At 36.7% G+C, this 72,089-nt stretch overlaps 1 protein-coding gene across 1 annotated transcript; it reads left to right on the forward strand.

Moving 5' to 3' along the window:
• Positions 1-24,649: 24,649 nt before the first annotated feature.
• Positions 24,650-44,422, forward strand: ICOS (inducible T cell costimulator). The gene is made up of 5 exons (XM_081261826.1): positions 24,650-24,728; positions 39,947-40,285; positions 40,974-41,080; positions 42,150-42,234; positions 44,058-44,422. The coding sequence occupies exons 1-5, from the start codon at positions 24,671-24,673 to the stop codon at positions 44,132-44,134; spliced, it is 666 nt and encodes a 221-aa protein (XP_081117952.1). The 5' UTR covers positions 24,650-24,670; the 3' UTR covers positions 44,135-44,422.
• Positions 44,423-72,089: the final 27,667 nt, after the last annotated feature.

A 72,089-nucleotide genomic window follows, 5' to 3' on the forward strand; every position in this document is an offset into this window, starting at 1 on the left:
AAAAACCCCAAAACACCTTTTCCCTCACAATGCATTGTGAGCATGCGTATAGAGTTGGTTCCTTTATTACCCTCCTAGGAAAGGAACACAAAGCATTTGCACAGCTGTGGGTTTGAAGAGTTAAGTGTGATTCGGCAGTGCCCTCTAGTGGCTCTATTGGGGAACTGTGGAAGATGCTGAGATGTGAAGGCATCTTGAGATTTTAAAGCAATTAGAAATGCCATGTGTTTTCTTTTTAAGACATACTAACATGAGACAGCCTCTCCACTTTATGCAGGTATATTTAGTTACATGGAAACCAGTTCAATATTTCAAAAGTCTCATTATATTTTTAGGAAGCCCAGTTGAATAATAAATAAACAGTTGCATTTCTACGCTTCGTTTTCAGGAGTCATTGGAATATTCCATTTGAGCCACACTTCTGTCTAGCCACAACTCTAGGAAGTAGTGGTGATCTCTACTCTTTTATTAAAGAAGATTCTGTCATTTAGCCATGGGAGTGAGTATTGTTGACATAATGAATTCTGTATTCACCTGCAGGCACTTCCATTTTGATACTTCTTTCTATGATGTGGATACCAAATATTTGTGCTACTAGTAAGAAAAATTAGCTAATTTCAAACAGGCCAAATATTTTATTTTCTTCTTCAGACATTCTGGAAAACTTAGAGTTACCTTATATGCCTAACCTTATATGAACATCCTTCTGTACCTGGAACCTAACCAATTTTGTACTTTGTACTAAAGTGATACCATTTTTTTCCATTTGGCTCTTAAAGGGCATACTGGGGTCATTATGATCAATTTTTATTAAAAAAAAAACGATATGCTGAAGTGCTATTGATAAATAGAATCCCTGTAACAGAGTACTGATTTTTCAAAATTAGTGAACATTAAAAATGCTTATGAAGTTGAGCCAAATATATGTATAATGGAAAATCAGGGAGTCAAATATGTGATTTAGCCATGGGAGTGAGTATTGTGCCACTTGTTATTTTTTGAGCTTCAGGGTTTTTTTGGGGGGGGGGGTATCTGTAAAATGGACCCGTTGTGAGGACTAAATGAAATAATGTTTGTTGAAAATTTAGCCTAGTGTATGGAAGTTGACTTAACGACCACCACTTCTCCCATTCTACGTTATGTGGGAAAAAAGTTAAAACAGCTTACAGTTTGTAAAGCTTGAGACGTGGAATTTGAACTAATTGATGCTATAAGTTTAAAAATATACATTGGCAATAACCCCAGGATCTAGAATTTTATCCGTGTGTTCTAATTCTGGATCAGTCACTTAAAAAGCTGAGTGAGGACCTACCTTGCACAACTTACAATCTCTTTGTACCTTGAACTCCTCAGCTGCAAAGCAGGAATAATAGAAGCATCTACCTTAACAGGTCATGTGAGGATTAAAAGATTTAATACCTAAGTGTTTAGCAAAGAATCTTACATACAGTAAGTTCTCAGTAAACATTTGGTGTTATTAGTGTTAGAAGGTGGAATATATCAAAAGAATCTAGGAAAATATAGATAATTAAACCTCTGCGTTTATGTTATGAACATGTTCTTTCAAGTCACAAACATATTATTTTACTTGTGTATGGTATCAGTAAGCACTGTCCAACAGAACTATAATAAAATTAAAATTTTTGTAGTAGTTACATTAAGTAATATTTACCAATAACAAGACATACCAACACTGTGAACCCTTTGATAGGATGCAGTGGGAAGGACATTTCTGTCTGTGATTTTTCTTTTCCAAAAACTATAACTTGGTTGCCATGATGAGAAAACATTAGATGAACCTAAATTGGGGACATTCTACAAAACAGCTCAACGCTCTTTAAACGTGTCAAGATCATGAACAAGGAAAGACTGAGAAACTGTCAGAGATTGAAGGTTAAAGGGAAATGACAACTTAATTCTAGGTGGGGTCTTAGATTGGGGGGCGCAGGGATTGATACAAGTTGAGTGTAGTTTGTAGTTTAGTATTATATTGATGTTAATTTGTTGTTTTTGATGATTCTATTATGGTTATATAACATATTGACTTGAAGGGAAGCTAGACAAGAGTATATTTTGCACCTTTTTTGAAGTTTAAATTTGGTTCAAAATAAAGTGGATGGGGCTGGAGAACATCATGTTAAGCAAAATAAGCCAATCCCAAAAAAACAAAGGTGGAATGTTTTCTTGGATATGCAGATGCTAAGTCACTATAAGGGTGGAAGAGGGGCTAGGGAAGAATAGAGTTACTTTAGATTAGGTAGCTGGGAATGAAGGGAAGGGAGCAGGTATGAGGGTAGGAAGGATAGTAGAATGAATCAGACATTATTACCCTATATATGTTTATGACTACATGACCGGTGGGATTCTACATCATGTACAACCAGAAAAATGAGAAATTATACTCCATTTATGTATGAGGTATCATAGTGCATTCTATTGTCATGTATAACTAACTAAAACTATTTTTTTAAAAAAGAGTAAGTGTTAGTGTCATGAAGACTTTAAATACATAGACTATTGATAATTCTGAAAAGGTGGCCAAGGAAAGTCCCAGCAGTGTCTTAGATTAGAGATGGCTTGACTCTACTTTTTAGTTTTCTGGTCTTTGTGTATCAGCACCTAGCACTATGTTTTGCCCATACTGGGAATACACATATCTAGAACATTTTTTCTAGATTGATAATTTTTTCTAAATAAATTTTCTAGATAATTATTCTAGATAGATAACACATATATCTAGAATGATTTAAAATATTAAAAAAGAATAAGTGAATTTAATTTTAATCATGTACTTTACTTGATTCAACATGCATAAAATATTCATATAATTGGCACAGAACTGAGAAATGAAACATTTTTTAATACTATTTTTCAAGAATCTGGTGTGTTTACACATTGTGCATTTTGGTTTGAACTAGCTATTTTTACTTTCCCTCCCATAGACACATGTGTCCCTGGGGCTGTCATAATGACCAACTCAGGTGGATGCAGTGATTGGTGTGTAATTCAGGGGCCCAGAGCACTTTTCTGGTGTCTGGTCCTTTTCCAGCTATGCTCCTGGGTCTTCCTCCATAAACCCTTACTTAGTACTCTCAGAAATGATTTGTTTTTTGGAGGGTGGCTCAGGTTAACTAAATTCTGATAATAGTGGTGGATAGTCTAAGGAAAAAAATTATAAAGAGCCTGTCCCTTTTATAGGGAGTGACATGCTCCTAGTCCCAGTGATTTCTAAAGTGTGGAATAGATTCCATAAGTTTTCAGAGGCATAAGTAACAATAACTTCAGCTGCACTTGGTCATGACATTAAATAACATTCCTTATGAGGTGAGAATATTTCCCCCCATTTTGATTCTCTTTCATTTCTTTTGATTTATCAGTAAACAAAACTAATTTATTGTCCTGTTCTTATATCTTTAACAGCCCTCTAATACTTGGTAATCCCTTTTTCTCTTTCTTCACCATTCTATTCACTGCTTCTCCAGGATCTGGCTAAAATTTAATGCATGATTTGTTCCTATTTTCTTAATTTTTTTATCTACACTCTTTGTTCATGGAAATAATGCTGCCTTTTCATTTAATTCTTGATATAAAATTCCTTATAACTTTCTAAAATTTATATATAAAAATATAAACATATGGACAAATTTACTAAAAATACAAATATTAAGATAATCACAGTTCAAGTGGCACCAGGAACTAGCAAAAACAAACAAAATGAACACATAAACAAACAAACAAACAAATAAATGGACAAATAAATACAATAAAAATCATTCAGGGAGAATAAGAAGATTTGAAATGTGGTGAGTTCAAGTCTTGATTTCCGAAGTGCCCACTTACAGAAGCTTCTAAGAAAACAAACGTGGGGAGATGGAATGTGGTGTTCTCAATTAATCAACTCCCTTGTTAGATCTTTCCTTAGAAAGGTTGCTTTTCTTTTCACTTCTCAGGCTGTTTGTGCCTCTCTTCCTGTTGGCCTTCTGTTCTTTCTTTGCTCCTTCTCACTGTTTCCTCTTTCATCTCCCATCTTCTGGACAAAGTTCTGGAGATCTTCACCCACCAATCACTGCTGGGCTCTGGCAAGGGGTGTGCTGCCATCTGACCAATCAGTGCTGCACCCGATATCTTGGGCTTTCCACTGTTATCTTCAAAAGAGGACCCACGTACATATATTCAGGATTTTTTCCCCTGGATATTTTAAATCCCTTTAAGCTTAAATTCTGAGGGCCTTTAGGGAAAACAGTGCTGACATGAAACAATTTCTGGATTTAAATTCTGGGCAATTGGAGGGCACTAATTCCAGAGGAGGAAACATTTACTATGACATTTTTACACTTTTTAACTCCCTTGGACCAGACAGGTGGGCTTCTAGGTACATCATGTTTTACTAACTTTATGCACCAATGGGATAGCAAATGAACTTCTAAAATCTTGCTGGAGTAGCCATATCCTTGAAAGATTGATATTATTGGCATTAAATTCTGAGAGCCTTTAGGGAAAATAGTACCAACATGAAACTCTAAATAAATACACCGAACTCGGCAATTCAAAGAAAAATAAGTACCATTTTTTTTCTTTTCCTCCATAGTTATGGGTGGAGTTTGGTAGAATGAAAAGGTTTAAAGGAGCTTTTCCCACTATGAGGTAATATAAGAAGACTTTTTGATTTCATACCTGAAAATAGTGTCAAATTTTGCAGTTAGCTTCATTCACATCCCTTCTCCTTTGTCACATTTCCCAGTAGTTGTTTTCTTTCTATATTCAGTTTTTGGAACTCACCCAATAAGAAATATCTTCAAGATTTTACTAACTCTTCCAGGTAGAGCAAGAAGAGTTGTTAAGCAAACAACTCTTGCATCTTCAAAGCAAAACTCACCAAGAATGTTTATGCCACAAAACCTTACCACCATCACCACAGCCCAGCTCAGAGTCCCCAAAGACAGCTGTAGCTGTTGGCCAGCTAACCACAGAGGTCACCCTTTGATTCATTTAAATACCCCAATCTGTTCATTGGCTGTTAGAATGGCGTAGGTGTCCCGCTGACTTGAAGACAGATGAGGAGACAGAAAGTTGAGTGCCATTTCTCTGCTAATACTTATTATTCTTGGCTAATATTTGCTAAGAAAATAAAACAGATAACTAGATAAAGTGCCTTACTTGTGTAATTCCCTCAACAGACTAAGGAGAATGTGCTGCCATTACCTTCATTATCTAGATGAGAAACTTGAACTCTGTGAGAGGATCTGTCACTTGCCCAAGTACCTTCAGCGAGTAAGACAGTGAAGCGTGGGTTCCAACCCAGGAGGCCTGGCTCTGGAAGCTGCCCTTCATCTCTGCACCAGTTAGCCAGCCTCTCTGAGAAGAAGCACATTTCCTCTGACTGAGTCTGTGAGCCAAGCAAGTTGGAGGGGAATTCATTTATCTATTTTTTTAAATTTTTAAAAATCAAGTTATATTTTAGTAGAAAAATTCCTGGGCACTGGATGTGATAAACGTCACATTTAAGGCTACAACAAAAGTTCTGCTTTTATATAGTTGAAGGAAAAACTCACACAAAGTATAGTTAGGAACATGGTGTCTTAGAAAATCAAGTAAAAATGAAAAACTCTGGAACTTGAAACTAAAATGAGACAGTATAAAGAAAATGATGGCATTAATGTGTTTCTATCACCTATGATGTTCCATTTTTGGTGTTCCACTTTGGCAATTTTAATTTTCTTTAAGTTTTTAATCAGTCCCAAACCTACTTGATGCTTTTACATTTATTCTAAGGGAGTGGGTTCTGAAGTACAACTTTTAGAAAAGAATTATATTGCTTTTTTAAAATTGCAATAGAAATAGGGGATATCCAGGCAGTATTTATTCCTCTGGGAAGAATAAATAAATAGATATATAAATAAATAAATAAATAAGAAAGATTGTCTGGGGCTCTTTCTTTGCTTTGCTTTCCACTGCTATTTAGGCTTTTTCTGTTCATATGGGGTAGTGACCAATAGCAAACTAAGTAACAAATTCAGCAAATTAAGGAGGTTGCCCCAGGCTAGGGTATGAGTCCAGACAAGTCCAGCAGTCTTGGAGAAGGTTCTATAATCTTTGTTGGAGTGACAACACCTAGGAGTGGGGTAGGGAGCTGGCCTCTACAGCTGAGAGGTCATTACTTTGTTTTGTAGTGTTTTTACATCAGTTGACTTTATTAGGGACTTTTCATATCTTTTAATCCAATGGTCCTTGTGTGAGAAAAGATGACATATTAAGTTCTAAAATGCCAAGTTCTTGCTTAGAAATGAAATTTAGTTCTCATATCTGGCAGGATAGGAGGAAGTAGTTCAGCCGTAGGTTAATTCCCAGAAATGACTACCAAATACATACTGATGATATATTTTTTTTCTTTTTTTCTTCCACACAGATGGATCTGATGGTGTATACTCAAACTATGGAATGACTTGAGTTTCTTGGTCTGACTTGGGGATCTAAGTTGTGAAGAGAGGAAGCATTTCTTTTTTCTTTTTCAGGAAAGGAAGTTTTAAAACTTAGAGACTTTGGGAATGGGTATACTAATTTTCTAAGGCTGCCACAACAAAGTACCAAAGACTGGGTGGCTTAAACAACAAAATTTTCACAATTCTGAAGGCTACAAGTCCAAGGTAAAGGTGTCCTCTGGGTTGTGTTTTTCTGAGGGTGTCTCTTGGCTTATGGGAGGCTGTCTTCTCTGTCTTCACAGGTTGTCCCTCTGTGTGTATGTGTCCTCATCTTTTCTTATGGGGTCACCAATCTTTTTGAATCAGGTCATATCCATATGACCCTTTAGGTCCCATTTCCACTACAGTCATATTCTGAGGTCCTGTGGGTTAGGACTTCAACATGTAAATTTTGAGGTGGACTCAAAATGGCTTGTAACAGGGAGTTAAATCATTCATTGCAGACTGATGCGAAAAAGGATGCTTGCTTTAGAGCTAGCCTTCAAGATTATGAGTTGAAGAAGTCTATCTTTTGGCACACAGTCTTTGTTTTCCTGGATCTTTTCCTCATCAGGTTGCTATCAGGTTCTTTATCTTCATCAGACTCCTGCCTCCCTGTTCTGTCTCCTTCCATTTATCTCTTGCTGTTTTTTTTTTTCCCTCCCATGATTTTCTCAATAAAGAATCTGATGTAAGTCATTGATATAGTGGAACACTTTTGAGTCAGGGAAATTTACTTGTCATGTTCTGTCTACAATAGTATAATGAAGGCTTTGTCTCCACTTAAAGGAATTCAGGCATCAGTGAGTACATCAATAGGTGAGGGACTGGCTGAGGTATAGGCCTTTTCCTTGCTTTGCCTCTGAAATAACAATATGCAGCCAGGCACTTGCCTAAATTCATCTCTTTACAAAATTGATCCTTGGATCAATTGGATAATTCTCCTTTCCCCCAAGGAAATAGGTAGCAAACACAAGTAGGGGTCACCAGAGAGAGAGTCTAATAAAGAGACTATTTGCAAAGGTGTAAGCAGGGTTAAAGAAAACCAACAAGAGACAGAGAAACACCCCCAGGAAGCAATAGAAAGAAGCTATTAACTACCTCTAGATCTTCTGAAGGTCAAGGGGAGAGAATGCTTGGCAGAACCCAGACAGAACTGTAAGAGTAGCTATTGTGATGGCAACAGGAGCTGAGCCTTTGAAGGGAGGCAGCTTAGAGCTTAGATCCTCCAACTTCACCTTCCTCCTGCCCACCAGTCTCCTGCCAGAGCTCCCACAGCTGAAAGCAAACGGAAGCCAGCAGTTGAAAAAATCAGTGAGATCTGTAAGGATCAGCCTCCCCAGCACAGAGGAGGTTGGAAAGGGTCCTTCTCACTCCAAGTTTTTCACTGTTGAATATGAGGTAACTGAGTACAGAACTCTACAAGACCTTCGAACAATCAGTGAATGCTAATTGCAGGTCTTATTTTCTCATTCTCTAATTTGAATGATGCAATGATTTAGAAAAGGTTTCTGTTAGCCATTGTTGATTATTTACTATAAAAGTTTAGTTCTAAATCCTTCTACAAGGAGTTTTTGTACAGTGCCTTGAACATTAACACACCTCTACCCCCATCAAGATAACAGACTTCTGCTGTTCTTGTCTGCCTGATAGCCTTTCCCTCTTTTCTGGTAATAGCACCTTGATTTTTCCTTAGGGCCACTTTTCCTCAGCTTTTAGTTCATATAGTTTGGGTAGGACTGATCTCATTTCTGGACTCCAGGGATGGGCACATGACCATCCAGGAGCCAATCAGAGCTCCACATCTCCTTTGCTACAAGGGTTATTTCAATAATAGTCAAGTGGCCCGTATCATTCTAAATGCATTCATCACGCTAGGACTTTCACTAATGCTATACTCTTTGTAAACTGTCATGTTTGCAGAACTGGAAGGATAAAGCATAGAAATCCGTGAAAGAACATGTCTGAGAAGGAAGTGAACACATAAAACAGCAAGAATGAAATACAAATAAAGATGTATTCCTGGACCTAGCTGTACCTGAAGGTAGGTTCTCTTGGATTTATTTTTAATTTCATGAGCCAATAACTCTTTTTCTTCTCTTAAGCCATTTTGGGTTTCTGTAACTTATAAAGAAAATTCCTCATTAATATATTCTCTGTTATTTTAAAGTCAGTATTGCTTTATGTTGGGTTCTGTATATCTTGTTTATTATAACATGTTCTGGGATCAGTTCTGTGCTTTTAGGTTGGATGACAGGGATTAGCAGTGTTGCAAATGCATTTGTTAACCGAAAAATAAAATTCTTTATAGACTGTCAGCTGGCATCTTGACAATTGAAGGCACTTATCAATTACAAAGAACATCCATCTCTTATGAAATAATGCAAAATGCAGACACAGGCAATCCAGAGGAATATACAGCATTGATTTTTAGTTTTTAATATGCTAAAATAAAGCCACAGAAGCAATTAAAACTACAGCACATTTAGAAGTTGCAACTGTTGCTTATATATCTTTAGATTACATTAAACACATTACAGGGTTTCCCATCCATCTAGGAAGGATAAACAGAATAGTTCCATTTACATCTTCTATTTGCATTGTTGTTATTCTCTCTCAGGCTATAAATATGTTTCTAAGGTTATTCTTGGGGCAAAATTTCCAGGATGGAATAGGTCTGAATTCTGGCATATTATTGTTCAGACTTTGTTCATCTAGTAGTAAACAGAATAAAATTAAAATTAAAAGAATAAAATTGATCCAATCATTTGGAAGATCTCAGATAACTATAAGGAAGATAAAACAATATCTGGATGTTTGAAGTTTATGCAGATGGAACCTAATTTAAAATGTAGGTGCATATATGTGTATTGCTTTGAGGTCCTAACTTGAGTTTGAATGGGGCCCCTGACCTGCTTGGAAATATCAGATAAAGTGACAGATCAGGCCTACCTGGTCCAGAGACCTCTTGATGTGCTGTAAAGCTTCTGCTATTTATTACCTAATTGCCCTTCAGAAGGTTGACTCAATGCTCATTCTTGTCACTTGTAACAGTGCCCCCTGTTTATTTCCTTACCCAAACTGAACATTAGATTTTATTTAGTATTTTAAAAATATCTGAATATCAATATCAATATTCAATGATATTTTAAAAATACAATTCAAATATTTCTGCCAGCTTGATAGGAAAGAATCTATCTCATGATTTTTTTTTCTTACTAGTGGTCTTGTTTTTATTTTTTAATGTGGATATTGGACTGCTGCCTTTTTTGATGAATTGCCTTCTTACACTTTTTACCTACTATAAAAATTGCAGGCTCTTATTTTTTCATTCTCTAATTTTAATGATGCAATGTAAATAAGAGTGCTCAGGATATATAAAGAACTAAAAAATCTTAACACCAAAAAACAACAAAAAAAAACCCCAAACAAACAAACAAATAAACAAAAAACCCACAACAACAAATAACCCAATCAATAAAATGGGCCAAGGAACTGAACACACACTTCTCAGAAGATGATATACAATCAATTAACAAGTATATGAAAAGGGCTGGGGATGTGGCTCAAGCGGTGGCGCGCTCGCCTGGCATGCGTGCGGCCTGGGTTCGATCCTCAGCACCACATACAGACAGGGATGTTGTGTCCGCCGAAAACTAAAAAATGGATGTTGGAATTCTCTCTCTCTCTCTCTCTCTCTCTCTCTAAAAACAAAACAAAAAAACAAGTATATGAAAAAATGTTCAATATCTCTAGCTATTAGAGAAATGCAAATCAAAACCATTCTAAGATTTAATATCACTCCAGTCAGAATGGCAGCTATTAAGAATACAAACAATAATAAGTGTTGGTGAGGATGTGGGGGAAAAGTACACTCATACATTGCTGGTGAGACTGCAAATTGGTGCAGCCAATGTGGAAAGCAGTATGGAAAATTGGGAATGGAACCACCATTCGATCCAGCTACCCCACTCCTCAGTTTATACCCAAAGGACTTAAAAACAGCATACTACAGTGATGCAGCCTTATCAATATTTATAGCAGCACAATTCACAATAGGTAAATTAGTGGAATCAACCTAGATGCCCTTCAGTAGATGAATTGATAAAGAAAATGTGGTATATATACACAATGGAATATTACTCAGCATTAAAAGAGAATAAAATTATGGCATTTGCAGGTAAATGGATGGAGCTGGAGAATATAATGCTAAGTGAAGTAAGCCAATCCCAAAAAAAAAACAAATTCCAAATGTTTTTCTCTGATATAAGGATGCTATTCATAATGGGATGAGAGGGAGGTGTGGGAGGAATCGACTAACTTTAGATAGGGCAAAGGGGAGGGAGGCGATGGGAAGGGGCATAGTTGTAAGAAAGATGGTGGAATGAGACAGACATCATTAACCTAAGTACATGTATGAATACATGGTGTGACTCTACTTTGTGTACAACCAGAGACATGAAAAATTGTGCTCTATTTGTGTAATATGAATTTAGTTGCATTCTGCTGTCAAACAAATTAGAATAAATAAAATTAAAAAAATAAAAAATAAAATGTTGGTAGAAAGGAAAAAAGTGCTCATGTTATTATTAGTGACTTGTGTAAAATTTTATATATTGATTACATTGGCCAAATTTTGCTGTTATAAAAGCTGAAAATATTTTCTCTTCATCATTTTACCTTTCATTATACATTTTTGATGCATAGAAATTTGTGGTTTTATTAATTAAATATATATATATGTATATATAAAATTTATTTATTTTGGTACCAGGGATTGAACTCAGGGACACTCAAACACTGAGTCCCAGCCCCAGCCCTATTTTGTATTTTATTTAGAGACAAGGTCTCACTGAATTGCTTAGTGCCTCACCCTTACTGAGGCTGGCTTTGAACTCATGAAGCTCCTGCCTCAGCCTCCCGAGCTGCTGGGATTACAAGGATGTGCCACCGCACCCAGCTATATTTATTTAAGTTTTGAGGCTAAGAAATATCTTTCTCACCCAGAGATCAGATTTATCTATATGTTTTCTAAAAACATCCCTTTCGTATCTTTTTCAACACATGATTATTATTTTAAAAAGGAAAAAACCCCGATAATATGGATAAGGAGAATGCCTAAGAAATAACCATAAAACAGGTTATCCTTCTGAGCAGTTAGAATATAATTTTCCTTCAAAGTAGTAAAGTATGATTTTCTTTTCTTTCTTATTTTTTTTTGCATGTGTGTGTGTGTATGTGTGTGTGTGTGTGACCAGGCTGAGTAGCTGGCATTGTAGATATGTGCCACCTTGCCTGACTACAGCATATTTTTCCAGTCGAAATGTCATGTTTTCTTCAAATTATTTCATGACTTAAATTTTTTTACATTTAATTTTGAATCATGTATTTATTTGGCCATGTTATTTGAAGTAGGGCTCTAATGCTACTTTTCCCAAATGGCTGGCTAATTATTCTTAACTTTCCATTTACTGAAAAATACATGTTTCTCTCACAGACTTGAAATTCTATGCATCTGTCATTTTATGGAATTCCCATGCTATTTGGATTTGCTTCTGGCTTTTGTGTTCAGTTTAACCAATTCTTACATCTGTTCTTAGGTTCAACTCTCCTGTCATGTCACTTACCAGTCCATCATCTTGGTCACCCTCAACTTCATTCTTCCAAAGAATTCTCAGATCACTTGCTGAGATTCCCAAGCATGAAAAAAATCCAGTTGGTTATTTTGGTCAGAAAATTATTTACAAATCATATATTTAATTTATAAATTAATTTGGAGAGAATTAATATTATTGTTAACACTGTGTCTTTCCATTTAGAGAATTCATTACATTTCCATTTTTTCAGTCTTTGTTATATCCTTCACTTAGTTTCATTGCCTTCTTAATAGAGTGTATATTTATTTATTGTAATTTTCTTCCCCGTATAGTTTTTTAAATCATTCATCCCCCCTAGTGTCTACAAAGCTATAGGCTATTCTCAAATTTATTTTATTCCCAGTGGCCTTATTAAGCATGATACCTTTTCAGTTTATTCTATTGATAATCAAATATATCAGAACAAATATCTGATAATGATTTCCTCTCTTTTAAAAAACCATATAGCAGCCAGGGTGCATTGGCACATGCCTGTAACCCCAGCAGCTTGGGAGGGTGAGACAGGAGGATAGTGACTTCAAAGCCAGCCTCAGCAAAAGCCAGATGCCAAGCAACTCAGTGAGACCCTGTCTCTAAGTAAAATAAAAAAACAGGACTGGGGATGTGGCTCGTGGTTGAGTGCCTGAGTTCAATCCCTGGTACAAAAAGAAAAAAAAAAAAGCACATAGCAATTATTTCTTTAAAAAATCTTTCTGAACATTGAAAAACAGGAAGGACAGTATCTCCTCTTAACCTTAGGTGACCCCTTCAGTGCTTCAAAATTAAACACAATAATGTCCAGTAATCTGAGGTAATGGCTTCATCTGGCTGAGAAGCAGCCATCTAGTTCTTCTGATTCAACCGATTTTTCATTTTAAAAATTATGCAAGAATGCTGATGCTGAATCTATTGAGAAACATTATTTAGAAGGAAATGCAGAGTGTAGAAACTGATTCAAGAATATGTATGTAACATTATGCCATTAAAGATAAAAGAATCATTAAAATAAATACATAAATAAAAGAAGCAACACTGTTGATTATAGTCCTGTAATGGGATGCATTGGGACTCTCAAAAGATGCGTCTTTCAGGAACTTTAGAAGGTGACTTTACTTGGAAAGAGGACTCAAATGTAGATGTCATTAAGGTAAGGATCTCAGGATTAGATCATTCTGGATTTGAAACACTTAGGGTGAGATTAAATTCAACGACTGGTGTCCTTAGAGGAGAAAGAAGATTGAGACCCAGAAACTCATGGATAAAAAGGCCATGTGAAGATGGGAACAGAGATTGCAGACACGTTACCACAAGCCAAAGAATGCCAAAAGGCGAAAGAAACTGGGAAAGGAAAGGAAAGACACTCCACCAGACCCCCTGGACTTCCAGTCTCCAGAATACATTCTTTAATTTAAAGCATTATTCAGGCCTTGAACTTTTAGGACTGTGATAATAGATTTCTGTTCTTTGAAGCCAGCAGGTTTGTGGTGATTTGTTACAGTTGTCCCCAGGAAACAAATACAACTCAATAAACACGGCAGAACAGACTAGTACACTCTATCTTAGGTATATGGAAGTGCCGCCATCTTTGCTTGGGCTCCTCTGGGGGAATGGGGATCCGCTCACAGAGAGTTTAAGACCTAGATAAGTTAAAGTCATGAACTCTATAGAAAAGTCCAAAGCCATCAGCAGTCTGGCAGCTATATAAAGGCAAATGGCAAGATGGGACAAAGAGTCATTGGTGGGGCCCCTAACAAGGCCACTCCTGTCCTAAGGGAATTCTCCCACGGGTTGCCAAGTTGCCTGTGGGGTGAGAACCCCAAATGCTCTCAACTGTCTCGCCCCTGCCTCCTGGCTCTCACATAAGACTGGGAAAATTTCCAAGCTTGCTTTGTATTCTGACCCCTGTAAATATGTTCATAGTTTGTTCTCTGTGCTCTTAGTTGAAGAGGGCATTTCTTTTCTTTGTCTCTCCGCAGCCTTTACCCCACATTGTTGCCTTAGTCATTTATTTCTGACCTATAATTGGGCAGCATCATAAGGGCTTTCTTTGGCTCAGAGCAAGGAGGAGTTGTGTTAAATAAACTAAACTAGTTCTCTAAAAAAAAATAAAATAAAAAAATAAAAAATTTTCAGCATCTACCAAGATGACTGTATATTTTTTTCTCTTGAAGTTAATGAGATATGAATTTCTTACTATTAAGCAAGTCTTGCATTTTGGGAATAAATTCTGTTTGGTGGATTAATCCCTTAATGAGCTACTGGGCTAAACTTTTTTTGTGTTTAAAATCAGGATGTTTGTATTTATAATCATAAGTGAGATTGGCCTGTGCATCTTTTGAGTTAACTTCGTTAGATTTTTGTTATGTTAGTCCTATGACAGCTCCACAGAATGCACTGGAACACTTTTAGATGTTGTCTCCAATGATCCAGACTGCAACTGTTCTGTTTTTTGAAGGTCATTGAAGAACTCACTGTGGAGTAGTGTAAGTTCAGTCCTTTTGTGTGGGATAGTTTGCTAGTTCCATTTCTATTTTCTTCCAGGGTTTTAGTTTGTTCAGTTTTTTATTTCCCTGTCAACTATCTGAGACTCAGAAAACTGCCTATTTAAACCATATTTTAAAAAATTACATAGAAATTTGGTGTTGCCTTTTCTTTAAAGTTAAAAAAATTCTCATCAGTATCTACGTTATTTTTTTCTCTAATATTGTGAATGTATATTCTTTTTTTCCCTCATGTTGAGAGTCTTGCTCATATTAATTTAAGATAAAATAATTCTTTTTGTTTATTTACATTTCTCTTCTTTTTTAGTTGTTGATGGGCCTTTGTTTTATTCACTTATTTATAGATAATAGATGGTGGTGCTAAGAATTGAACCTAGTGCCTCACACATGAGGCAAGTGCTCTACCACTGAGCCACAACTCTAGCCCTTTCTGTTTCTTAATGCAACATTTTTTTTTGTTTTAAAATAGATATTGTTTCTGATTTAGAAAGGCTAGTTAGCTATTTTCATATCTTAATTTAAATAATTAGCTCATTTGTTTAATTTTTTTAATAGTAAAAAATATTTTCTATCAATTAGATGTACCAACACAACCCTTGCTTTTGAAATGAGATTAAGTGGAAGACATCTGTTTTGCAGAGGTGGCCCAAGTCAGTGGTGACCATAGCAGCTTTTATGATGATGTTAAAATCATGGAAGGATGGGAGTTATTTCTGGAAGCTATGCCCAGAATCTGCTTCTCCAGCCCTTCTAAAGATTTTGTAATATCTGGTAATAAATCCTTTCCTTGCTGAGCTAGAGAGAATGGTTTCTGTTATCTGCAAGGGAACCTTATCTGATATATTGACTTTACCAAACATTTAGTTCTTTGGTACACAAGTGCCTCATTCTGGACATACATTGTATTACATTGACTTGCCTATGTTTTTTTGCCAGTACAAAATAATCTAATTATTATAACTTTATAATATGGTGCCACATGTGTCAGGTCTACTAATCATCTCTACTCCTTTATATTAAAAAATGTATTCTTTTGGAGGAATTTTAACATTGCTTTGACAATTTCCTCATAGTTCTCACTCTACTTTGACTATGTTCCTTGATAATTTTGATTAAATGTTCCATTTGAGAAAACTGTCCATCTGCTGATCTGGGGATCTAACTTGGGCTCATAGTGTCTTGCTAATAAACCTAGTATGTCTGTCAGTCACAAAATCTAAAGATTTAAGGTGGGGATTTAGATGATAAAGTGTGACATTAATAATCATGCCCGTATAATTGCACCTGCCAAAATTTGTTTATATTTTTATGCCAAATGACTTATGAAAAGCCAGAGAGGCATGAGTTCAGTGCATTGATAGTTAGGTAATTATAATTATATGTGTGTGTATACTTACCATATATTATATCTCTCTCTATATGCACTGAATGTATAATGATTAACTGAGGAGAGGCTGTGTCCACATTTATTACTAACTAATTACATTCTTTTAGTATGTGAAAACGTAATCTCTGAGAGACTGAGAGAGCCTCCAGTGTAGACCCCTACAAACCCAGTACTCTTGTTTCTCTTTTGCTTTGGAGACATTATAAGAACACTAATCTAGAGTCAAGTATATCTGAGTTTTAGTTGTGACATTGGCTTAGCAAATCTGGGCAAAACATTTAACTTCTTTGAGACAGGCCTGCATTATAAGAGGATGGAGATGACAATATATGTTCTGCACAAGTCTTTGGTTATTAATATGTAAGATGTGTAGGCATCATATATGCTGTAGCACACCATAAGAATATGCATTTTCTGCCTTTCATCGCTTCTTTCACCTGCCTCGATCACCAAGGCATTTTGCTCTATTTATCACTCCATCTTCTCCATTAAACTTTTCAGCCATCTCTGATTTTTCCTGACAATGAGTCCAATCTCACTTATGCTTCATAATTTCTGCCAAACTCCACTAGCTTTTGCAAGGTCCTTGCGCCTCTTTTCAGTTGGTTTGGCACTCAGGAATGGGGATAACTCTCGTTACATGTTAATTTCTTTTGGCTTCCCAAATCTACTCAAGACATGAAATAGTGATTAAGAAATAAAAGTCGACATTGATAACAAGAATGAGATCAGCTTTTCATCTGGTTCTCTTCATAGCACTCAGAATTATTCCTGTTAAAGCTTCATTTGACTTTTTTTTAAAATTGCTTACAAAAACTATGAATTACTAGGTTATAGGATGCTTCTAGGATTTCCAAATAGGAAAAGATACATCTTGGGACTCAATGTTGTATGGAATCAAAATCCCAATAGAATTTAGGGAGTGAGGATGTTAGGCAGGGAGACTTTGTTAAAAAATTAACAACGATTATCAGGCTCATTTGGAAAAAGATGAATGTGGATTTTTAAAAATAAGTAAAGGCCTTGCCTGGTGAAAATATAAAGCTCAATTATTAAGCTATTTAATAATTTTTGCTTTTTGTGCTTTATGTATTCTGCTTTTGTATATATAAGGTAATTTTATAAGACTTTAAGGAAGAAAATAAATCTCACACAGTGTACGTCTCACATAGTTTCTGTTATTAGAATGATACGTGGTCACAAGAGAAAATAATCATTTGTATTACTGACAAATAAAGATTCTGATGCTTTTACTATCTTTTTTCTTTATATGGTTTCTATACTTTTTAAATAAACTTTATGTAAAATTTTAAACATTAAGCTCATGTATACGTCATACATACAATTTGCTTTTTGCATTTATAATTCTAGAAATTCTATATTCATTCTATAAAATCCTTGGTTTGTACATTTAGAAATTACACTTTGAAGAGAGTGAGACTCATGGGTGTAGTTTTCTTTCCTTCTCCCTCTCTCTCTCTCTCTCTCTCTTTGGCCTGAAAAATGAATAGCTATTTTTCTTCTTAAAAAGAGAAGGCTAATTTTCAGTTTATACCAGTAGATGTCATCCATTCACTCAAAGCACAACCCAAGAAACAAAATGTAATTTGACTTAACCCCTGTAATTTTTACCACATTCCAATAGCATGTTCTAGCTTATCTAAAATCCCGAAGTGAAGAGCATTTTGGCTTTAAACAGAACTTGGAGAAGTTACTTTTGCCAGGTAAGGTGCTTGCAAAGAAAGAAAAAAAAAATATTAGAACAGTTTTTGAAATGTAATGAGTTTCTTAAGTTTAAAGTTCTTTTTTTAAAATAAATTCATATAAATAAATATAAAATAAATTCATATAAATAAATATATGAGTGTGTGTGTCTTGTTTTTTTCCAAATCAGTTTTATCCTCTAAAAAAAGAGGCTAACAGTGGATAGTCCATGAGCCAAATTGGAACTTTGGAACTTCAGGTGGTTTTTTTTTTTTTTTTGCCACTTGGCTCATATTGTATTTTAATTTTTTTTGAATAAATTGCAAAATTTTAAAAAGTGGTATCTTTCCCATTAGACTAGACTTTAGTGTGTATTTGGAAGAAATCAGAAGCTACATTGGGTTCCTATTCCCTTGTGGCAGGGTGGCTTTATTTTATTTATTTGTTTTTTAGTTGGTGCTGAGGATCCAGCCCAGTGCTTCACATGTGCTAGGTGAATGCTCTATCGCTGAGCCACAACCCTAGCCCCTTAAAGTTCTTTTATAATCCTAAAAATTCATCAACTCCTGGGGAGAAGTAATTAAAAAGCTACTCAAAGAAAGCCAATGGCAAGTATCGTTTGGTTTTCTGCAGTCTCAATCCTCTGTATTAACATTCAAAATAAGACAAAGTGTGTGCAATAGTTTAAAAATATAAATATTAAAAAGTCATGAAAAATTTAAAGCATAATAACTAAAAATTTTTTGGTATCATTAATGTTTTTAAGAGTTTTCATACACATTACACTTTAGTCCTCACAAGAATCCTCTGTGGTTACAGAGGAGTCAACTTCTCCTCAGGACAGTAGTAGGCATCTTTATCAGAGCCACCCAGCTAGTGAATGACCAAATCAGATCTAGAACAAGGGTCTCTTTAGTTTATGTGTGTGTGTGTGTGTGTGTGTGTGTGTGTGTGTGTGAGAGAGAGAGAGAGAGAGAGAGAGAGAGAGAGAGAGAGAGAGAGAGTGTTTTTTCCAAATCAATTTTATACTTTAAAAAAGAGGTTAAAAATGGATAGATCATGGGCCAAATTGGAACTTTAAGTGTTTTGTTAGCCACTTAAAATCTTGGCTCACATTGTATTTTAATAAGTTGCAAAACTTTAAAAAGTGGTATCTTTCTAGTTTTTCCCATTACACTAGATTTCAGTGTGTAATTTGGAATCAATCAGAAACTATGGGCACATTGGGTTCTTATTCCTTTGTGGCAGGGTAGCTGGAGCTGATCTGATGGCTGCATTTCCTGTGTGTTGGTCATTTGCCTGGGTGTCTGCCACTCCCTGCTATTGACTTTTATGTAACCCACTTAATTAATTTGTTCTAGCTATCTGGGGCTGTACATGTATAAGTCCATAGGTCTTTTGAGTTGTAGTCTTTTGAGAATGATTTTGTACTTAATTTCAACTTTGCTATTATGGTTCAGAACACAGTTAGAATGGAGTTGTACAAGAAATACAGTGTCAATATTTTAGTCTTTTAATTGATGTGTGACATCTGCTTGATCACTCAGAAGGAGTATATGGAATGAGGAAAGCAGAGGACCAAACCTCAAGTCCTGGGCAACGTCAGTGTCAACCTTGAGGAAGAGAGAGAGATTAGAAGAACTGATGAAAGATCTCAAGTGAAGAGATGGGTCAGAAAGATGGAAAAGGGGAGAGCGATGCTTCTGACCATACCTGGGGACCATGCATGTTCTTCCCTGAAGTGTTTCTTGAATTACGAAGCTAAAGGTCACCTTTGAGAATCATTTTCAATTATTCACAGAATTGATCCAAAAGGCACAAAGATTCACCTAAAACAAGAACAGTTCTTAGGTTGGATAACTCAGTCAGGAATGGTGGTACTGTTTCAAGATAAAGTAAGCACAATGTCAAACTTCAAGTATAGCATTGAATAATCCAGAGAGGTCAGGATGCTGAGGAGAGACAGTACTCATTGGAGTTGGTAGCGTGTACCTCCTAAGCTGTTTCAAGGAATGATAAGAAAGAAATAATTTACAATAGGTCTGGGGACCGTTAGGAAAAAAAAATGGAGAGTAGAAACTAAGTGTGGACTTCTCTTTACTAAAAGAGAAGAGACAGAAAGAGAGGGCAGGGTTTGTACAGTCTGAGGAAGTGTGTGTGTGTGTGTGTGTGTGTGTGTGTGTGTGTGTGTTTGAGAGAGAGAGAGAGAGAGAGAGAGAGAGAGAGAGAGAGAGAGGTTCATGACTGGAGAGATTCTAGCTGGTTTATGAACTGAAGGAAGGAGCTGTGGGGTGGTGATCCAGAGCCAAACCATAGGACTGAGGGAACCAGAGCTCTGGAGAGGCTGGAGGGAATGGATCAAAACAGGTGCCTTGTAGATTGAGAATCACTTTCAATTATCGCCGCATGGCAATGGCAACCTCATTGGAATCAAGGCCAAACTGACATAGTTGAGATAACTAGTTAGGAGGTATATTTGTTAAAAATATCAGTTGTATCACTTTATGTCGAATCTCACACTATTATTGTTTTTTTTTTTTTACCTTAAATGGAAATGTATAATTGTTTTTCTGGGCTTTATGCATTAAGAAATAACTTTACATGAGAAAATATTTGGCGATTAAAATAGAATATTCCTTTTTTAAATGATGAGGGATGGGAAAATGATTAGATGAGAGATGAATCAGGATGATGAATTATTATATTTTTAATTAATTCCAATGTGAAATATAAAAACTTCTTGATAATTTCCCGTGCTCACATTATGATCCAAAAAGCAAAGAGGTCCTTGGTGAGCATTCTTCAGTAAGGTGGTCCCTTTGAAAGTGAGGGATTCTTCAAACACTCATTCATTCCACAAATAGTCACAGAGCACTCACTGTGTCCCAGGCACTGTGACAGGCATTGTGGCTATGGCTGCAGTCTCTGTTGTGACTTTGCTCACAGTACAATAGGGGCTGTGAGAAAGTGTGAAAAGGACCTGGAAGTTGTCAGAATCACAGTGGAGTCACTCTTGACAACCGGACCAAAGAAGATAAATAAAACCAGTACATTATGAAGGAAGAGTTTTTATGCATGATTGCCTGATAGTAACTATCACAAGACTACCAGAACCAGAAGCCTGCACAGAGGTCGCCGCACCTTATATAAAAAGTACTTCTACAAGCACATCTGCTTGACAAATGTCTGTTCAACCTCAGAATGATGCCACTTTTGTTGTTAATCATTGTGGACAAGGATTACTGTTTCAAAATATCTGATATAATCCTCCTCATTTTTTTCTTTTAAAACTTCCCTTTCCTCAATCTCTTTAAACATGCCCATAGTTGATTATGGAATGCATATTCCCATTGTAATGTTCTGCTCTTCCCAAATAAATATTATTATTTTGAGAATCTCTCTCTCTCTCTGGTCTGTTTTTTTTTTTTTAATTTAGGTTGACAAAAGTAAATAGGTCATACAGTCATACGATGAGTCCCAGGATGGGGGACTAGAGGGGTGGTGGGAGGATGCAGAAAAGCCGACAAATGGATACTGGTCATTTGGTCAGAGAAGTCTTCAATGAATGGGTGAGTATTTAAGCAAAGGCCTGAAGAATGGTAGGATTTTGCAAAAGAGTGAAGCCTGAGGTGATGTGCAGGGAAAATAAGGGTAAAAAAGAGGCTTCTGGCGGCAGGAAGATGACTTAGCTTTGGGAATTTGGAGGATTCCACATTGTTTGATGGAAGCACTTGGTGCAGGAAGAAAAAGGAAAAAAAAAGTGGCAGGAGATGAGGCTGAATGAGGCTGAATTGGGTGAGAAGTTACCTTTTGTAAAGAGCCTTGTAAAGAGTTTGATCCTAACATAACAAAACCCACAGGAAACTAGTGGAAGGTCCTGGACAGGGGAGCACAGCTTAATTAGACATGTTTTCAAAAATTACTCAGGTCATAGAGTGGAGACCGACTGAACTAAGACAAAAGCAGGGATAGAAACAAACAGGACAGAGGGGCTGTTCTGAGAAGTGACCCTGGCAAAAGAGAAGACAGAACTACTTAGAGGATAGGTAGAAAGTAGGATCATTAGGACTTATTGTGAATTAGTGGGGAAACGGAGAGGGCTGGTTAGGGGCAGGGTAGTAGTGACAATCAACATGGCAATGTGGCAGGAGAGACCATTTGGATTTATGGACACTTCTCTTTTCGTGACTGTCCATTTCAGAATGGAAACCAAGTTTAAGAGAAGCACAGATACTTTTGAGATGCTTTTCAACTTCAGTGTTTGAGTTCCATTGCCTAAACTTAGGCAATTTTTTTTTTTCTTTCAGTAGGTTTCAAGCAAGGCAAAAGGAAGGTACTCACCTGTGTAACTTGAGAAAAGCTAGCATGCTGCATGCATTAGGAACTCAGGTGCTCACAAGGCAAGAGATGATAAACATGCTCTGTCTTTAATGTAAGAAACTTTCCATCCCCGCCCTCACCCTAGGCATCTGCTGCACACACAAATCAAGACCATGTTAAGTCATGGAATGAAAAATGAAATGAAATGAAATAAAATAAAAGCAAACAAAACATACTTCCTGTGGGGTGAATGGAAATTTTTGCCTGGTATATTTTCCAGGTACGAGACCAGTAATTCTGAATATTTGAAACCACAAGTAATTGTGTTCTTTAACTGAGATTTTAAAGAAGAAAGGATCACCTAAGGGGACCTTGACGTAAAACACATGGGCATAGAGGCAAGCCAGACTTCCCAGTTACAACCAGATAGCCTACAAACCAAGAAGCATGATAATTAGGAAAAAGCAACAGATTCACATCAAATAAAACACACACATCTAGTTGAACTAAAGCTGAATTGGACTGCAACTTGTACAACATTTCTCCCCTTGAGTTAGAAACACAGCACTTTAATTTTATTAGGAAATCATTATTTTTTTGGATTCAAATAATTTGGAACTTCCTCTACGACCTAATTACACTTCCTCTCTGAAAATATAGGACCCAAAAAAAGTCATGTTACCATGGCCAAATAAATGAGGACTGGCCTCAGAGTGTAGCATGGTAAGGAAGAGTATGGAACCCAGAATCTCATTGTCCAGTTTGACCTGGCTCCATAACTTTTCAGCTATGTGATCCAGGGTTAATTGCTTAATTTCTAGAACTCTCCATGTCCTTGTCTATGACGTGAGAATAATAATGGGATCTTTCTGGTACAGCTGTTGTGAGAAATGATTGGGTTAATGCATATCAAACAGAGGTCATGTGTTCTGCAAGTGTTCATTATTTGGTTCCTGCCGTCTATCTTCCTTTGAAGCTGCAGCTGGGCTCTAGAATTTGGGTCAGTTTTGTTCACATACAGTTAAAGCTTTCATATTTAGTTCTAGAGCAGGGCCACAACTAGGGCAGAAAGTCGTTTCCTATCCACTACCTGTGTGTTTGCTAGAACAGGCCTCAAGCACAATGCCAATGGGTCTTGGGGACTTCTTTTGATGCCCTTGGGGGACACGGGGAAACAAAAGGGAGGAAATAAGGGGTAGCAAGTTCCTAGGGTCCTGGGGGACCCGTCTTTATTGCTCACATCCAGTGCTGAGACCCCAGAGTCCTGAAAAAGACACCTAGGGGAAGCCTCGGCAGCTTTGGCCATCACTCCCAGCTTCCTCCTTGCCTTTCCGACCCTTTGGCTCTATCCAGTGCCCCTAATTGCAGTTCGATCACCCCAGACCTGGATCTGCTTCAGAACCTGGACATTTGGCTCCTGTACTTTGGTTTCTCTGCCTGAGTGAGGTGAGTTTCTCATCTGAGTGCCATCTCTGCAGGTTGAGAGTCAATCCCTCCCCAGAAAGTTCAGTCTGGATTGAGAATCCTGGAAGCCAGGTCAAACCTCTGGGTGGCAGGGTCAGTAGACCTTGGCATAAATAGTTCCATCTGCTTTGGTTCAGTGAACCTCCAGAGCTATTTTCCAAATCCCAGTGCTGACACTAACTACATGACTTGGGCCAGGTCAGGTATTTTACCTCTCTGTGACTTAGTTTTCCTCATTTGTACAATGGGGAGATGAGTGAATCCTACTTCACAGAGTGGCAGAGAGGATTAAATGAGTACACAGACACACGTGTTATCTATATGTACACAAAAAATAATCCATTTAAGTACAGGTAAGGCATAACAAACATAATATTGGACTATATTCATGGTATATTTTGTACATATTAAATATGTTATTTGTGACTTTACATTTAATTTTATGTTTTGCACTAAGATGTATTTCATATAAATCATATAAATGTAATTATTTATATTATTAATATTATTGTCATTTCTACTTTATTTTCCTGCTGAGATAAAGGAACCATGAAAGGCTTTTCAACTTTCTTGCTTTTATCTGTGTCTATAACTGCAGAATCCCTATGATCTACAGATTGCTCTATCGTGTAGAAACATGTCATCATTTGGAAACTTACAATCTACCATGAATGTCATGCAAATATAATTTCTAAGATTCCTGGGATGCTCTTCTTTCAGATCTCTTAATTTCAATTTCTGCAATAATTTCATGTCCTATTTCAATGACTTTCTCTTCTCTGGAGCAAATAACGTAAGACAGAAATGTGTCAAAACCTATGTCTTATTTATCACATAGTATTTGTAGGTCTTGTTATTCCCAGTAGATATTGATTCAGTGGTACCTCTGAATGAAGTGGTTGTGAAAATAGTAGATTTTGTCTTTTTAACTTGTTTCTTTGGAGCCAGAATAAGGGTAAAGTTTTTTTTTCCTGTCTTCTCAATCATCAATAATCCATGGATTAAATCCTTTATCTCCATAAGCAGTAACCCTTCCTATATAGCCGTTGACATCAATGAAAAGACACTCCCTTGACTTGATGGTAAGTGTGACACTACATAAACTCCCACACAAGCCACTTCCTTTTTCAGCAAATAGAACATAAACTTACTCTCATCTCTGAACACAGAAGGAAAGGACCAGATCTGATTCTGGCAAACATGAAGCCAGTCTTCTGGTATTTCTTTATATTCTGCTTCCAAATTGAACTTCTAACAGGTGAGTGACCTTTTGAATATTTCTTACTAAGTTAGAATTCAAGAGAGCTTAAGAAAAATGAAAAGTAGAAAAATAAGGCACCAAATAGAAAGTGGTTTTGTTTTTTGAGATTAGAAACTACTTCCTCGCAGCCCAATCACATGGTTGTGACCACCCTGTTCCCATGTCAGTGTGGATGGCACTGGGTTTGCATTACTGCCTTTGATACTGTGCTTTAAGATGAAAAATATGTTTCAACAGACCATTAAATTTTTAAATTACCTGCATGGAGTTACCTGTCAGAGGATAAAGTAGAAGAGTGGCTTACTGTTCTCAGAGAAAGATGAAAGGCAAAAAAACTTGTGTCAACAGAATGAGAATTAAGTAGCCCTGGCATTTGGGATAGGAATTGTTCTATGGTAGAAAATTAAACAGAAGTGCTTCAAAAGAAGGATTTTGATTTTAATCTTACCTGGATGGTCTGTTGTTGTCTAAAATACATAGGCTGTCATAAGGTTTTTATTGACACTAAGTTTGAAGATCCCCCTGAAAGGCCAAGGAGGAGTGAATGATTAAAAATCTTTGTAGCTCCTGTAGACATAAAAAAAATCATTCTGAAGTCTTTGATTCTTCCTCTCATGTGGTATACATTAGACTCTAAATGAACAACTTAAATAATGCTATGTGTAATGTAAATTAATATATGGGCTTCTGCTTCTTCTTACTCTGTACATTTTTCTTTTCTTTTGAACTCTAGGCTCTACTCTTGAGGCTGGGGAAAGCCAAGTAAAATTATGTTAAGTGGGGACGTTCTCTTAACAGGAAAAGTAAAGGCAGAACTTTTAGTAAGTCTAATTCCATCTAGAAATTCCTTTTTTTCAATGGTACAAAGAAATACACATTACTTTTCTCTTGAAAAAAATAAAAAGCTCCAAACCCAAACTAGATTGGTTCAATGTTTGATTGTGTCCTGTTTCAGAGTCATTCAAATGCTCTTAAGACTAATGAAGCATAAGGGTTTACGTGTAGCAAGTCCCAAGGGCAATTCTGGGCTACCTATTTGTTCTGGCCTTTCCTGTAACCTCACAAAGTCCTTCAGCATCATAAATAACATGAATAACTCTGGAATTGAAATTCATTCATTCACTCCTTCATTCCCTCATACAGCACCAGCACTTGCCCTGTAGGAGGTGCTGTACTAGCTGCTGCATGTAGAAGAATGAGCAAAACCAGGTCACTCCCTGCTGTCCTGAAACTAACCGAATGCTGGGGAGAGAGACGCTAATTAAACAGTCCCAGGAATTAACAATAGTTACAGGCAAAATGCAACCAAGAAGCGTGGCTAGATGGGGTGGGTGTTTAGGGGGGATTGGAGTATAGGGCCATTGAAGTTTGTTTCTTTTTTTCCTGTGGAAATGGTACTTGAGACCTGAGCGACAAGCAGCAATCAATGAGGAGGAAGGTAAGAAGGTAGGGAAGGCCATTCTGTAGCATTTAGAGAGTGAGCTGTGACAGGAGGGAATGAAGTGTGATCAGAGAGCTGGAAGGAGGTAGCTGAGCCTGAGCACAGAGAGGAAAGAGGTTGGTGAAGTCACAAGGTGAGGCTGGGAAGGAAAGCAGAGACCTGACCATTCAGATGCCCGTGTTAAAGATTTTGGATTGTTTTCCAAGAACATATGTGCAAGTCTTTGCAGGGTTCATTTGTACTACTAAAATCCATTCCAATATGCCAAACCCATTTTGGCAGTTATGCTGTTGGTACTCTACACGAGAGCTTTGAATTGGCATTAGTATTATTTCTGTGGAAGAATAGATCTAGCCTGGGCTAGGATTATTACCGTTGCCAGACTAAGCTGAGGAATAAATTGAACATTTGGAATGATCTTCATCTTAGATCCCAAATGAATAAAACCAGTGTTCACTCTCGTCACATGGAAAACCACACTATGTGACATGCTGTTTTCTAATCTGACAGGCGGCAAAATTAAGGCGTGAGTGGCTAAATGATGATAATAAATACACTAAAAATCATCATATTCAAAATACCTCCATGATGATGTATCCAGCAACTACCATTATAAACACAATAAACACAAATAACTAAACCCAGGTAAACTAAGCACCCATAGGTCCTCAGTCATATATTTTTAACCCTTCCAGCACTGAAGCCTTTCTCATGCTATGTAGACAAAGGTTTGCTTATCTTCTGTCAATGCTTGAAGACTGAAGTTCAGACCAGGAACAGCTAAATAGATTGCTACACAGCAGTTAGTGGCTGAACCAAGATTAGAACTCCATGTGTCTGATTCCAATATCCATGTTCTTTCTACACTCTGTGAAGTAGCACAGCTATGACACAAATTTCAAGTGATAGAAGTTCTGGTCAATTTTGTTATTTGGTTGGTCAATTAAGAAGGTTGGGAATCTTGGCAATTTCCATTCTTTGATGAATCTCAATGTAAAATTTAACCAAGTCTTGATGTTGATTTAATGATTCTGAAATAGTTGAAGGCTCTTCCTTAGAGAAGAATTTGGAAAAATGTGAGGCTCTTACTTCATTCAGAGGAGCCTCTTCCTAAGCTTTATGGGCAATAGAGACCTTGTGGGTGACCTGATGAATCCTGGTTTGGGGAAGCAGGGTGCAGAATGCAGCAGTGGGAATGCCAGATGTCAGATGGTACCTAACACACGTGTCTCAGGAGGTGTTGGGACGGGAAGCAGGGAGCCCACCTGGAGCCTTGCTTTGTGGAGGGCACTGAAGGATTCCTGAATTCCACCTTCCCAGGGAAGGGGATTTCCAGCACCTCGTCCTTCCTCCAGAGCTCAGAGGAAAGTCTGTGGAGATGAGTTGACCTTTGATTCTCTCCAATCTTTCAGGTCTGGGCAGAAATATCCCTTGAAACCTCCCCTTCCTATGTTTGTGCTACATTTTAAAAAGTTCAAAGTGCCAATGATGAATTTAAGCCATGTCCATCCAACAGGATAAGCCTGTACTTACTTGGTTTTATTCCTTCAACAGTATGTGTCTTTACTACTTATTTTCTATCATCTGTTAGTGAAATTATATTTATAAATATATATAATTATAAACATAAAATTATATATAAAATATAAATGAAATTGTATATACACATGAATTGATTATACACATACATACACACACACACACACACACACACACACACATACACATATGTATGTATTAGCTCTTCTCTTCTTGCCTCTGGTGAATTTGGAAGGTCAACTACCTTTCTCAGTTTACTAAGTCATTATCATGTTCAGAAGATCTTCATTGAATGTCTATATTTATTTATTCTTGTATTGAAACACATATGAAAGTGTCCTTGCCTGATGTGCCTAGCCCCCTACACTGGCCTGAGAATTTAGAAATGTTCTTCCCTTCCCACACTGCCCCCGTAGTGCACCCTTGCTGCATACATGGATTTTGTTTAAATAATTTAAAACATCCAGCTGCAGATCACTGCTAAGTTTTCTCTTACAGTGTTTCTCTTCTGTTCCAAGACTCCTTTCCTGACACTCACATCACATTGCATCTCTGATGTGATAGCTCTATTCTGGAATTTGGGTCTAATCTTATAATCTGTTCTGATTCAAGGATCAGAGGATTCCCATTAATTTTTTTTTCAGATACTCCAAACTCTCTGAATCCAGTGCAGGTAAAGATGACTTTCTTTTACCCTTGTGGGTGACAGGTGTCTTTTCTAGCAACAGTATCCCTGGACTACAGTTTTTCCTGTCAGAGTATCTGTGGATTTTCATCCCCTATTTGTTGGCTTGTAGGATTGTGAGTGAATAGTTTTATGCTAGTTTGATTCTCATTCTTTTGAAAGTAATTTTAAAACAAAAAGTCCCTAGAATTTTGTAATCTAGAAAGTTGTTCATTTCCATATTGGAATGCAGGAAATGCATCTGTGTGTGCTTCTGTTTCTCTGTGTGTTTTCATTAATTTATTTTTAGGATTGGGTGAGCTTTTTAATCTGTAGACTCAAGCTTTATCTTTCATTTAAGGCATTTTATTTTCTCCCCTGGTATTTGTTTAATCATAGTTTCCTCTGTTTCTCCTCTCCCTTATAGAAATGCCCATTATTCTCATATAAGTTTCCAACCCCTTGTTTTCTCAATAGTAGGGAACAAAATAGATTTTATAACTTTGGTTGCTTGTTAACCACAACTCCTTCAGATGAAATGGAATGATATAGTTTTTAAGTCACTAGTAGCATATTCACTTGTCTTGGTAGACATAAATTATAGGCATGTACTGAAGTTCTCGAACTAGTTTCATTCACAGTAAGTTCTTCAGACTAATTTGACTTAAAAAAAAAACAGACCATTATTCACAGTTGTAAACTGAGCAAAACCTCCATTTTATGCTACTTCCTCTTCTAAGAGTATTGATTTTGATATGTAAAAGGACTTTTGTACTTTCCAAGTTAAAAAAAAAATCATTTGTGATCTGCAACAACTAAAGAAAAGGTCGCTAAGTGACACCTCTGTGCTACTGTTCTTCTAATGAACTGAGTCTGTCAAGTGGCATTTTTGAGGGCATTTTAAGTAAAACAAAATTTTTGGCATTTGAAACCATCTTATAAAAGTAAATTCAAAATTATATTGTTATATTTTGGAAGGTGAATCACAGTAGGTATAGAATATGAAACTCAAATTAAAACTGCTAATCAAGGAATTATTTTCCTTCTCACTGGTTTGGCCTCTAAGGTTGACAAAAAAAAAAAGATGAAGATTTGCCAGTTTAAAGAGTCAGAAATCGGAGCTAGGAACCTCCTATGTGTTGTGCACAAAACAGTGATGCTTGTATCTATTTTGCTTGAGCAAAAGTGAAAAAGAAACAAGTTGTCTCTAAGCAGGGTGACCCCCAGAGCTGATATAATCTGTTTGAGCTATTTTGATACAGATATATCATTTCCTGTAAGCAACTAAAGATTGTTTAAAGGCAATGATTTTGAATTTAAGAAATCAAACTTTTTACAGCTCATGTTTATGTTGTTCTAGGATTCAGGATCAACTTATCCATCCATGCAACGACAGCAATGCTCCCTTTACTGTTCTCACAAATAAAGTTTTATTTATTTTGTCCTATCTGGAGCTAAAACAAAAAATCCCGTTGAAGTGCTAGTTTGAACTTGTTTAATGACAATGGAAATTTTTTTTTGTATGTGTGAATCCCCTTCTGTGCATTTTTACAAGCAGATAAGTTCCTGGGTGATCATTAAGAATTTCAACTCTGCCACAGCCAGGATCCAGACTTTTCTGTGGGTTAAAATATACAGGGCAGTGTAAAATACAATAGTTGGTGGATAAATGTCTAAGGGAAGGAGAGTGTTAAGCTCATATAACTGTATATCTATGAGATTGTTTTATGTATGTTGAGTGTGTAATAATACCTTCAATCACAGAACACATTATGTGGCACCAATCTGAAAACCATTTTGAGTATTGGGGGCAGTAATATATCTAAGATTTATTATATGATCTATATTATATAATACATTATTTTAATACTAAAACATAATATAAAATAAAATTAATATAAAAAGAAATATCTGAGCATAATTTCCATATCTAGCCTGATGCTAAAAGCTTCTTTTTGTTTCTTATTCTGCAACAAGTCTCTTTAGATCCTATGTTTTAGTTTCTGTAAAATAAGGGATTTGGATGAGATTTTTGGACTAGGAAATTCATTAAGTTTGTGGACTCTGGAGTCAGATTGTCTAGGTTCAATTCATGTCTCTACCAGATATTGGGCTCTGTTACTCTGGAACAGTTACGCAGGCCTCAGTTTCCTCATCTCTAGAATAGAAATAAAGTTAGGCAATCTGACTTAAAAGCTAGTATAAGAAACAAATGGCATATTTTATTAGTACATCTCACACAGGACCCTACACATAAAGGCACTTAATACTTACAAGCTGTTTTGCAGCTATTATTTGGAAGTCACTGAAACTATTAGATTTCAAGAACTGGTTGGGCATCATCTGGGTTGAGTCTTGGTCTTTGGACTGGGAAATAAGTGTTCCCCAGTATCTAGTTAATTCAATCTCTTGCTATTTTTCCTAATCTGTTCCTCAGCCCATTCCAAGAACCTTTTTGCTAATATCATGCTCAGCCTTCATTTAAAAAATATTGCAGTTCTTCTACTCTGTTCTAGGTCCTGGACTTATTTAGGTAACCATGATACAGACCTTATCCTTGTGGAGCTCATGGTTAAATGAAGAAGAAAGGCAAAATTAATTATGTTGTAAGGTGCTGTGCATTATTAACATATTGGTTTAAATAAGGCATTATTGAGAGAATAGAGATTGAAGTTTTGGGGGACCTTGAGAGAGGAGTTGGAATTTTAAATGGTTCTTAAAGAATGAATAAGGGTTTCTAGTCAGACAAAGGGGTGATAGGATATTGCAGTTTATGGAAACAGGTACTGATGTTGAAGAAATGGCCAAAAATTTCATTGTGGTTTGCACAGATGGTCTATGGAGCACCTTGTGTCATGTCAAGGAGATTGGTTTCTTACTTTATAAGCAATAGGAGATGAATGGAAACTTTGAATCTGGGGAGTGAATGCTCTTTAGAAGCACAACTGTGGGAGCACCATGAAGGCAGGGAGAGAACTGGTTTCAAGAAGGCCAACCAAATAGCCAAAAAGATGTTTCCACAGATGAGGGAAGACATTAAAGAGGTTTAGATTGGCTGTAAGAATGGAGAAGAACAGAATTCAAGAGCTATCCAGGAGATAGGGTCAATTGAACTTGATGACCAATTAGATGAAGAGAGTCAGAGATAGAAATAAATGAAGAAGATTCTGAGGGTTATAGGGTCTGAGTAGTAACTCCCTTGAAGAATAGGGTTTGGGTGTGATGAATCTTGAGTTCGGTTTGGAAATGTTACACTTGATGTGTTATTGTATATCCAGATAGAGACGCTAAAAGGAATTGGAAACCAAGAACTGGAGGGTTGAGTTGGAGATATAGAAGTGTTATTGTGGTCAAAATGAGAGGTGGAGCCATAGTAGTAAATGAGTTCACACAGCAAACACCCAGTCCATGTGTCCAAAGACCTCTACACAAGCAGCCGAGGAATGGGAAGCAATGTGTCTATTGTGGAGTGTGGATAAACTCTCTCTCCTTGCCCCCCTATGGAGTGGAGCTGAGTTCATTTAATCTCTTGAGATTTACCTAGTATGATGGTTTCAAATCAATAGCAACGAAATAACTAATAGTCACAGTTAATTACTTTGTGACTATTGCTACAAAGTTTTATAACACCTTTGGGATTTTTCCATTTTCACAAAGAAAATAACTTTAAAGGAGGAGAAAATGGATCTTTCATTTTTCTTATTATACATGGTTAGAGAACCGAGGGTTGTTTTATGCCCCCTGTGGAGTTCTTTAGAGAGTAAAAAACAATTTACACATTTTGTGTGTGTGTGTGTGTGTGTGTGTGTGTGTGTGTTCTTTTGGCTTTTTGGCTCTGTTTTCACTTTTCTTCACATTTCTTGGCTTTTTTCCCCTCTAAATGTTAGAAATTTAAATTAGATTGAATTTATCTTGCATACCCTCTCAACCTCCTTGAACTCAATCATCTCTTTAAATATGAATGTCTTTGAATTGCAATATAAGTATAGAAAAGATGCATATATAAAAATCTACGAACCGAGATTCTAAAAGTGTTAGTAAACTCATATGAAGTGATTTTGTGCTTATGAAAGGTGGAAACAAAGTGTGGGAATCACATTTTTGCAATGCCTGAATTTCTTTGAAAGATATCAAATGTGACAAAAATGTAATATAAGCATGGTAATTTTAAGAACTTTGTATCTTGCCTAACATTCTCGTGCTGTACCAAACTGAGGTTTATCATTGTTTGATTACAGAAAATGTGTTTAATAAGCACTATCAATAATTGCAAACTCAGGAGATCTTATCTTTCTATCACTCTGAGACCTTTGTAGAGGTTTGTGGTTAGCAGTCTGAGTTAAAGAGAATAAAATCACATTGCTGATCTGTTTTGCACCCTCTGCATTGTGTAGGTTCTCCAAATGTTTTCTCCAAAGGATTATCAACTAGGGGTAATACAGCTGCTTATAGAGTCTTGACAATATCGGTGAGATAAAATAAATACTTTAGATAATAAAATAATCAACTTGCAAATAGATTCTTAAGCCATGGTACAATTCTCAGATAAATGATCTTTCTTCTGAAATTTTCTTGATAGCACCTCCAAGAAAGAGATACAAAGGTTCTTATCTTTGGAAAATTGAAAACCTAAAAATCTCAACCAATACAAAAATTCCGATTTTATTCTTGAAAACATTAGTCTATTGATGTCCAAAACAGTATGATAAAAATCATAGTAGCCATCAACAGGTGGAGCCTCTATTGAGAAGAATATACCCTATTGGACATGGTACACAATGTGATTAAGAAAATATAGTACTTATTCTCTGAAAATATGTTAGGTGTGCTAACTGAAAGTGAACAAATATCTTACATATAGTAGTCAGGTTAGAAGATAACATCTTCCTGTTTGTGTTTCTGACTATACATCAAGTGCTAAAAGATGTAGTGTGGTGTTTACCTTGAAAATCACTAGCATGCTGTAAACAAACATCTGGGAGTATCAGAACAACCACTGGTCCAGGGCTCACTGTTCTGGTCATACGTTGGGCGAGCCTAACTAGTGTGCATGTTGAGAATCTAAAAAATCAACTAGGTTTGAACTTGCTCTCTCCTCTACAGACATCAATGAGCCAAGAGAACCATCAATCAGCTAAACAAGTTTTTATAAGCCTAGTGAGTATTTTCTTTAAAGCTCAAACAGATGATTTTTATTAGAATATGACATCCCAGTTGGGGTGGTGACTTGTACACACGACTGTATATCTTCATGTATTTGTTTCTAGACGAAAAGAAAATGGTATATCTAACCTTGGGATAACATTCCAGCGATGAGTTTTTCAATCCTGGGCAAGATGCTCAGAGTTGTGACCCCAGTTTTACCTAATAAATATAAATGGAGAATATAAAATAAAAGTTTCAACTTGATCATTTCTAAGAGTTCTTTTAGTTCTTATATTCTATATTTCATGCTTCATCTCCCTATATTTATAAAGTCTCAGAGATCTGTATATGCATTGCCCATCCATTCATCCATCCATCCATCCATCCATCCATCCATCCATCCATCCTTCCATCTAATAAATATTTATTGGAACTTACTGTCTAACAAGTACTACTGTAGATACTTGGAATGGATGGTTGAATGCTCAACAAGGTCCCTGATTTTATCCTTACATTATAGTGAAGTAGCCAGGCAATAAATGAGTAAACACACAAATAAACCACATAATTTCAGACCATGGTAAATATTTTCTCTCTCAGGTAATATGATAGAAAGTGACTTAGGTGGGTTGGGTGCCCAGTGGTTGCTGAAGAAGTACCTTTATTTTTTAATAAAGAGAAAAAAGCAGTCATATAAAGATCAGAGTAAATATTTCAGCTCAAAGCCCTAAAAACCATCTTCATGTGTTTGTGGAATAAAAACAGAAGGGCAGTGGGACTGCAATGTGCTGAGTGACTGGTAGAAACGGCAGTAGAGGGGTAGGATGGAAATTGGAAGTCATGGGGAAACAGGTTCAAGGGGTAGGTTTTATTCAATGTGATATGGGAAGGTCCTAGAAGATATGCAAGCAAGGCAGTGATACTATCTCATCCTCTATATCCGAAGATCATTCTGGTTTCTCTTGGTGAATGGATTATAAATGGGCAAGAGTGAAAGCAGAAAAATTAGTGAGCTCTTGCAGTACCAGAGAGATGACGGTGATTTGAACCAATTGTAGCTGAGATGGAGAAATGGATCAATTCTGTTGGACATAAAACAGAGGAACAGAAAATTAGGCCTTCCTGTTAACAGATTTTTAGCAGTGGTCCTTTAACACTCAGTTATCAGCAACCACTCTCTAGGTTCACATGGCTTCCTGCTTCTATTACACTTCTATTTCATTGCTGCTAGCAATACTTTGTGAACAGAACCAAAAACCTTTCATGCACCCAAGAAGTTGTACAACCTCAGACAAATAATTTATTCTGTCTGGGCCTTCAGTTATCTGTACACAAAGACTTTCTGTGTGATTTCTAAGTTCTCCAGGTTTGACTACATTTGATGCTGGGAACTGTTGACTCATATTACAGGAAATAAGGAGAATGAAAGTGGGGGTGTCTGCAGGATGGAAACATGGACAGTGTGTATTGGAGGTGAAGGTGGTATCTTAGGAAAAGTGATGAGCATCTCAAAGATAGTGTAAGAGAGGATATTTTGGAAAAGAATTTTATATTAAGAGACTGTATGTGAAGAAAATGTAAATATGAGAGAAATGAAAAAAATGGCAAGAAGAAAGAGCTCAAAGAGGATGACACTCATAAAGCTTTAACTACTGGTATAGCAGAGCAATTAACCAGACAGATTTGATATCCAACCAATCAAAGCAGACACTGGATGTTAAAATAATACCAATTCTCCAGGTTGAATATTAGACTCAAAGATCAGAACATCAAAAGGGGTGAAGAAACAATTCTAGCTATTTCTGCAGTTATAATACATGAACATATTCAGATTTCCCATAAGTTGTCTATTCACTAATTGTTAATCATTGTTGTAATGAATGCTCTCCTTTTGATATTATTTTTACAAAATGCTATCAAAGACTGAGGAGAATTATTTGTGGTTTGGTATTTGAACATATCTGCTCTATAGGCATCAACATAATTTTGAAGTAATGGATTAATTACCATGGTGGAAAACCTTCAAATTGCAGACTTGGAGTCACCAAATGACTTCCAGATAGAAAGCTTAAGCATTGGGCATGGAGAAACCGTCAGCTGTCTTAACCGCTACAGACTACAGACATAGTGAAAAGGTGACTCAGGTGGTTTTGTAGCAAAACATGATAAAAGGAATAGTTAAGAGTGCCCAGTAGAAGTGGCAAGTTGGAATCCCTACTTGATGTCAATGGCACACAACTTGATACTATCATTCAAGAAAAATGAAACCTTTCCTGGCCCTTCTAAATACATTTGTGGTAAGAAATATAGTTGCATTCATTTTAATTTTCCTGACTTCTTAGAATATTCCATTTTAAAACAAGATTATGGGAATATGGCCTCCTCTAAGGAGAACTCACCCAACTGCAATGTTTTAGCTCTCTTGTTTTTTTTTTTTTTTTTGCAATCTCAGGAGGGTATGCTCTTATGATCCAGAGAATGTAACTTTTGGAAAGATATTTCCATTTTATTTCCTATTTCACAGATGAAGAGACTGAAGTTTAGAGAGGGACCCTGGTCACAGAGCCTCGCTAGACCAGAATTTGTTTTTGGTTTCCTTGAGAAACAGTACATTGTACATCCACCATTACATTTCAACTTTTGTTGGGTGGTAGCTCACAGAGTCTGCACTAAAGGGGGAAAAACTGCTGACCAAGTTATCTTCAAAAACATAACACAATGCATCTATGTTAGTTTGTGTATACAGTGGCAGCAGACACCTTTGCCCCAAGACCTCTTTGTGGTTTACTTGCTGCCATCCTAAAGTCTCTGGGAAATTTGCTCTGAACAATTTCAAGAGAACCAGTCTGCTGATATTATCTTCTGCAATAGATGGTAGAGAAAAAAGCATCAAAATAGCAATTATACAACAAAATTCACTCTAGGACAAATAAATCCTCAAGCAAAATGCCCTTCATTTTTATCTAATGTAGACTGCTGCTATCTTCTGCTGACAGTTCTTTCCTTTTTGATTAATTTGTTCCTTCTGTTTAAAAAATTGAAACAAGGATTATTTCCTCTCCATATACTTGACTTTTTATTGTAAAACAAAATGTCTATATAGAAATGTGACCAAAACATAAATGCACAATTTAATAAATAATGGTAAAGCATATTATCCCACTCCCTATAATAATCACAGGCCAAGAAATAAAACATTGCCCACACACAGAAGGCTTTTCACCTCTGTGGTTTCCTTCATCATTCTAATCCACCCCTCTCAACTCTAGACAAAACTATTAGGCTGAGTTTTGTGATACTTATTTAGGGTATAAATTCTAGTTTTGTTCTTTTAGTGATCATGCAAGAAGTCTCAACACTCATGCTTCACCATCAAAGTTTCAAGTTGCAAATACCTTTACTGTCCTCCTAGAGAGAATGTTCTAGGTTGACAGGTAGTTTCTTTCAGCACATTGAAAATATAATATGTAATTCCACTGCATCATGGCTTTTGTTGCTGATGCTGAGATTTCACTTGACAGTGTAACAGTTGCTTCTTTGAAAGTAATAAGTCATTTTTTTTTCTCTAGCTTCTTTTAGGATTCTCACTAAGATATATGTAGGTATAAATATAGTTTGCTTGTGATTCATTGGGATTCTTGTATCTGTGGATTGTGAGTGCATTCTGAGCTATCTTTTAGTTCTTCAATTCTCTCTATATCCTTGTCTAATATGCTTTTAAACTCTTCATTGAGTTTTTAACCTCAGTTTGTGCCATGTTTTTAACAGTTCTAATTGGTTCTTTCAAATTAGTCAACTTAAAAATTTTTCTTGTGTTCTGCTGATATTATTATGAGTTTGTCATTTATTTCCTTTAACATAATAAGCTCAACTGTCTTATTTCAGTCTGTTGTTCCTATTTTTACCTTATTCCTTGTGTGTTTTGCTTTTTAAAAATAGTTTTCTTGTCATTATATTTAAATGTTATTTGTAGTGTTTAAATCTTTTTCTTAGAATAGATTGCGATTTTGCTTTTAAAACCTGTGGTAATAAAAGTTAAGTATCTCCTCAAATCAAATTCAAGGACTGAGGTTTTCTGGAATATTGAAGTGACTTGAAGGTGGAATAAACTCCTCATGAGAGTTTGTTTACTTCTGATTTCCTTTACTTCAAGTATGTAACTCTTTGGGGACCAAGATTATTGAGGATAAAGTCTGCTAGATTCCTCACTTTGCAGATCCTACAAGATAAAACACATATAAAAGAAGTTTGAACTTGGAAGAACAACAAATGCTTTCAGAGCGAAATGCAACTTCTAAGTTCTATTCCTTTTTCTGGGTTCTGGATCTCTTTTCAAATTTATCTTGTTATTTTTTCCTCTTTTGGTCAACTATTTAATCCTTTTAATATTATTTTTAGACATTTTTTCAGGATTTTTGGTTATTTTTTGTTGAATAATCTGTTCCATAACTGAAAACTGGAACATTTGTGCTTTTTTTCATAATCAAATCCCCAGTCTGAAAATCTATTCCCTAGAAATACAAGGGGTATAAGTTTAAGCCTAGATATATTAAGGAAAATAAATAATTGTGGTGAACTTTAAATGAAATTGAGGCAATCAGTGCAAGAAGAGGTGTAGCAAATGGATCCTCCTGAGTGATACTGGTCTTAGTGCAAATTGGAACACTTAATTAAGAAAGCTATATGAAAAGATGCACTGTTATCATAATATATTTAAATGTTTTGACCAAACACCATAATATTTACATAAAAGCTAAATGCTGAAAATCCCCTGTTATCCCACCTTGGTGAATTAGTTTCATTAGGTTATGATAGATTAACATGATGGAACATCATGTAATCATTTAAAAAGAAAAATAAAACAGTTACATAAAAAAATCAAATGTTCATGATATGCCATTAAATGACAATAGCAGAACACAAAATAATATTTGCTGTGTAAAATAAGCATGTATCTGGAAAATAAAGAGCAAAAAAATACAAATAGTATTTCTATTTCACTGGAGAATTGGGAATTTTTTTCCTTAAAATTTTTATACTTATTTAATCTTAAAAAAAGATTTCAAAATGTCAGTAAAAATTATCATGCTAATAATTTTTTTTCCGATATCAGAATGAAACTTTATCATATTTTTAAAAATACAGTTGAATATTACTCAGCTTTAAAGAGTAAAATTATGGAATTTGCTAGTAAATAGTTGGCTTTGGAAAATATTATGCTAAGCGAAATAAGCCAATCCCACAAAACTAAAGGCTGAATGTTTTCTTTAATATGCGGATGCTAATTCATAATAAGGCAGGAGGCACTAAGGAAGAATAGCCTTACCTTAGATTAGGTAGAGGAAAGTAATGGGAGGGGATGGCAGGGGATTTGGGGATAGGAAAGATAGTAGAACGAAACAGACATTATTACTGTATGTATATATGTGACTGCATGACCTATGTGATTCTACAACATGTACACTCAGAAAAATGAGAAATTATATCCCATCTATGTATGATATATCAAAGTGCATAAATGCATTTTCCTGTTGTGTGTAACTAATTAAAACAAATTTAATTTTTTTTAAAAAATAAAAATACAAGAATCAGAAAAAGTAAAAAAAGAACTTAAGGACTAGTAGCTCAGAATCTGCAACCAGTCTAAAGCCATTTCAGTTTTCTCCTCCTGTGATACCCATGTAGCTCACAAAAAGAACTTTGGTTCTTTTGAGCTTAAAGTTTACTTAAAAAGTGAGAAAGTAAGCAAAAATCTGAAACCTTACCTTTATTATTCATTTCTGGGTGTCATTTGAACATAATTGATCTGTTCTTTTATTCTGCAGTTGGAGGGTATAATGTAAGTATCTATTTATACATAATTGTTCAATTTTAGCTTTGGATATTTTGTACTTTTAAAAGTGTTTTTCTCTTAAACAGCGTCTTTCTCCTAATCTCTCTTTGTTCAACAGCTCTCCAGGTTTCAATTTGTATTTTGAAAAAGTCATTTCTTTGAATGGGCATTTCTGATCCTCTAGTCAAAATTATAACCTATCCCATCCCAACCACATATCTGTATAGTTCTCCATTCCTAGCATAAATTATGGTGTATCACTGCATATTGATTAGTTTACCATCAGTCTCCGTTGTGAGGGCCCATGTTTGTTTGATTTAGTCTATTTACATGTGTTATTTAATACTTAATGTTTTACATATCACTTATTCATATCAGAGAAGCACAGTTCTAATTAGGTTTTTTGGGAAGGTCACAGTTTCACCTTTTGTTATATTCTTTTCTGTATTTGCCTCTACATGAAAATCTTTCATTTTGGTGCAATAGAGGTGACTTTATGAAGACAAGAGATTACTTTTATCATTAGATATAATTATTAGGGCAATATATTCACAAAATATCGCTTTTGCTTTGTTTTCTTTCTTTTTATCCAGGAGAAATTGATGATTCCGCCAATTTTGATATGTTTACATTTCACAATGGAGGTGTACAAATTTTATGCAAGTACCCTAAGAAAGTCCAGCAGTTTAAAATGGAGTTACTGAAGGGGAGGCAAGTACTCTGTGAACTCACTAAGATAAAGACAAATGGAAACGTGGAGTCCATTAATAACATGAAATTCTGCCAATCTCAGTTATCCAACAACAGTGTCTCCTTTTTTCTGAATAACTTGGACAGTTCTCATAGCAGCTACTATGTCTGCAACCTATCAATTTTTGATCCTCCTCCTTTTGAAGAAAAGATTCTTAGCAGAGGATATTTGCATATTTATGGTAAGACATTGCTTTTATGTTTGGGGCTTAAGAGGACATATACATTCTGACAATTTTTCTCATTAATGAAAACAATTAAGCAAGTACCTTTTCTGTTGGAGTTCATTTAGGTGTAGTTAAGGGCATATCACTTTTGATGAAATATATGATATGACTTATTATTAATCATAATTGGCATTTATTGGTAATATGTAGTTTAATCACATAGACTGTTAACACTGTTGACTTAGAATTAGGTCATGTTGTCTTTAAAATACATAGGCCAATGAAAAACAGAACAATTTAAGGCAATACCTCAATTCATGGCTTAATTGTGATTACCTATTAATCAAAGGTTTAAAGTGGTTTTGTGCTGCTGGGTTTGTGGAATGAAGTGCGATGATTGAAAAATCATAGTTCTATAGCATTACTTTTCCTACTTACTCTTTTATAAAATACAGTATTGACTACATTTATAAACATATATTTGTAGTTTTTAAAGTATTAGTTTCTGGATCCTTGCTATAATACTGAGGTGATATTGGCTACCATTTACTGAGTTTCTTGATGGTAATGAAGCAAAGCTTTATTGGACTAACAGCTCCTTTAAATTCTATGAAAGAACTAGAGATTCAGCACTTAAAGAGATTTGATTCTTGGAGTTTGTGTTTATTTGTTTTTTAATCAATGTGTCTTTTTTCCAACCCAGAATCACAGCTTTGTTACCAGCTGAAGTTCTGGTTACCCATTGGATGTGCAGCTTTGGTGATAGTGAACATTTTGGGATGCTGTTTTATTTTTTGGTTTACAAAAAAGGTGAGCAATTTCTATCTCTTCTTGCATATGCTTTCCTGAGTGGTTATTTATAAAATATATATTGCTCTTTGCCAGAAAGTACACATTGCTCTTTGCCAGAGTTATTTGATCAAAAGGTTTGACAGGTCCTTTTCCTTGAGATATACCTACTAATGAAACTAATAAGAACTTGGAACAGAGGTTAGTTATTTGTTTATTTTGTAGCTCACTTTATTCCAAAAGGACTCAGTAGCTTATAGAGATATTATTATTATTATTATTATTATTATTATTATTAAAAAGATAGAAAATTGGGGTCTATGGAAGACAATAGATTAGGAAGGAGGTTAAAACTTAAAAATAGATGTATCTGATTTTTAAAATTACTAAAGGTGGGCTGCAAATTTGTATCTGAGCTTCCTAAGAGTCAGGGAAAAGGCGAAACAATTAGTTGAAAGTCTCACATAACTGGTAAGTGAAGAATACCAGTGAGAAAATATTATAATGTGCTAGTAGTCACTGAAAAGGAAATTCTAGCTTCTTTCCCTGGCAAGTTACTAGACTCCTTGCTTTTAATGAAAAGTGCTGAAAAGCTATTTGGAGAAATAAACAATGGCAAAATAAACAAACGAACTAACTAACTAACTGACAACAACAACAACAACAAAAAACCCCAAACCCATTAAGAATGTCTGTAGGACATCCTTTTTAGTCTTTTACATTGTAGGCTCTGAATCAAAGAACCTATGCCATTCTGCATATTGTGCACGTGTGTTAGAGCTCCAGGGCATACAGGGTGTGGCTGTTGGTCAGATGGTGTATCTGTGTCAGAACAGAATCTGAAAAGGAGGAAAGAAGAAAGAAGAAGAGAAAGTGCCACAATCCAAGTTTACTGGGGAAGGAATAATAAAGAGCAAAAATGAGGAAGAAAATTGGGCAGAAAACTCTTTGTATTAAAGCCTTTTTGGTATTATTATGTTTAACCTTCAGCCAGGAATTTTGTCACATACCTCTTCAACAAAGAATAGAAAATAGGCATGAAGATGGCAAAGAGCAGATGATGAACCATGTTTCTGACTTTTTCTTTCAGAAGTATGGATCCAGTGTGCATGACCCTAATAGTGACTATATGTTCATGGCAGCCGTGAACGCGGCGAAGAAACCAAGACTTGCAGGTACAGCTCCACCTGGAGATGTGGGGAGAGAAGAGGGTTGTTTATATTAAGCCTGGAATTTTAATTTTTTAAAGGAAAGGTAGATATCCCTAAGGCCTAATATTTTCTGTAAAAATGTGGGTTTTCACCTCAATGGAATTGATGCCCTCTGCAGAATATTATTTTCAATATATTAAACACAAGCTATATTTCTATTAAAAGTAAGTAACCAAATAAAAAGTTCACAAGCCACAACTTCATTGAAGCAATTTCCCAATTGTTATTTCAAAAAAACTGGAAGGATTCTAAATCTTCCTTGTTGAAAAATTTATTAAATCATGTGATGAATATTTGAGTGTGAGTTAAATGACAGTACCTGAATATGGTGCTGTGGGGACTACACTGATGTTTGAAAATCTTGCACTGAGATTAGGAAGAGAGATCTGGACTGATGCTACAGGGGATGGGATTAAGAGAAATTAATGAAGATATTGTTGTTTCTATGTAAAGAGAAGGCAAGTCTAGGAACCTTGGATTGCCTCAGAAATGTTAGGTGGAAGTGACCTATTATTTTTTAAATATTTATTTTTTAGTTTTTTTTAGGTGGACACAATATCTTTATTTTATATTTATGTGGTGCTGCGGATCAAACCCAGTGCCCCACACATGCTAGGTGAGCACTCCACCACTGAGCCACAACCCCAGCCCCAATTCTTTTGAGATTTAGAACTGGGTGCTGCCTAGTTTGAGGAACATCCAGAAAGTCTGGAGCTTCCATTATGGAAAATTTGTATGTCTTACATCTTTGAGGCTGGAATGATGTGAAGTATGTAAGGAAAAAGAAGTCACTGCATTTTTGCTACACTTAGTGGTGAAGGGCCCTATTGAAGGCAGAGACATAATTTCTGTTGTCATGGAACTTTAGCAGTAAAGAGAGGTAAAAATGCACAGTTAGTCCACTCCTCCTTTTTTTAGATAACAGAAATTGATGCCCACAGTGTTCAATAACTTGTTTGGTTCCCTAGGCAGTTAATACCATAGCTTTGATAGTTGCAAAGAGTTTTGTTTTATTATTTTGCAACTGAAAAAAATTATCCCAATCATTGTATTCATAATAATGTGTTCTGTCTTTCTTTGGGTCCCTGACAGCAGACTATGAGATGGGGACTTGGGTTGCCAGTAGTTTACTTGGGAGGTGATCCCAGGAAAAGCAGTGGTGTGACAGATAAGGGAATGAGACAGCAAGGAAAAAAGGCAACTGGGTGGTTGGAGATGCATTTCCAAGGTCCCAGCTATAGATCACAGAGGCTTGACTCCACCACATTTCTGCAAAATGTACAGAGGGCCCCCCCAGAATTGTTCTCCTGAGGACGGGATGTGGGGCATTTATCTACTCATTCAATCACCACTGAATTGGAGCTGCCTGCTAGGGCCATTTGCTCTCCCTCATCCCTGAGATGTACCCAGTGCTTGGGATGAGCCTGTTCTCAAGACTTCAGAAAAAGCAGAGAAGCAGGAAGATGCACAGTGGGGCTATTGCATTGGAGTAGGGACATTCAGGAAGGTGGCCCCCTCCCTGCCAGCAGCAGCTAGAATGAAGAGTGAAGAGAATGTCTTGTAGGCCTCGAGAGTGGGAAAAGTAAAACTTAAAAATGAGGAACTGGTGCTGGGTCTTGAAATATAGGGAAGAATTCAGATGGTGTGTGTCTATGTGTGTGGATTAGGGTATGAGAGGGAAGGGGGGGAAACCTGTTGAAGGGAAATGGCATATACTTTTAAAGAATTTATGCTTAATTTTTGTTACAGATGTGACCCCATAATTTCTGCCACTCTCTGGTACCCAGGCATGAACCACATTGACCAGTTCCCTGCAACTTGGAAGTACGAGATGCCTTCAATTCCTAGACCACAGAAAATCTGACGGGTTTTGTGACTTACATCTCCTGCTGATGTTTTGTTCAATCTGGACCAGTGACTCTATCAGATTGCCTCACTCTTGTTGGGTTCTCTCAAAACAAACACTCTCTTGCAACTAGCCTTATAGAAGGCCTCACTCATGTGGGCTCAACAAACAGACCTCACTGGGATAGAGTCCCTGTCTCTCTGCTTCTGCTCCTAAAATGCACCAGCCAGTAAAACAAACATATCTACAAAAAATAATAATAATAATAAAGATGCCAAGGGTATTAATCTGCAAAGCTAATGGGCAGCCAAGGGCCAGCATCTGTCCTCATTTTTGTGGACAGACTACCTTTTCTTTCTGTAGGCATGAGCATTCCTTTTGAAATCAGATGGTAGAGGGAGATTCTTCACAACTGTAGCTGTTTTATTTCCCGGATGTTGATGTATACTATACTGTCACCAATATATTAGTACCTACACAGTACTCTCCTCTAATTTCTGGGCCTGAATTGATCACTCTATCAAGAGATAAGATGTCTTCTTTTTCCCTCAGTTTTCCTTTTAAAAATATGTCTACATGCGAACTTGACAGCTTGCACCATTCTGAATAGGAGCTATGTTGACCTTTTTTTCCTCTTCTGCTTAATAAAATTGTATATATACACACATATATACAATAATATATATTTATCTTGTAGGGAGAATATTGATAAATTATATCCTTTGCTTATATTCTCCTACAAGAAGATTTTTGCTCTAGAAAAACATCTTAGTCCCCCAAATTCATTTAAAATGGTTTACTTTGTTGATATTCGTGGTAGGAAACAGGCCCAGAATCAAAAGCAACTTCATTTTATTATCCTGTTTTCTACCATTATCTGTGTTTTCATGGTGCTATTAATCACAAGCTTGGCCATTTTTGTGGATCATATAAAAATTGCAAACAAACAAACAAACCGTGTTTAATTGGCAAGTATTCTCCTGGGGAGGACTGAATTATCCACTAAGCCTAGAAGTTGCAGTTCCAGGAGGCTGCTGTCAAATTTCAGCCATGCTGCCTCTGGGCTTGACAGGTTAGAATGGTTCCCCTGAGTCTAGAGCAGCCCTCTGGACGTGGGTGGAGTTCCAGGGTTGAGACTCCACTGAACCAGACAGAGATGGCCAGCTGCTTTACCCCAGAGACTGAAGTCACCCTGGGAATCAGAATAGATCTCCTCCCGCTTGGTACCTCCAGACCTGTGAAGAAGAACGCATGGGTGAGGGGACAGCTCCTTCTACAACCATTCAGCCTGGAAACTGGCCCTGGGCTTTTAAGATAATCTTCTTTGATTTGGCTAAAAAGATTCTTAAATACATGTAACATGGAATTATTCTTAGCTGGAATATTTTCTCCACTTTCTGCCCACATGCCGAAGGCTTCTGAAGCAGCCAGTGTGTATATAACAAACATTTTAACTTGATGGAAAATGAGGACATTTCATAGTTTTAAATTTGTTGTTCCCTGCTTCTGGTTTACTTTTAAAGTGAGACTTGATATGTCATTATGCACACTTATATTGTGTTAAGCGTGTGTAATGCTGGATGTGTACAGTATAGTACTGAACTTATAATTTAAATCAAGTATAGTGTTCTCTGTTTTTAGCTGGCTTGGCCACCTGGCTGGTTTGCAGAGGTGTTCCCTGAACTAGTGGTTGGGGGTGAGGGTGGGGAGGACAGCCTTCATGGCTTTGTTTGGCTGTCCCAAGGTGTGCCTCAAAACATCCTCCTCCCAACATCGAAATTTCAAAATGAATTGTTAAAGGATGAAATTTCTGTGAAATAAAAACTGGTTTTAAGAAGAGCCATTTATTAAGTAGATCTTAGTAGTAGTAAGAATTAAAGAATAAACTTTAATACACAGCACCTGAAAATACCTCACAGTATTTTGCTGGGACAGAGAAATGATGATTTTTGCTGGTGCTTGCAAATTTGACCTTGTTCTTGAATGACCTTGTGGAATGAGTGGGACAGCCACTTTTTTCATCTTCTTTCTAAAATTTGAAAGAATCCAAATTCACAAAATAGAAGTACAGTAAAAGGACTGCTGTTTTCCTGAGCAAGTTTTTGAATCTAATGTCTTATCATCTCTGAAAAGTATGTAGTTCCTGCAAAAAAGAACACTGTCCTCCAAGACTATGATGTAGTCATCAATATTGGAATTTTAACATTGATACATTGCTACCATCTCATTCCCAGATTGTATTTGAGATTTTCCCTTTGTCTTCATTATGTATTTTGTAGCCAAAGATCCTGCTCAGGATCTCCATCTTCGTTTAGTAGCCATGTCTCTGTAGTGTCATTCAGTCTGGACAGTTCCTCCATCTAGACTTTGTGGCCTTGGCTTTTATGAGGATTACAATCAGTTATTTCATAGAATATCCTTTGTTCGGGTCAGTCTGATGTTTCTTCCTGATCAAAATAAGGTAATTCACCTTTGTCAGAAAGAACACAGAAATGATATTGTGCTCTTTTAATTGTATTTCACCAGGCAGTTCACAATTTTTATTTGTTGCATAACTGTAAATGTTCATTTTAATTACTTGACTAAAGTGGTGTCTGTCAAACTTCTTCATTGTAAAGCAACTCTTTCCTCCTTTACAGTTAATAAATACTTTGTTGGAAAGTAGGTTGAACCTTTGTATATCTTCTGTTCTTCAAAATTTCAAGTTATCCATGTGTTCATTTATAGCTTCATGGTGTCATGGTCTCCTATGTTATTTGATGAGTAGAATTTTGCTCCTATCATTATTATGTTTTGATGCTGAAATTGTCTTATCCTTAACCAGTGGGAGCCCAGTCAAACTGGGTCTTGTGTCTTTATGCCATATCTCCATCATTCTTTTAGGATTTCCTTCCCTTTTTATAGAACAATATTTTCCATCCTCAGCTTAAATTTTCCCTGTCCCAACATCGGATCAGCTGTTTCTCCAGCAGCCCTGGTTTCTTTGAATGGAAAATGATTTTAGAATCTAAGATTTAGGGATTAGTCATTGCTAATGGAATTTTCTTTCTCCAAGGCCAGTCAGTGGACAGAGCTGGGGATATGTATCTATCTAGATAGATACCTAGATGGATAGATAAAGGTATAAATATAAATATAGATGGAAATATGTGTATATATATGTGTGTGTGTCTACAAGTATATATATATATATATATATATATATATATATATATATATATATATATATATTTGCACACATTTCTGTGTATGTATGAATCCTTCTATAAATCCATGATTTATACCCCTGACATTAATTCCAATATAACACCATAGTGTCACCTAGACTAATCTCTCTTTTTTTTAACTCGTACTTCTGACAGTGAGAAACCTGAATTTTAGATCCTTGGTGAATTTATTTATGTGATTCATCCCTGATATGAAAGCTGGCTCTGACCCTCCCACCCACTCCACACAGTATAGCTATCTCCTCTCTCTGCTGAGGCTCTCCCTTTTCACTCCAGGCTGTCCAATCCTCTTTTGTCTCTTTGTTGGGCTCTGACTCTCCACAGTGGGCTTCCCTGCTCCATGAATGCCTTTTTCACCCTTTTGGGGCTCTCACACCCTTAATTGGGTCATTCTTCCATGAGGATATCCTCCTTACCCTGTGCTGTGAGCCCTGCTGGAGCGCACAGTTCAGTCCCTGGCCCAGGGCACCCAGTCCTATGGCTTGTGCTTTATATCAGCCTGCAGAGCATTCATATGGTGTTAAGTGCCCAGTGCCTACAGTGGGAACTGATCTTACCCTATTTATTACTAGCTGTTCCTTCTCTGACTCAGTTCCTAACTTTCCTCTTCTTCCTAACTTCCTTTCTTCCTCTGTCTCATGAACTACTTACCTGGAATCCTTGTCTTACTATATCTGGAGGAGCTCAAATGGAAACCCTCCTTTTGCTCCTTCAGGTTTAGGGGAAATAGTTTATAAACCCTGGTGCTTCATCCTTTCTTCTTGATTCACTGACTCCTTGCACATTTTTGGAAACTATGGCATAGATAAAGGTATAAATATAAATATAGATGGAAATATGTATATATATATATATATATATATATATATGCATGTGTGTGTCTGCAAGTATATATATATAAATATTATCAAATATATTTGTGTATATATATATATATATATAATCTTTCTTTCCATTAACAATACTTTTCACTTAACCTTTTCAATTCCATCACTGAGTCACACCAAACTGTGACCTACTCTGTCGTCTCCCTCCTATATTCACTTCCCTGGGACATGGAGTCCTCGCAGGGTCTGACCTCTTGTTTAATGAGCAACTTACATCCTGATGAATAATGTCCTCTATGTTATTTTTCATTAAGTTCACATGCTTCACAAGAGGAAACCAGCTTTTCCTTGGGTGATTCAAGTCCTCATTCCACATCAACCCACTCCATTTTTTCCCCCTTTTTTAAAGTGGGTAGATGAGATGTCCTCTGGTGTCACAGAAGACAGGCTGTTACTCAACCTACTTGTTAGTCAACCTTTGTTCTATGAAAAGCAGAGCTGAGGAATTTGAAATTTTCCAGAAGGATGAATGCATCCGTATCAACTTATAATCTCCTCCTCCAGGGTCTGTGTTCTGAGTAAGATGAGGAAGATGGTGAAAGCACTGTCTTCTGTCACAAAAAAGGCAAAGCTATGCTTGCATGTCTCTCACTCCATGCCATGTTTTATTTCTCTCTCTACCTTGTTGATTAGTGCTTATGAATTCAGTGTATGAATCTTAAGTATTCGTCACCTTGCCATATGTTCTGTCCAAGGCAGTGAGACAGTCTGTGATCACATCTATAAATAACCTCTACTACCAGTCCTTGTGGACTCGACTTTCTCAGTCTTTCAAACTCTATCCATTCTTGTGTCATTTCAGGGACTCCGACCCATCCCGTCTCCCTTGGGTTCCTTAGCATAGTGCTCCTATGATTTTTCTTTTCTTTTTTTCATTTTTAAGAATGTAGAAGCTGTGGTCAGGCAGTTTCGCTGGGCAATCAATTCTCTGAGGGTAGAACTGGAAAAACCCTTCAACTAAACCACAGTTGTCTGCTCTTTTTTCTCCTTATAAAAGGGCATCTGACTGTTGAGGAGGGTTAAAAATGAATTCTGGCTTCATATGGAAGAAGCTTTCTTCTTCAGTGGTAATAAATAGTATAAAAGCATCCAAGTACAGTTCTTTGACAAAAATCCTGAATACTAAAATGTGACTTCCACTTGTTCTCTATTATTTTCTTTTGGGTTCCTGGTAATAATCCAAAACAATTGCAGGTTGTGTCTAATGAATGTGGCATTCCTTTTGCATTATTATTTCAATATGAGGAGAAAATACTTCTTTGAGGCAGCTCAAAATGTCACATAAATTCCTACAAAATCCCCAGTAGAAAATCCAGGTGCCTTTAAATCCATTCAGAATTACATTCAAGAAGTAACATTTTGTCAGAAATAAATTTTAATTGAAGAATTTATTTTTCCATGTGTGTATTTTTTTTTAAACATGCCAAAGCAAGGATGGGTGTCATCCTGAAAGCACAGCAAAACACTTCATTACAAGCCAGGAGTGTGGCAGTGCACACCTGTAATCCCAGTGACTTGGGTAGGTGAGGCAGGAGAACTGCAATTTCAAGGACAACATTTACAATTTAGTGAGATCCTGACTCAAAATACAAAATAACATGGGATGAGATACAGCTCATTGGTAAAGCACTTGCCTAGCATGCCTGGCCTGGGTTCTATTCCCCAGTACCACAAAAAGCAAAAGGCTTTGTTATTATCAATACCCCTTCCATACTTGGAGGCAGTGCTTGAAAAGCACCCCCTTCTTAGTTTTTTTTTCTAACACCTTTCCTTAGCAGTCTGCAGACCTCTTTCCGTTCCTCCCACATTTTCCTATTAGAAACAGCTAATAAATTAGTGTGCTCTTTCCCTTGCTATTCATATCGTTCCTATATTGGTTTCCTATGACTGCTATAAAAAATGACTGCGAACTTGGGGATTTGTGCTGCTTAAAAAACACATTTTCCCAGCAGCTCAGGAAACTGAGACAAGAAAATTGTGAGTTCAAAGTCACCCTCAGCAAAAGTGAGGCACTAAGCAACTCAGTGAGACCCTGTCTCTAAATAAAATACAAAATAGGGCTGAGGATGTGGTCCAGTGGCTTAGTGTCCCTGAGTTAAATCCTTGATATTCAAAGGAAACAAAACAAAGCACACTCATTATTCTCGTACAGTTCTGGAGTCCAGAATTCTAAAGTGAGTTTCACCAAGCTGAAGCTAAGGTGTTGGCAGGGCCAGTCCTTCTTGAGGCTCCATTTTCTTCCTTTCTTACTTTCTGGTGGCTACCAAGTCTGTGGCAAGTCATTCAAGTCTCCACTTCCTTAGACACATTGCTTTCTCTCCTTCTGTAGTGAAATCTCTGTCTTCCTCTTGGAACAGCATTTGGGATTACATGTAGGGCTTACTGTCTAGTCCTAAAGTGTCTCTCCATTTCACAATTTTTAGCAAATCACATCTGCAAAGTCCCTTTTGCCATAGAAGTTAAAATCCACAGGTTCCAGGGATTAGGAGCTGGTTACATTTTGAGGGCCCTTTTCAGCCTACCCAGTTCCCTAACCATCAGGCTTTCTCTTAGTATCCCCCTCAGACCCCCTTCCACACTCATGCTCCTGAATATATGTGATCATTCTGTCAGAACACCCTGGGAAGTACTGCCCTTCTCACCCTGTGTTTGATTTATAACAAATGACATTGCCTACTACATGATACCTGGAGTTCCAAAAGAAAGCCACCTGGGAACTGGAGCTTTGTAGGGGATGAGGAATTCCTGTGAGTCCTGCCTCCCACTACCAATAATGGTTTCTGTACTTAAGATTCACTACCTCCTTCTCTCAGTCTCTTGTTCTGAAACTTTACATCCTTCCTTGGGAAAGACCTCGTTATTATCTTCTTTACAATCTTTTCCTGTCCAGTGCGCCATGCTTTGAGTCGTAATCCTACAGTCATGAGCAGAGCTTTAGACTTCATTCCATTGGGTGAATGAAGCTCACTGCTCCTCATTGTGCAGATGCTGGAACAGAAGGAGGGCAGGGAGTATGGGCTTTAGAGCAATGGGTGACACTGAATTTGACTCCTTCAATTCCGGTTGCTTTTTCATTTCTTTTACCAAAAGGAGCTACAGACTCAGTGATTTATCTGCTAGTTAATAAAGAAAACAAGTACCTGAAGAAACTGTACTGGAGAGTCAATACAGTCTGAACCCATGTTAAGAAAAGACTCAATTGCCTCACTTAGTCAGGAGCCTGTCTGGCCTTTGGTGTCACTGGGTCCCATCACTTTGAAGTAAGTTTTTTTTTTTTTCCTTGCTTAATCTGGCAGAGTTTGCCAAAATCCTAAGAGAAGTCAACATTGGCTTTTAAGGCTTGCTTGCTTTATTAAGGTGGGAAGTAGGCTAGGCTTAATTAAATTATTTTGGGTCAGGGTTTCCTATCTAATGGAAATCAGGGTGGGTGTCTTCTATTTTTTTCTACCCCATGGTATATATTAAATGCTATGGTGTCTGAATTTATTTCCTTGCAATAGTCAAGAAAAATAGATATTTCTGGGAAGCACTCTTAACAGAAAGAAACCCAAGTGAATGAACACAAGAAATATGGGAACCACTGACTGCTTTCCAGTTGGAGCTTGGATCCAGTCTAACTCTTCCCAAACAAGGCTTTGAGGGCAAATCCTTTTGATATGTGAGGATCAAAAAATGATTTAAAATAATCAGTCTGCCTCTCTACTCTTCCTCCCTACCTAATCCCACTCTTTTATCATAATGAACAATTTTTCATTTTGAATTCTGGATTTCAAGCAAAGTGCTACAGAAATCTAACCATCCAGATTTTTTTTTCTACTATCTAGAATAATCAGGTGTACACGAGAGAAAGCAAGGTCTGAGACATTGAATCTGATCAATCAAGGAAAAGCATTTATAAAACTCAGCCAGAGTAGTCCTAACCACTGTCTCCTTGAGAATCCCCAGCCCAACTTCATAAATGGCTCAAAGATGAGAAATGATTTCCTTCTCTGTGGTTGCTTTCCTAGTAAGAATCAGAAATGGGCTAGAAAATATCATATACCTCTTTCTCTACTAGCTTTTTTTTTTCTTTTTACCTAATCCAAATCTACAAAACCTTATATCCTCCCTAAACATCCATTCTCCTCTTTATCTCCCACCTTCCTCTAGCCTCAAGGAAAGACTGTGAGGAAGATTAAGAAAGGAAACAGGGAAAGATTCTAGAGAACCAACTGTGGGAGAAGAAACTTCTTGTTCTTCACTAAAACTTGCCCCCGCCCCTTAGCCTCGCTGTTCTACCCGGCCAATATCCTTCAACCCTGCACTCTGCCTTGACGTATGAGACACTGATGGAAACTCCTTCCTCCTTCCTCAACCAAGTTTTTTTTTTTTTTTGCCACACATGAGAAGTGGTGACTAATAACTTTTTATTTTAAATGAAAGTGTGTGTGGGAATGAACCTATCTTTTCACTTTAGACTAAATCCTTCAAGTTATCATAGGTCCACTACTCCTTGTATTTGAGAATTTTGAAATTATAACTCCAGCAAGAGCTATAATAATTATGCAATTATCACAACCCTTAGCCTAGGGTTTCTTCTGGTAAGTGTGGAGTGAAAGAAATGCTTTCTGTCAGTCACTAAAGCTTCAGAACCTTAATTTGTCCTTATCAGAACTACTTTATTCTCACAGCACAACTCCAGCAGGTATAATTTACTTACTGAACCACCAATAGTAATGTGGCCCATCTTCATGCTCTGGGCCCACTACGGGTTTGAATTACCTCCTGGTCCAGGTGGAAATGCACTAACAGTTTGATCATAAATAATTACTTCTGTTTTACTATTTCCTGACAAGCTGTTCTTTATGCCTACTTGCTTATCATGTACCTGGTGATGAAATATTCTGGGTCATTCTGGGTAACTGAAAGATAACGGTGAAGATAAATGTTGTATATATGGGGACAAATAGGGAGGAGGACAGAACCCATCAGTACAGTTTGGGGATCACTCCAGCTTTGAGGCAAGAGAGACAGAAAATAAAAATAGAACCAAATCTAGGACAATCAAGAGTGTACATAGTCAACAGGTGACATAGATGTTTAAGTAGGAAGAAATTAAATGTGTCATCTAGGCTAATCTAACCTCTTAGTCAATGTCAGAATTGTTTCTAAAGTAATGTTGAAAGAGTCATTTAACTTTTGCTTGAGCACAGTAACAGAGAGCTCACTGTCATATGAGGCCACATTCCACTATAAAAACTCTAAATATTGGTAAGCTCATGTTGAACTGAGGTTTGTTTCCATGTAAGATCACTTTTAGATTCCAATTCTCATTGTAGAGTAACACAAAACAAACCTTCCTCCATAGGTAAGCTCCATGTATACTTCTTCCATACTCCTTCCTTCCATTGCCTTATTTATTCAAGGAAAAAGTTAAGTCTCCTTAATAGTGCATGCAAAGCATTCCAATAGGTACTATAGGGAATAAAAAAAATGTAACTCTTGATTAGTGCCTTCAAGGTGCTACAGCTTAGTAGAGATAAAATACACAATATAGAACATAGTAAGGACCCAGGCTAGGTGCAAATTATGCATTGAATAGTTGGCAGGCTGGGAGATACAAGAGAGGTAGGGATCCAAATTAATAAGTCATATGTGAATTGGGCCTTAAATAATGAGTAGGACTTTGACAGGAGGAAATATGGCAGTATCAGTGTATATGTATGTTGATGGGATATTCCAGGTGAAGGAGGTTAGGAGGAAATAATTACTCCACTTTCTATATGATTTTATGTGTAGAAAACTTGATTACAGTAACATTCCTAGCCTTTGACCCACATATTATTTATTCTTCTTTCACTGAAGTGATAGGTGATAGGCATTTTTGAGCAAAATAATATATGAAGATTGAAGCCCATGGATGAAAAGTTCCAAATTTTGTGTTTTAGCAAACATGGATCATGACAAATCCTCAGTTCTGACTGAGAAATTAACTGAAGTAAGTATAAATTATGAAAAATGCCACATTTTAGACTGAATACAATGGACTTTATTCTTTGAAAACTGTTATTAAGAAAATGAAAATTCAAGTTACATACTCATAGAAAATATTTGTAATTCATGTGTCTGACAATTCTTGTAACCAGAATATATAAGCAATTCTTATAACTCAATAATAACAAGAAAAATACTAATTAAAATAAGAAGATTTAACAGGCACTTCACTAAAAATATATAAATATATAGCCAATAAGCAAGGAAAAAGGAGTTTAGCATCACTATTTATCAGGGCAATACAAATTAAAATCACAATATAGTACTACTTTATTACTAGTATAGGTGTAGATTAAGATTAAGGTGTAGCCACTTGTAGAATAACTGAAACTTTCACACACTGCTAATGAGAATGCAAAATGGCAATGCCATTTTGGAAAACAGTTTGGCCAATAATTATGAAGTTAAACATAGTTTTAGCCTACAACCTAGTAATTTCACTCCTAAGACTTTCCAAAAGAAATGAAAATGTTTATGCAAAAACTTGTGTGCAAATGTTCTTGATAGCATTATTCATAATAATTAAAAACTGAAAACAATCCAAATTTCCCACCAGCTGGTGAATGAATAAAGTAATTATGAAAAAAAATCTATACAATGGAATACTACTCAGCAATACAAATGAACAAATAACTAATTTTATGAAATTACATAAATGTATATAAAAACATTTAGCTCAATGAAAGAAACAAGACATGAAAGATGATATGCAATGTAATTACATTTATATGATATCCTAGGAAAGGCAAAACTATAGTGTCAGAAAGCACATCAATGATTTCCTAGAGCCAAGAGTAGAGGGAAGATCCTGAGAAATTTTGATGAGGTTACAGAAATATGTTGTATCTTAATTTCAATGGTGGCTACATTATTGCATACATTTGCCAAAACTCACCAAGCTAAACACTGAAAATTTGTGAATGTATTGCATATAAATTAAACTTCAATGATGCTGTTAAAAAAAGAGGAACTCTATTCCTTCCTCTATTCCAATAACTCTTAAATCAGGTCATTTTATGCTATTCCATATTCTGGAATATTCTTCTCATGGTTTCTTACCGTTTTCACTGTGTTATCTACATTCTTTTCAAGATTATATATTTTGTCTTCATTGTTTGAGATTCTGTCTTCAAAGTGGTCTAATCTGTTGGTGATGCTTTCAATTGAACTTTTAATTTAGTTTATTTATTTTTTTCATTTCAAGGATTTCTGTTTGGTTTTTTTTTTAGAACCCTGTCTCCCTATTAAAGTAATCTTTTGCTTCTTTTATTTGTTTATGTAGCTCTTTGTTAAAATGATCTTTTGCTGCCTGTATTTGTTCTTTTATATCATCCTTTACTTCGCAGAACATTTTAATGATGTACATCCTGAACTCCTTCTCTGTCATATCTTCTGTTCTGCTGTGCTGGCCATGGATTCTAATAATGTAGTATCTTAATATGTTTGAGGTACTTTCTTCTCTTGTCTTTTCATATTGCTTGTATTTCTTCCCTGCTAGCACTGTAGATCCAAGGCATTATCATTTTACCCTATAGGCTTATAGAACCCCTGTAGGGATCCAATACCTCTCCTTTGAGGTGAAGGACAATATTATCAGATCCCAATATAAACAGTATATACCCTGAAAACAAATGTTTGCGATTAAGACATTTACAGTTTGGTCTGAATGTACAGAAATGGTGAATTCAATTATTATGTACAATATACTCAGTAGGTTTGTAAAAGGGTTTACAGTTTCTGATGGTGGACAAAGAACTGAGGGTGAGGAGTAGGATGATATGCTGAGGAGGTAGGAGGTGAGGATATAGAGTTGTTGTATCTTAGGAAGTGTGAAAGAGAAATCTAAAGAGGAAGATTAGTAATAGGAGAAGGGAGAGGAAGTAATTTGGGGTAGACAAGTAATTGGGAAGACAGTAGAGTACATAAAACAAACACACATTTATATTAAGAAAAATAAAAGATGTTAAAATAGTAGAAATTGGTAGAATAAAAGAAAAAGAATATATAACACAGCTGTAATATACTATTTACATGTCCCAGTCCTCAAAATCCTAATTTATGCAGGTAAATGGATGGAGTTGGAGAACATAATGCTAAGTGAAGTTAGCCAATCCCCTCAAAACAAAGGTTTTCTCTAATATAAGAAGGTTGATTCATAGTAGAGTTGGGAGGGGGAGCATGGGAAGATTAGATGAACTCTAGATAGGACAAAGGGGAGGGAGGAGAAGGGAGGTAGCAAGGGGGTAAAAAAGATGGTGGAATGAGATGGACATCATTACCCTAAGTGCATGTATGAAGACACGAATGATGTGAATATACTTTGTAAATAATCAGAGAAAAATTGTGCTCTATATGTGTAATATGAATTATAATGCATTCTGCTGTCATATATAACAAATTAGGATAAAAAATAAAAAAAAAGAGGAAATGATTATTCTTATTGGAAAGAGATTATTTCATCACATTTTGTTGAGAAATAAGTCGCTGAAATTATTGCAAACTCAAAGGCTAAGAAGTCTATTAAAAAAATGTGTCCTCCTCTGACATTTTGCCTCTAGGAATATGATGTTCTTAAGGAATTCAGAAGGAGCTGAAGTGGTTTAGAAAATATGCCTTGGTCTTCCTTTTTGAAATGGAACAAATGGATTAATGAAGACTATAGAGGGAGACCATCTAATTCAGCAGGAGGAGGCAAGATATTTCCGTCAGGGAAATGCTGACATCCTGGAGGATGATGACATGGAAGAGGGAAAGACTTATAAAAAAAGAAAAGCAGGCAGATCTGGGTCCGATTGTTCCTAAATGGGACACTGGGCAGGGGAAGGCATTTTATTTGTTAATAGATCAAAATAGAATAATGAATGGATCATTAGATCATTTGAAGCAGCATGGTTTTAATGGAGTGAGCAGGTATCAAATACCTAGGATTGTGAAATTATGATGAAATTAAGATGCCATCTTGCCAGACCCTGGAAAGACGAGATCTATTAAAGGAGAGCTAGGTAGGAAAGTTCTACAACTTTCCTACCTAGCTCTCCTTTAATTGGGAACTTGGTTATATATTGGTTTGATAAGTGAATGTCTCCAGAAGCTGGGATTATCCAAATCACGTAGGTGAAGCATGAGCAGTGAATTTTGGGCAACCTGACAACCTGTTGATTTTGCTTTTCTCTCTGGTATCATTTAAAACAAGCAAGTCAAAACCTCCATGCTAAAAAGCTAAGAGAAAGTAAAAGGAAAGAAGACTCTCGGGTACTAACATCATGGTAGTTGTGATAAATAAGGAAATATCCACTTAAACATTGGAATTCATTTTTGGAATCACAATTAAGCTATGGTAACAGAAGAAACAGAACAGGGAAAAAACATGAGCCCCTGAAATATATCATTGCATAAAAATATGAACAGAATGAAAAGCTACTTAAATCTGAAGGTGCTTTTCAGCGAGTGCTTTCAGGAGACAGAGCAATCAGCTTTTTCTAGATTTCTAGAAGAAAGATGTTCTAAGTCTTTATAGGAGCTTCAGTTTAGTTATCTGCTGAGTTGAAATTCCAGCAGAAGAAAATGTAGGGAGTAGGAAAGTATGTGTTCTAGGAAACAGGATTCATAGGCCTATGGAATTTTGCTTCATGAGATAAGGGATAACAGACATTGTGTCATAGAACTGAAAATACATGCTCAAAAGAAAGCATGGAAATTAGGGTCTTAATAGAAAACCACATTCAGGATGATACCAGGGAAACAACCAAATTGGAAGGGGAAATGGAAATAAGGCCTGTGACTTGTGCAGTAATCAATGTAAATTTCTAAACTTTCCAAGAAGCCTAACATATATTCAATACCTCTTTGTGAAAAAAGAGAATATGCCCTAAATTTTCCCTCAGATGTAACAATATTTTATGAAAATATTCTCACAGTTGGATTTAAGTTTATGGTCACAAACTTTAAATTATTATCATCAGCTGACTGGCATCTTGGCAAGACTAAAATTGAGATTTTTTTCCTCTTTGTTTACCCTTCTTTCTACAGTACCCCTGGCTCATTGCTACTGTCTTTGGCCACATTCATGTAGGTGTAGACTAACCATTGTGTTCATTTGACAGTTTTGCCTTAGATGACCTCTCTAGGACCTGGGGTTTGTCTTGCTCTCTAAGTGTATGTGCATAATGCTGCTGCCGTAGTGATCTTGGTATGTCTTTGGATTCTTTTAATGTGGGGAACAAAAGAAATTATGCTTCTTTCAATGACAAAAATCTCAGGCAGGGGCTGGGGTTGTGGCTCAGTGGTAGAAGGCTCGCTTAACATGTGCAAGGTGCTGGGTTAGATCCTCAGCACCACATAATAATAAATAAATAAAATAAAGATACCGTGTCTGACTACAATTAAAAAGAAATCCTAGGCAGCAGTAATTGAAGGAATCCAAGCTATTGAATATTTGAACCTAAGTTCTTTAGCTGAGCCTATGTGGAATAATAATGTGGGAAGGAAAAATTAAGGATAGTAATTCTTTTGCATGTTAAATTATTTGGACTTTAACTTGAAGGAGAATTTAATCTCTGGACTTCAGTTTCTTCTGGGAATTTCGCAATGCGAGGGAGTTTATATGCAAATTTTGGGCATGTTTATGTTGTTGGAAATTTATTAGTGGAATACATTACTGTTGCCATTTAATCACATTGCATAACCTCTGTGAGTTATATTGGACAGTATAGTTTGGGCTGGGAAATAGAAGATGGATCAAATTCTCAGGTTTGAAAATAGCACAGATTTGGAGTTAATCTAATTAGCGTGCAGTCTGGGAGCAATTTCATGCTTCAAGTCGGTAGTCACAGGAGGAAGCCAAAGCAGTGGGTGGATTGAGGAAAGCACCTTGAAGGTGAGAATAAGACTGTCTCGATGAACAGCTGATCTGTCTTGCAGAGGCTAGTCACACTCTGGTTAATAAACTTTATAGTTAATTCTAAAGGATATGAGAAAAACTGATGGAAAGTGCCCGGGAAGTTGTACCCACCATCCCTGTCAATCCTCTCTCTCTCTCTCTCTCTCATGTGAGGGTCCTTAACTAACATCTTGTCATTCATCCATCTTTTTTACTTTACCCCTACCGACTCGTAGGAGATAACCATTGGTTCATGTTGATCTATTTGATGGAGCTGATCTAAGCACTGGGATGTTAATCTCTATCTTTCTCTATCAATGTGAGGTCAAGGTTGTTAATAGTGCTTTATTTTGCAGATCCAAGTTATTCCCTTGAACCAGGTCTAACTAGGTCATGAATGGGCAATAGTTCAGTAGAGAGGATCAATATAGTCTTTTAATAAACCTAAGATTTTGATCTCCATTTTAAAATCTCTCATTGAGAGATTATTTCACTGTTGTTTTTTAATTAGAATTTCTTTTTCATTCTCTCAAATTAGAGGAGTCAGTGCAAAAAATCACATAGATAGGGAAATGTAGGGTTTACCAGAAATCAGTGACTTGAATGTGCATGAAACTGGTGGAAAATGAGTTTGGAAATGTAACCTGGGGTCAAACAATGGCAAGAGCTCTAGATTTAATTTTTTTTTTTTAACCAAGTGATAGGAGCATTGGAGATATTTTAGCAGGTCAGAAGCATTTCCTGACTTGAGTTTTTCAAAGAATAGCCTGGTAGCAGTATGTTAATAGACTGGAGACAGGTAAGAAGAGACGGTCATGTTGAGGTAATGTTGGGGGAAAAAAGCAGAAAAGAATTACAACTTATAAAGGTTTAACTAATAAAATTTGACATTAACTCTGTATTGAGGATGAAGGAAAGAGGGCTGTCCAAATAATAAAACTATTAAAACAAGGGTTGGCAAACTTTCTCTATAAAGGGCTACATGTATATTTAAGGGCTTATGAATGATATATTCTCCATGGCAGCTATTTGTCTCCATCATTGTAGCATGAAATTACCAATAGACAATACGGAAATGAACGAATGATGCTATGTTCCAATGACACTTTATTTACTAAAATGTCTGGCTGACAGGTTGTAGTTTTTTGCCCTATGGTTTAGAGGGTTCTAGTACCAGTGCTGGGTACTAAACTCTCCTCTTTGAGTTCTAAATTCACATCTTGTTCCTGCTCTGGGACATGGGGGCTGGAACGCTGCAAATCACAGTTCTAAACCCCATTTCCATTCTGCCAGCTCTTCCCTGTGAGTTCTGGGCTTGCTCACTCCTGTTGTGTTTGCAGTTCCTGGTGAGGTCATTGGAACAATGGTTTTGATCATGGCAGCTGCAGTTGGTTATGATTTCCAATAGTTCTCACTAGAATGCATTTTTTTATTTGTTTAAATTCAAACGAATTCCTTTAGTCATTAATGAAAATAGCTTACACTATTACTAAATACCTCTAGGACAGGCCAATCAATCCTCTCATAATATCCTATTTTATTCTTGAAGACAATTGGCAAGCCTCTTCTTTACCTTAAGGTCAAATAGACTCATTTTTTTTTCCTTTATATGAGTTCCAAAAGATAATTTCAATTTCTCTTTTTTAAGTGCATAATTGGGAAGTCAGGGGTGGGGCATTAACTAAATCAAGCTCAACCCACAAAAGATCCTTAACTCAAACTAGCAGCCTTTTGAGTCTTTAGATGTTTGAAGTCTAGGCTTATTTGAAGTCATTTGGGTTTTTCCCTCCTTTTATTATCTTTTTCACCAAGAGCAAAGGCTGGTGTCTAAAAGTACTGAGTATGACATTGTCAAGCATCCCACCCAACTCAAGCTCTTCCTACTGTGCTCTGAAAGGCACCTTGAACTGCCGCTGACTATCGGGGCCATTTAGGAGCCATTTTTACTCACAGCACAGCAATGGTAGGACACAATGCTCAGCGCAGATAATGAGACTCTGTTCTGATGTCTATAATCTAGAAACTCTTCCACCCCCGCAAAGAACAAAACAGAAGCTCTTGCTAAGCACTTTTTTCCATAGTATAATTTGCTTTTCTGAAGAAATGGTACTTAGTGTTGCTGTAGATCAAATTAACATATGAATCTTAAAAAAAAAAGACAAACGTGAATTTTAAAATGACATGTTCTTAAAAAAATAAAAAAAAAAAGATTAGGACAGGTTTTTAAATTACATGCTTGAAAGAAAGTTTACAATGTAGCTATAAAATTTTTCCCTAATAATTTGCTTAAAATTAGTACATTTTCTGTTCTCATAATTATCATGAGGTTTTTGACTTTTGCACCTTGGATTTCCTCATTTTCCCACATCTATTCATTTTTCCATAGTTGTCCCTAGTGCTGAGTCTTCCAGTTTCTTTATCCTACCCTCTTCATGTTCTCCAGCCTCTCTGTACTCAGGGAGAGGGGACAGAGGGTGTGCTGTAGGAAATTCGGGACTGAAGCCTGGGGTTGTTGAAGACCAGACCTCTTCATCTCATCCCAATCATACCCAATCCCATTTAGTTGAAATCTTTACACGGAATTTTTCTTACATCTCAAAGCAGATTACCTTTTGTCTGGGCAGTTATCTTTACACAGTCATTTCACGACTAGTCAAATATACTTGAGGTCTCAGTTTCCTCTGTAGGGGAGAAAAGATTTCTTTTCTCACCCATTGGTATGTTCACAGCTGAGGCCCTTATTAGCAAAAGACATATTAATGAGAGGAAAACGTTCAAATTTATTTAGCGTGTTTTACCTGATGTGGGAATCTTTAGAAATGAAGAGCCAAAGAAAGGGGGATAATTTAAAAATAAATAAATAAGGTGGAAATGTGGCTCAGTAGTTAAGTGCCCCTGGGTTCAATCCCTGGTACTCCTCCCTGCAAAGAAGAAGAAGGAGAAGGAGAAGGAGAAGAAAATTAAATAAATAAATAGAAAGGGGTAAATGCATTTTTATGCTCAGGTTTGATGAAGCGTGGGCACTAGTGGGCAAGCACAATTGGACAAAGGGGGCGGGTCCTATGAGTAATAAACAGGGCCTGTTCATATTCTTATCTGTGTCCCTATGTCTTTGGAGATAATGATGCTTCTTTCCTCCAGGTATAGAGAGGGCACCTCTCCAATGAGAGTCTTGTGACCCGGTTCAGAGGAAAAGAGAAATTCAGAGAATGGCCTTCCTGCATCTGCTGTTTTCTCAAGTGCTGACTATGCTACCCCTGTTTTGAACCCCATCACCTCATTAAAAAAAATGATTTCTGAAGTCTCTTCTATCTCTACAACTTAAAAAAGTCTTTAGTCCAATTCCTAGGATTTTAATTTCAGCATTTTAAAAAATATTTACTGGATGATAAATCATCTGTTCATTTTGCTCAGGTGGGTGAGAAGACAATATTCTGTATGCCAAAGCACATGTCTTTTTTTCTTTTTGTATGATTGTGTACTTTTTAAAGCCTGAGAGTCAACCATTCACAATTTGCTTCCTTAATATTTGAGAAAGTCCTTAAGTCCCCCATGTGCACTGTGGAAATCACTGATATCTTAAGATACTATTTTCATCTTTTACCCTTTGATAACTTACAAAAGGGATAATCTGTTTAGATTTTACTTCAGTTTGGGAATTCCCACTTTCCCATTTTTACATCATGTTTTTTGTATCTCCCCCATTGAAATATCAATTGATGGGGAAGAAGGGGATTGCCCCTGTGAGAGTGAAGAGGAAGAAAAAACTTTATAAATACGCCAAGCATTTTTTATTTGTGGCATTCTTACATGGAGAATATGTTCAACTGTTCAATGTATTTCCAACGATTTATCTGTTTTCCCCACAGAGGATGACCATATCTGTAAGTAATTGGGCATTTTTCAGAATTTCTTTCTATCACTTCACACATTATACATGAATTATTCGGTATAGGGAGTGGGGCATAAAGATGACTACACTTATCTGTTCATGTGCTCATTCATTCAATAACCACTTCTTCAGTGTTTAACAGATGCCAGACACCATTTGAGAAACTGGAGATACAGAAATAATGAAGATAAATTTCTTATCTGCAAGGCTCACTGCCTAGGGTAGGAGTAAGACATATAAGCCCCCAAAGGCCCCAGAGGCTTAGGTTAGTGACTATAAATAGCTTTAAAAGCTCTTTGTGACTGGACACTACCCCTGGCTGCATCCTACTTTTCTCTCATTTGCCAATTTGATTTTTTTTTTTTACTTTACTATATAGTGTATATCTCTGAATATGGCATTATATCCTCTTATTTGTCATAGTGTGTTATAAATACAGGCAATTAATAAAAATTATTCATGGAAGATTATTTTTGAGATGGGCATTGAAGGATGAATGGGTATTCCAATAGCAAGAAGGAGAAAAAGGGCAAAGGAAACACATGTGCCAAAGTACAGGGAGATAAGAGATCTTGGTGTGTTTAGATAATGGCAAGCAGGTTTTTTTTGTGGGGGTATAGAGCATCTAGAAAGGAGTGGAGAGGAACTTCTGGAAGAAAAGAACTTCCAGTCCTACTAAGGAGATTGGACATTATCCTATAGACAATGTAGAAACTTTGGTGGTTTTCAAGTGGAGAGGTAAGAAATTTTGGCTGTTTAATGGCAGAGTGAATAGATGAGTTATTTGGAGAGGAAAATAACTAGGAGGCAACTAAAGTGAGCACCTGAATTAAGGGAATGATTGGTGATAGTGTATAAATGAAGTAACTTATTGAACAATATTGAAGAGACAGAGTGACGTGACTTCAAGAATGTTTGGATATAGGCAGTGTGGAAAGGACAGAGGCAAGTTCCATGTGAAGGGATGGTGGACCTTGTCCTCATATCTGCAGACATCAGGGTGCATGGATCTTGGAAGTAACTCAGATTCTTTTGAGGGCAAAAAGGCACCAGGGCATAGAAATGAGTTAGTATTAGTTTGTTTTCCCTCATAGTTTGCAATATGCCATGTGTCTCCATTCCCTAGTTGGATACCCTGTGAACGATGTCCCAAAGCAATGCATGATTAAATGTCACATACACGTTCCCGACAGGGAGTGTTATGCATGGACAGACCATAGCAGGTGTGACACAAAGAATTCTGGGCTCACAGTAACTAAAGGTGTGAATTTTCACAACCACACACAGCCTTTGGACTTCAGTTTCTCATCTTTAAAGTTTGTCTCAGGTGAGAATTACTCTAGGTGACATTTAAATTTTTTTCAGATCTATCAATTTATGAGTAAATACTCATCTCTCTTCTCCAAGCTAGTTTCTCCTTCTGACTAGACTGCTATTTCCTGGAAGGCAGGGACTATTGTGCTCATCTCTGGATCTCCATGGCCTGGTACGCGGTTTTGGGTATCGAGTGTATGTTGAATGAATGACTGGATGACTTTCATATTTCAGTATTGATACTGTACCCATTCTTTCTGCCTCCTGGTATTAAAGTAAAGTATTCTGTGTCCTCTTCTTACAAACACCCTCCCTCCACCTTGCCCTTACCTGTTAGATCAGAACACATCTTTTCCCTTCAATTATCTTTCAGATCTGGCTCCCTTTTTGACCTCCAGAGAATTAACCAAGTTCTGTACCTCACCTTAAATTGAGCCTATTGCAACGATATATTCTTTCTATTGTAGTGTCTTTCTCCTAAACCCATTCCATATTGTGCTACCATATTAAACTTTCAAAACGTTGTGGTTTAAACCTCACGTCTACCTACAGTATACATTTCTGCTCACTGCTTGTCACAATCTGGCTGCAATCTACATTGACATGAGGTTTCTGTGTAACATGTATTCATGGTCTTTAGACACTTGCATCTTCCTACCTCTGCATGTTGCTTATTGTTTTTTATGTATCTGTAGTGCTCATCTTTGCTCACCACTAAGTACAATTCATCTGTCAAAGCCCAGCTCCTTACTTCTCTATCAATCTTCTGAAGTCTTTCCAGACTGTATTCTAGCTCACACTATTTTGTCCTACGCTCATCAGAAAAATAATGGCATCATATACTTATTTAGATAGTTCTTATCTTGTCTTTGTGTGTGTGTGTGCGTGTGTGTGTGTGTGTTTGTGGTTCAGGGGAATGAACCTAGGGCCTATGCATGCGAGATAAGTGCTCTACCACCGAGCTACATTTCCAGCCATTTTCATTTTGAGACAAGGTCTTGCAAAGTTGCTCAGGCTGGCCTCGGATTTGTGGTCCTCCTGCCTCAGTCTCCTGAATAGCTGAGATTACAGGTGTGAGCCACTGCACCTGACTTTGGTTTATTGTCATATTGCATGCTTATATTTTATAAACCCCATGTATCCTCCAAGTACCCTGAGAGTAGGGAATATGTCTTAGATATCTTTATATTGCCCATTGTCTAATGATGAACAACAACAGTTATTACTGGATGATTATTTGTGTGTGTTAGACACCATGACAAGCCCTTTGTATTATCTATCTTAATATGGATAGGCCACAGTTTATGATTGTTCCACTTGTTTTTCAACTTTATGATGATATGAAAGTAGAAACTGTACTTCAGATTTTGAATTTTGATGTTTTCCTAAATCAGTGACATGCTTTATGATACTCTCTTGTGATGTTGGGCAGGGCCACTAGCCACAGCTCCCTGATGACTGGGGCATCTGTGTACATGGTATCGCTAAGTCAGGATGTTCAGTAGGGTAGGTGTATTCAGTGAACTTTCAACTTAGGATATTTTCAACTTTTGATTTTTTTTTCAGGATCTCATTTCATCATAAGTTGAGGAGCAGCTGTACTCAAAATCACCCTATGTAACAGGTACCATCTCTATCTCCTGTATTAAGAATTGTATGCCAAAAAAAAAAAAATAAGAGAGCTCATGTATAATGGCATAATTTGGTGTGAACATACTTTATATACAGAGTTATGAAAAATTGTGCTATAAATGGATAATTATGAATGTAATGCATTCCAATATTATCATGTATGTAAGAAATGAATTTAAAAAAAGAAAAAAAAAGCAAGCTTAGCAACATTCAGTAGTTTGCATTAGGTAATCTATAAAGTCACAGAATCTAGTTCAGTTTTTACATGCAGCAGGCACCCCAAAGGTTAAATAATTAATTGTCACAACCTATTAATAGGTTTGTCTTTTTCTTTTTTTCTTCCCAATGACTGAAGCAAAGACATTGAAAAGGATAGTTTTTCGGTAATTGCTGGAACAACCTTGGGGAGATTTAGGGGGAGCTAGTAGGAGAGCAGCAAACCTGCCAGTGAGGGGTAAGGGATTGTAAGATGAGGAACATATGCTTCTGAATCAGTGAGATCCATATCTGGGAAAGTAGCAAAATAGAAGATTACTCTGGGCCAATAACATATGAAAAGAGAAGAAGTTTGGAATAAGCATTACTGCAAGATGGAGCTTATGTGTTTCCTTAACTCAGATATTTGGGTAGTACGGAAAGTTTTATGTTAGATTTTGAGGAGTAAGCATGTTAGTTAAAATTAAGACAATATTTTGTAGTGGGAAATCTGTGACTGTAAGTAATATGATTCAATTACAAGAAGCCGGTTGAATATGATAGTGTAATGTGTTTAGGGCCTAAGTGGGAGTTCAAGCTACATTCTTGGTTCATTTTTGCCCTTGGGAACCATAAAGTGAGAACAATAAACTTTTATTTTCTATTCAAAATACTTCCCAGAGGTCTACCCTGAGCTTCTCAGAGTGGAACAATCATAGTAAAGATTGGGATGACTACTGGCTTCAGGACTCAGTGAAGTGTCTCCTGGATTAAGGAAAGCCCTGGTTAATCCTAGCACAGTGACCAACGAACCCAGGTCATAGCTCACCAAAGGGCACAATTCTAGGGACCTGAGTCCCCACTGGCATTCTTGCTCTGGAAGTGGAGGAAGCAACTGGGAACTATAGGTTCTGGTCAACTACCTGGGAGGGACCTCTTGAAGCCCAAAACCTAAAAGCTGTGCCTGAAAAGGACAGCAATTAATACTTAATAAACAAACTATGTACAAGTCTAGTTTTTGGCAATGTGCACTTATTATCTCACTTAATATTCACACCTGTATGAGGAAGTGGCTTGAGTAGATAAAATAGCTTTGCAATTTTCCTCAGCTAGGAAGTGGCAGAATGGAGATTTACAAAGCTAGAAACAAACTTCGTCCTCTAGTCTTTTACCCCAGTTGTGCTACTAACTGACCTCCAACCTTGATAGATCTCTTAAAAAGACGTTGAACAAGGTTATTTCCAACACTGTGAGTGTTTCTTTGATCATATTACCCAGTGAAGGAATGAGAACAAATCCAAAAGTTAGGTAGAAATGATGTGCCTAATCTTGATCTGATTACTCAACCTAATTCTTTACCATTAGGGTAAGATAATAAGACCAAAAGAGTCAAACAAGGAAGCCTAAATTCCCATGAATTAGAACTATGGTATTTTTGAGGCAGCAAAATAAGCAAACAGTTTGGCAAAACAAAACAAAACAAGAACAAAGACACAGGACCCATACACTTAGGACAAATTGACTTTTAATCTGGCCCATCTTCTATGTCAACTAGTCAGGTTTGTGATCTTTGGGTCATTTTACCTCTCAGTTATAAATGGGTTGTATATTCATGCATCAATTGACCAGAGAGCTCAAAAAGATGTTGTAAAATGTAAAATGTTGTGAGTCTCCTAAAAAGAAAAATTACAGTATGGTTGTCCTTACTTGGGGACTGCAGAGATTATAACAAAACCATTACTTATAAATGTTAATAAGAATTCAACGGGACAGGATATTCGATGGCTGCAGCAGCTATCTTTCGCAACTGAGGGATTCATCTAAAGTTAAGGTAATCAAAAAAGGAATGAAGTGCTGAAACATGCTACAAAATTGGTGAACCTTGAAAACCTTGACAATGGTGTGATCTGTTTAAAATATTTCACACTTAGGAGCATGTTGAACTTCTAGGTCAAGGGTAGCCATGCCAACATATTCCATCATTATTGTTGCTACTTCTGAAGGTGAGAATGTATATGAAAGGACCCAACAGGGCCTAGCTTATGGCAGATGCATTGAAAGGTTAGTACCCTTTCCTCTAGTGAGAATTGTGTTCTTTCCTTCTCATTGGAAAAATGTAGCAAGCGAAAAACCAGGTATACTGGCAAAGCAAGCAATTTAAAACTCACTCCCCTCACATTCTCCTGAATGAAATGGAAGCATTGTTAAAATAAATCAGGGGACTCGGTTTCAACACATAATTATTCCCTGTCTAAGGAATCACTGAAAACACATTTTATCCCCTTGTCCCAGCATGGCTTAGGTTCAGGGACTTTATCCAGAACTGAGGAAAAAAGTTGGAGTTCTGGTCCTAGTTATAAAATTACAGAAATCATCTGTTTGCTTCATCTGCAAGTTTGTTGTTTTCTTTTGCAAGGGTTTCTGTTAGAGGCGCACGGTTTCTGGCTTAGTCAAGTTCCAGCTTCTTAATCATTCAGAAACTCTCAATTCAACTGGACAAAGTTAATCATGTGTGCTGCCTCCTCCTTTCTCTGCAGGAGAATCTCAAAACTTTTGTTGATTTTATTTTAGATGACTTATCCTGCTGCTTCATGGAAGAAATCTATAGAAGACTTGATCTGGGGAACAAGATGGTGAAGACATTTGTTTCTTCAGTTTAGATTTCAGGATGTCTTATATTTATATTTCTGACCTAGGAACCATATATTAAATATCATCAGGTGACAGATGCTTTCATACATTTTTATACAAGAGTTTTGACAAATCAAGTAAAGCCATGTGACACATCTAAATACCCAGAGGATAGAATATAAAGTAGACATGCCTCCATCTTATGGACAGTGTGGGCTGCCCGACAAGTGTTACTGCTGCCAGAACTCTGACTTCAGTAGTGATGGTTGTTTTAGGTCTTCAAGGTGATTTGAAAGAAAGCAAACAGACTGATGTGACTAACAGAATATTTGGGGTATTACTGATCTCAGAATATTTGGCTAAACCATGGGCAAAGGGTCATGGACATGTGGAGCTCCATCCCAGCGCTACATAGAATGAACAGAGACAGATCATTTCCTCGACTTGATCACAACAGGCTTCGTCTTTCCCTGGGCTGTTGGTTCTGTGAAATCCCCTCTTTTGAGTCTGTCATTTCTTGGCATCTTTTGTCACTCAGCTTGTTTCTTCCCACATGTCTAGCCTGACTAGATTAAAGACATCAGATAGGGAAATAATGCGCTTTTGTTTTTCTCCTACCTACATCCTTCCTCTATCTACTCCCTGCTACCAGGGTTGTGATTTTCAGCACGCAGAGATGTCTGTCTCCAGAACTCAGTAGCCAAAGAAAAGAAACCACAGAGAAGATGTTATGTAAATAGAGTCACAGAGCCAATTCACTTTCACAAAGTATCTGTCTTCACAAGGAGACATCAGGGAAGGAATAGTTTTGAACATCTCCTATTTTTAAAGCTGATTATTTAGCCCAATTCACTTTACTTAAGAAAACTTTAATTTCTTTAACACGATTGTTGATTTGACTTGGCTCATCCTTTTTCTTCCTATTTCCAATGACAGTAGGCTCTGTATAAAGGGCTTATAAACTGGTCCATTAACCCCACCTCTTCCTCTGACTGGTCTTTACTTCCTCCTGCACAATGAGGCCATGTTAAAATTCCTGGAATATGGTTTTCATTGTTATTGCTTTTGCTGTTCATGAATTGACAAGATACCTGCTACTCTTCTGTTTATGAGCCTGTATTGAATCTTCAGCATCCAAACACTTTATCCTGGCGTTCAAGTTCACCATAATCTGGTTCCAATCATCTTTTTCTGAATCCTTCTTTGACCTTTTAAAAGCTTTCTCTTTACCAAAATTGATTTAGTCACCATATTTCCCCTGTCCTCCTCTCAGCCCCAACCCCAAGTTAATTCTGGTACCATTGGGCTACTGACTTTTAGAACCTCTAGGAACAAAATCCTTACTAGGGGGAACCTGTATTAGCAACTTCAGATCTTTAAAACTTCAATTACATCTGCTCATTGATCCATTCACTCATTTAGTTCAGTCTTTTCATAAATATCTTTTGAATGACTATTATATATATATATATATATATATATATATATATATATATATATATCTCCACATTAAATCCAGTGCACATCAAAATGAACTAGTCATGATGTCTGACCTGAAGGTACTTCTGTCTGGTAGAGAAAAAGACGCATGGGAATAAATATATGTAACAAAGAGTCACAAGTAGAGGCATACAAGCAGTCTTTGAGGCACACAGGGAATGCCTGAATCTTCCAGAGAGGGGGAAATTGGATGAGAAAAAGCTTTAAAAGGGTATAGTGCTTGAACTGAGTCTTGGAACATGAACCAAAGCTCATCTGAGAGTTCTGGGAAGGAGAGTCTAGCTGCAGTAGGTGTAAGGACCCACAGGAGTTGGAAGAGATGAAGCTGTTGCACTAGGAAGCAACTAGATCAGTGGGTCTTTCTTATATGGTATACTAGGGAGTTTGGATTCTATCTTAAGAGCAATGTCATGTTTCCTGTTGGGACACCTGTGTAAATGATATTACTATTCACAGAAAGAAAAATATGTGTGGGGAACACATTTGGGGAAAAAATAGATCTGTTTTATATCTGTGGAGTTTGGATGGCCTGTGTGATTCCAAAAGGTATCAGTAGGTGGTTAGGAGCTCAGAAGAAAGATGTGGACCAGAAACTATGAGAGTAAACAACCTATAGGTAATGAGGAAGTGGCATGAGTGACTCTGATTTCCAGTAAAGAAATGTAGAATTGGAAGGGAATATGACCACAAACACAAACTCCAGAAAAGAGACTGGGAAGAAATAGTCAAAGTGGTGAGGGTAAACCAGGAGGAAACTGCTGCAATAGAAGCCCAAGGAGGAAGAGCTTCAAGAAGGGAGTCAGCAAGCACTCCAAATGCTACCAAGGAAAGGTCTAGTCACGTGTGTCTTGAGCTTTGTTATTAGTGACCTTGGTAAGATCAAGTGGAATGGGAATTTGAAAGAGTGCAGATGGGAAGAAGATGGGTGAGGCCTGACAATGAATTGTTTCTCCTCTGAGCCTTACAGCAGAAGAGACTGTGAAGGAGACTGATGGAAAAGGTAGGTAGAAAAGAGTAGATCTGAACAAAGCCTCTGCTGGGGGGATCACTGAGAGGAGTGTTGCATTGCATGACTTTATGACATGTTTGAACTTCTTCTGCAGGAAAGAGTGAGCCAGTTGTGCTGAAGCCAGTGTCTCAGGGATTTGAGCAGGATTGACAGGGTGTGTGGAGGACTAGCCATTGTACTGTTGGCATGGAGCTAAGAGTGATCCAAGAAACTGTTTGCAAAAAAAGAGTTGCACTAGATTTTCTCTGAGGCCTCTTTCAGCTCTAAAATGTTATGATTCTGTGATTAATTTGCTAAATAAATTAATAGTGCAAACAGTATTTCAAGAGGAATGTTTAAATTACTTATGAGAACAAACTTTTTAAGTACCCTCAAGCATCATAAAAACATCCACTCCCATAGAAATAATTGATACACCAATTATAAATCTTTCTTAGCTGTTCATTCAAGCAGATTTCCTGGGAACTATGTTTGGCCACATTCTATTTACCTAGTTCAAGTTCTTGTTTGTATTTCACAGCCATCAAATTGCATTTCTTTAAACAACATGTTTCAGCCTGGCCAACCCCTCTGTAAGGTTGTATTATTAAAGTTTTATATTATATGCAAGATGGGTTCTTGATGAATTGGTTCATCTCTGGAGAAATGCCCATCTTCTTCTTAATTTAGGACACAGATGTTAGAATTGCAAAGTTCATCAAAAAGTGGCCACATATAACTCAGACACCTCTCAGAAACATTTCCTCTCAATTGACTTGGTCTTTGAGGACAAAC

Source organism: Spermophilus citellus (genome assembly GCF_964194105.1).
Source record: "Spermophilus citellus genome assembly, chromosome: 11".
NCBI classification, from domain to species: domain Eukaryota; kingdom Metazoa; phylum Chordata; class Mammalia; order Rodentia; family Sciuridae; genus Spermophilus; species Spermophilus citellus.

Excerpts from the sequence above, each read along its gene's own strand:
- ICOS (XM_081261826.1), top strand. The coding sequence starts at position 24,671 with ATGAAGCCAGTCTTCTGGTATTTCTTTATATTCTGCTTCCAAATTGAA. Across the intron at positions 40,286-40,973 it reads AGGATATTTGCATATTTATG|AATCACAGCTTTGTTACCAG; the intron begins GTAAGACATTGC and ends TTTCCAACCCAG. Across the intron at positions 42,235-44,057 it reads GAAGAAACCAAGACTTGCAG|GCATGAACCACATTGACCAG; the intron begins GTACAGCTCCAC and ends TCTGGTACCCAG.